The sequence below is a fragment of the Phoca vitulina genome, unplaced genomic scaffold (assembly GCF_004348235.1).
Source record: "Phoca vitulina isolate PV1807 unplaced genomic scaffold, GSC_HSeal_1.0 scaffold9, whole genome shotgun sequence".
Classification (NCBI taxonomy): Eukaryota; Metazoa; Chordata; class Mammalia; order Carnivora; family Phocidae; genus Phoca; species Phoca vitulina.
In genome coordinates, this window is record NW_022589712.1 from 59,760,566 (window position 1) to 59,821,513 (window position 60,948).

Sequence of the window (60,948 nt, forward strand, 5' to 3'; positions counted from 1 at the left end):
AACTCTTTAATCAGAAAGGCGGAGTGTTAAAAGGCGAAATAAAGATGTTCTTGAGATTCCCAGACGGTTTTTTCCCCCCTTTCCTTTTTTTCTTCTTCCCCTTGAAGAGCTTGGCTTTCTTTCTTTTTATCTCTGCCTCCCATCCCCACCCCCAAAGAACATACCATCTCTTGGGGCAATAACAAGAACAATTTGGTATTTGAATTAGGAAAAGTCAAAAGAAACAAAAGTATGGGGGTTTTTTGTATGTTAAAGAGAATGTCACACTCAAATCAGTCAATGAAAATATTTCCTGATGTGTGGAAGTGTGTGCAAAATATACACACGCTCCGTTAAAAAACAAGCCGAATGATAAATATTCGTTAAAATTCAGACTGTGTATGTAGATACATAGTCTCTCGTAAATGTTCACTCTGAAGTGGCTGCTGGCTTTCCCAGCTGAAGGTGACAAGGCCTTATAGATGCTAAAAATCAGCCTGGAGCTGAGGCTGAGACAGTTGCCTAAGCAGAGAGTGGTGACCACCTCCTGGCCCCTGAGAGCAGAGGAGCCAGAAATGACAGAAGAACACTGAACAAAAGAATGGTGAGGGAGAGAGCAGATATTTCTAAAATTATCTAGATGTCCTTGTTTGTTTCTTGATTTGTTTAAAGCCACCTGGAAACACTGGTTCCCCGGAGGGGTGGGAGACTCTGGGTGTCTCACCTTGAGGACAGGAGGGAGACTTCTCACTGTATCCTTTTTGTGTTGTTTTGGATTTGGTACCATAAGAATGTATTTCCAATTAAAATTTACTTTTGAGATTTAAATTCTTTTCAAAAAATATGCATGGGGCAAAGGAAAAAGAGGGAAAGAAGAACAGGAAGGTGATGTGTGGATCTATAGAAAGGATAATAGCCAGTAGTTTTTATAATAAATCTCTACTCAGAGTTAGGCACTCAAACCCAGTATCTCTAGAGACACCTGTTGACACCACCCAATCCAGGGCCCCGCCCCCCTGCCTGAGCCCTGGTGGGAAGATGGGTTCTCCAACTTCTGCAAAGGGGATTCTGAGCAGAGAAGATGATCATGTGACAAAGGCACAGTGATGAGCCAAACATTTTTTCTCTCTTTCAATTCCTCAAATTCCTGAAAACCTCCTTCCTCTGCATAAATATTTCACATTTTACCTCACGAAGAAAGAACTTTTAAATCTGTGTTTAGGAGGCACAGAATTTTCCTTTAACCCATGACCCAGTTTTCAACTCTTTGGAAAGTGGTGCATCATGGGAGGAAGCTGTCCTGGCAGGTACTATTATGGCCCCTAAGACAATCTGTGAGTGAAGGAAGTTCATTATATGGTTATTATGATAACAATAGGAAACAATAAAAATACCCAGCTAAGTCCCAACTAAAACCAAATTCAGGTTCATAACCAGCATCTCTGAATAACAATTAGTTAAGTTCACTAGTAGTATCCCGTGTATTCACCTAATGTCACCATTAATTATATATATGTCTGATTTAAAATGCAATACCGTCACTCGTGTTATTCCTGTTCATGTCATTCATGTCCATGACCAAATGCTGATACATTTTAGTTTCCTGAAAGTATGTTTGGATTTTATATGTCCTTATTTTATAGTAGGGGTTCACATTCAGATAGCTTTTCAAATACGTACATAATCACAACATAAAATTAGATAAGATTACAAAAGATGAACTTTTATGCACATACAAACTATTTTTCTTTGTTAAACAACTTTATTGAAATATAATTCGTATACCATACAATTTACTCATTTAAAATGTACAAGGGTGCCTGGGTGGCTCAGTTGGTTAAGCATCAACTCTTGATCTCAGCTACTTTAAATAGATAGATGATAGATAGATGATAGATAGATAGATAGATAGATAGATGATAGATAGATAGATAGATAAAATATACAATTCAATTACTTTAAGTATATTCACAGGGTTGTACAACCATCACCACAATCTAATCTTAGAACATTTTCATCCCTCTCCCCAAAAGAAAGCCCACACTCATTAGCTATCATTCCCCATTTGTTCCCAAACTTCCCGGTTTTAGGCAAACACCAGTGTATTTTCTGTCTGCAAAGATTTGCTTTTTTTTTTTTTTTGAGGTGGGGCAGAGGGAGAGGGTGAGAGAGAATCAAGCAGGTGACACAGCCAGTGTGGAGCTGGTACAGGGCTCGATCTCACAACCCTGAGATCATGACCTGAGCCTAAATCAAGAGTCTGATGCTTAACGAACTGAGCCACCCAGGCACCCCAAGATTTGCTTATTTTGCACATTTCATATAAATGGAATCATACAATATGTGGTCTTTTGTGACTGGATTCTTAGCATAATTTTCCAAGATTCATGCATGTATCGGTATGTTGTTCCTTTTCATCATTGAATAATATTCCACTGCATAAATATTTCACATTTTACTTATCCACTCATCAGTTGATAGGCCTTTGGATTGTTTCCTTCTTTGCTATTATGTATAATGCCGATATGAACATTTGCATATAAACTTTTCTATGTATATGCCTTAGTTATTTTGTATTTTGTATGTATATGTGTTAGTTCTTTTGGATATATACCCATGAGTGGAATTGCTTGGTCATATCATAACTCTACGTTTAATTTTTTAAATAACTATCAAACTGTTTCCAATTTTACAGTCCCACCAAGAGTGCATGGGTGTTCTAGTTTCTCATATCCCCTAATATGTTTTATTATCTGTCTTTTTAAATTATACCAGCCTGTTAGGGGTGAAGTGGTACCTCACTGTAGTTTTGATTTGCATTTCCCTAATGACTAACTGACTAGTGCTCAAGCATCCTTTTATGTGCTTCTTGCCATTTGTATATCTCCTATAGAGAAATTTTATTCAAATTCTTGCCCATTTTTTAATTGGGTGATTTGTCTTCTTATTATTGAGCACCATACAATTTTTTTTATCATTTTTTAAATGACCAACACAAAACAGATTGTTAGGTTTAACCATCATAATGCACTAACAAGTAGATTTTATTATTTATCTTTTACCAATGAGGAAAGTTCAGAGAGGTTAAGAAGCTTGCTTAGGGTCACATGGTAAATAATAGATACAAAATTCTTCTCACATTCTTCTGAGTTCAAAGCCCAGGCCATTTTCACTTGACCACACTGCATTCAGAAGGCTTAATTGACTTCACATATCTGCTGTCCTCTATGAGGATCATTGAGTTATCATGGAATGTCCCAGTGGTTGAGAGAGGTAGGCCCTGGAGTCAGACTGCCTGGATTCAAATCCTGCCTCTGAGACTTATTAGCCATATGACCTTGAGCAAGGGTAACCTTTCTATTCTTCAATATCTTCATCTGTAAAAATGAGTAATAAGAAGACCTACTTTGGGGTGCCTGGGTGGCCCTAGTTGGTTAAGCATGGGACTTGGTTTTGGCTCATGTCATGATCTCAGGGTTGTGAGACCGAGCCCTGTGTCCAGCTCCGTACTGGATGTGAAGCCTGCTCACGATTCTCTCTCCCCTCTCCTTCTGCCCCTCTCTCCCACCGCTTTCTCTCTCTCCCTCTAAAAAAAAAAAAAAAAAGACCTACTTCACAGAGTTGTTGAGAAAATTATGAGATGTTGATACAAAGTGCTTGACATAGCACTCAGGACATGGGATATACTCAGTAATAATGTTAATTATTAACATTTTTATAAAGGTTTTATTTATTCATTTGAGAGAGAGACACACACAGAGAGCACAAGCAGAGGAAGAGGCAGAGGGAGAGGGAGAAGCAGGCTCAATCCCAGGACCTGGAGATCATGACCTGAGCCGAAGGCAGATGCCTAACCATCTGAGACACCCAGGCGCCCCAGTTATTAATATTTTTATGATAATACTTATGCTTACCACTTTCCGAGCCCTATAAGGTACTGTACTCTTAGGCTGGAAATTGTACATAATAAATCAAATGCAGCAGGACTTCTTGACACCAGAAGGCACCTAGTGAGGCAGTCACATAAGATACAGGTGTGTGTAGGAGGGCAACAAATAATTGATGAGGCAAGCCTTGCTTTATAGACATAATCCAGCTGATAAATGAAGACAGAGTTCAAAAATACAAATATTATTGTTCTGTAACACTTCATAAAATAATGGAGGAAGGTACTGATCATCAATGATAACTGGAATCACAAAGAGCAAGTCAACTACATATTACGTGCCTCTGAGTGGAAGTCGGCAACATGGGTCATGCCGAAACAAGCAAGCAAGCAAACAAACAAACAAAATTAAACCTGAATCTGATTGTTTTGATAATAGGAAATAGAGAGACAGATGAACTTGACACAAATCCAGAGGCATACGATCAGAAAAAAAAATAATAATTAACAGACTGTGGAACCCTCTACTGAACAAATGACCTTTTTTTATATTTTACAAATAGGTTGTGGGGAGGAGGGAGAAGGACAGGAACCAAAAGATTTAAAGATGCTTAAAGGATGTGGTGGTTTTCAAATATGTCCACAGATGCTTTAACAATCCTCTCTTCCAAAGGTGGAGCCTGTGTGTGGGTCAGATTTAGGGATTTGTTTGTAACAAATAGAATATGGGAGAAGTGACAGTGTACTATTTTTGAGACTAGACCATAAAAGGCATTGTAGATTCCTCCTTGATAGTTCTAGAACTGACTAGATGTTTAATGATATTAGGAATTAATATTAATTTTTAGTGGAATAATTGTAACATGTTTATTTTTATCCTTATTTTTCAAAGATACACACTAAAATATTAGCAGATTAAATGTAATGTCTAAGGATTTGCTTCAAATAATTCTAAGGTGGGGTGCAGTGGGTCCAGGTATAGATCAGGGTTTTTTTAACCTCAGCACTATTGACATTTTGGACTGGATGATTCTTTGTTGTAGGAGGTGTCCTGTGCATAGCAAGATATTTTGCAGCATCCCTGGGCTCTATCCACTAGATGCCAGTAGTATCTCTCCTCTAATTATGACACCAGACATTGCCAAATGTTTCGGGGGGCAGTAAAATCATCCCCCGTTGAGAACCACTGGAAATAGATGAAACAAAATTGAGATTTTGTTTAATTTAAGTGACAGGTACATGGGGGTTCATTATACTCTCCTCTCTACTTTTGTATGTGTTAGAAATTTTCCAAAATAAAATATTATTTAAAAATCCAGTAGGCGAGAAGAGATGTGGAGCAGGTGGTGAGTGTGTATACATTGTCGATATTCCACTGAAATCTGTGGGGAAAAAATAGATCCTTCAGTTCTGTGATCTTTCAGGAAGCTGTAGCAGAGATGAGCCAGAGAGAATGTGCTAAGTTGTAGAGTCTTCAACCTAAAAGGCCATCTGGAATTCTCAAAGCTACAGGGGTGCCCCACCAGACCTAAGGAACCCACAGGCACAGTGTCCAAAGCTGTCACGATCAAAAATGTTAATCCTGTGGCATTGAATAAAATTCCTCCTCCTCTTCTTAACTGGAACAGAGTCTACCAAATGTGGTCTGTGCTTAAGTCAATTTATACATGGACTAAATTCATTTTATTTATACGAATACCTTCCTTTAAAAAAATCAGTGAAGTTATTCTACATTCACCCTTGACCTTTGCAGTCTTGCATTTCTGTTTTTGAAACCAATAGGAAGGATGGAAGGCGGTGGGGAGGGGGTGAGTCCTCTGTATTACTACAGAGGGGATACAGTGCCCCTAACTTGATGTCCCAAGACATGTGTGCATCATTGGGAATTCTTACGTGTTATGAATTCCCTCCCCCAATTCATATGTTGAAATCCTAACACCCATTACTTCAGAATGTGACCTTATTTGGAGATAGAGACTTCCCTACCGTAGCGATAATCAAGTTAAAATGAGGTCATTAGGACGGGCCCTAACCCAATATGACTGGTGTTCTTACACGAAGGGGAAATTTAGACATAGATATGAATGTAGGGAGAACATATGAACATGGGGATGGCCATCTACAAGCCAAAGAGAGTCCTAGAATGGATCCCTCCTTAGTCCAAGGTTGTTCAGAAGAAATCAACTCTGCCAACACATTGACTTTGACCTTCAGAACCGTGAGACAATACGTTCTGTTGCTTAAGCCACCTAGTTTACGGTACTTTGTTATGGCACCCTAGCAAACTAATCCAGGTACAAACATCAGAAACCGTCTTTTAAAGATTGAATCAGAAAAAGATATTAGGTGGTTCTGATTCTAAGCAAATGGCAGAAAGACTGCCAAAACTAGACCACAGGTGGCTCCACTGGAAATAGCCACTGCACAGGACACAGACCCCATAAATGGCATTGCCAATTCTGAGCATGGACCTCTGCCATTACCGCCTCAGGGAATTTGATATCTCTATTACCCTCATAAAAATGGATTCCACACAAGTATTTGCTTTTTTTACATTATTTAATTCCAAATCAAAGTCCTGGATAGTAGCATCTGACTTAGAGAATAAGCCACATTGCTATGCCCTAGATGCAAAAAGAAACATGAGAAAGGGAGCTTCTAACTTACAAACAGGGGAAGGATGAAGCCACAAGGTAGGTAGTCAGTAGTTGAAGGTACGAGGCAGTTATAGTTGAAGGGTCTTCATAGATTCTCGTGGCCAAAAAAAAAAAAAGCATGATATAATTTCTCCACATTGTCTTAGTCACTGTAGCGAAGTCTTCTGTTTGCTTCCCATATATCGGTTCTCCCCATCTTCTTTTTTTTTTTTTTTTAAGATTTTGTTTATTTATTTAACACAGAGAGAAAGAGCACAAGCAGGGGGAGCAGGAGAGGAAGAAGCAGGCTCCCCATTGAGCAGGGAGCCCGATGTGGGACTCGATCCCAGGACTCTGGAATCATGACCGGAGCTGAAGGCAGACACTTAACCGACTGAGCCACCCAGGCGCCCCATTCTCCTCTTCTTCTAACAGAACCCTGACTACATTACATTATAGCTGGTTACATTACTGTCTGGAACAAAGACTGTGTGTTCCAGACTCTTTGTAACTAGATGTGGTTGGGTAAGTTCTGGTTAATGTGATATAAACAGAATGTTTTCTGAGGCGAAGGAGACAACTTAGACCCCTTTTGCTTTTTCTCATGTCTGAATGCAGACGCAATGGCTGGTGCTACAGAAGCCATCTTGGTCCATGAAACACTTCCTGTATATGGAAACCACGTGCTTGGGATACACAAACAGAAAGATACAAGGAGGTAGGATACCAGATGACTTAATGGAACCACCACACCAACCCTGGATTACCTATGTCTGGACTTCTTTTAGGTGAAAATAAACCTGGTGTCTTTGGGTCATTTCTTTGAGTATGTAGGGAGAATGAGGAGGAAGGGAGAGAGTCTTATTAGTCAAAGTTAAAAGCAATTCCTAAGTGGTACTGCTAAAAAATGGAACATGTTGGTTTGTTTCCTTTTGGGCTTTGACCTTGTTTGTGTGTTATCAATAAACTGACTTTTAGATTTCCTTGTAACTTGTTAGTTTTTATGTTTGGGAGGTTTATAAATAAATAAAACTTTGAAATTGAAATAACACTGGTTTTATTTTATCCAAAATACTTGGAGAATTAAAATGAAATTATAAGTTATTACTAAAATAGGAACCAGTATCCTGAAAACTGCTATTTAATTTTTTTTTAAATAAAGACATCCTTTGAATCCAGTACAACACTGTTGTGCATTCATGGATTTGTGGTCTGTGGTCTAAATTGTAGACATTTTCAGTTGACCCAAAGTTTAAGTGTATTTTAGTAGTGTAGCTCTTAATAAAAGACATTATACTATTTGCATAGCATCTATCTTCTTCAGTATCTTATTTTTCATAACTGATTAACTTAGTCATTCCTAATATTAAACAGCTATGTGACATATTTTATTCTTCTCAGGAAAAAGTAACAAATGCAAAACTGTGTTAAGTGCAGGAAGAAAGAGCACCTGGGTGGCTCAGCCGGTGAAGCATCTGCCTTCGGCTCAGGTCATGATCCCAGGGATCCAGTGGAGTGGAGTCCCACACCCAGGCTCCCTGCTCAGCTGGAAGCATGCTTCTCCCTCTACCCCCTTCCCTCTGTTCGTGGTCTCTCTTGCACTCTCTCTCTCTTTCTCAAATAGATAAATAAATCAATCTTTTTTTAACAATGCAGGAAGAAAAAGCAGCTTCCCATCACTGAACATGAAGGAGGTACTCCACTGGATTCCAAGATCAAACCAAAGGCCATAACAATATGGTCTTTAATTTTAGCACTGGTGATGACAACAGAGGACTTTATTTAATTTCAGCTGCTTAATTTTAAGTCATGTGAAGAGTTGAGTTGATTTGAGAGAAAAGAATAATAAAAAAGAACTGGGGAGAGAGAAGGAGGTGATAGAGGGGCAGTAGAAAGGAAAAGGAAGAGAAGGGAGGAAAAGTGAGAGGCTGTTAGAATTCTTTACAATTGAACAACAGAGAAAGATGGAATGATGTGTGGATTAGTATGATTGCAAGCATGGGGAGAAATCGATTCTGTTGGGACAGCATCTGGATTCAAGACTTCATAAGGAAAAATATAATTCAGCAAGATATTTTCTCTCTTCTGATGACTTAACAGACATTTCAGTGCCTAGTAGCCACAAAAAGAGTGGTGTAACAGAAGAACAGCTATCAGAAGCTGCTTATTTCATTCTTACCCCAGAGCAGGAAGGACATGTGTTTTTAGGATATGTAGCCAAGTAATTAAGTTGACAGGCTGAAGACAAATTTCTGATTTTTAAATAACAACTTGACTTTTGTTTTTACAACCCAGTGATGTTGGGTAAAATAAGACCAATAGACAAATAATCAGGACAAAGCTTCATTGCTTTTTTTTTTTTTAAAGAGTTTATTTATTCATTTGACAGAGATAGATACAGCGAGAGAGGGAACACAAGCAGGGGGAGTAGGAGAGGGGGAAGCAGGCTTCCTGCTGAGCAGGAAGCGGGATGCGGGGCTCGATTCCAGGACCCTGGGATCATGACCTGAGCCGAAGGCAGACGCTTGACGACTGAGCCACCCAGGTGCCCCAGCTTCGTTGCTTTGTACAAGAAAAATACTTAGGGGGCACCTGGGCGGCTCAGTCAGTTAAGAATCTGACTCATGGTTTCAGCTCAGGTCATGATCTCAGGGTTCTGAGATGGATCCCAGCATTGGAGTCATGCTCAGCAGGAAGTCTGCTTGAGATTCTGCTTGAGAATCCCTCTGCCTCTCCCCCCCACTCACAGGTTCACACACACACACACACACACACACACACACACACACACACGAGCCATCTCTCCCTCTCTCTCTCTCTCTCTCTCAAATAAATAAACAAATACAATATTTTGTAAAAATAAAAATTAATTAATTAAAGAAAGAAAGAAAAATACTGGGGCACCTGGGTGCCACAGTCGGTTAAGTGTCTGACTCTTGGTTTCGGCTCAGGTCATGATCCCAGAGTCCTGGAATTGAGCCCCAAATCCGGCTCCGTGCTCAGTGAAGAGTCTGCTTGAGGTTCTCTCTCTCCCTCTCCCTCTGCCCCTCCTGCTTCTGCTGTCTCTCTCTCTCAAATAAATAAATAAATCTTAAAAGAAGAGAAAGATATTTAGAAAGTTGCTTCATTTTTTTAACTGTTTTTTTCTTTTTTTTTTAAGATTATTTATTTATTTATTTGAGAGAGAGAGCAGAGTGAGCGAGAACACAAGTGGGGGGGAGAGGCAGGAGGACACGGAGAGGCAGGTTCCCCACTGAGCAGAGAGCCTGATGCTGGGCTCCATCCCAGGACCCCGGGATCATGACCTGAGCCAAAGGCAGATGCTTAACTGACTGAGCCACCCAGGTGCCCCGAAGATGCTTCATTTTCATCCTGTACCTGGTTCTATTACCTTTATCCATACTTGAATTCATTTTTACACAATTAACTTATTAATTTTTGAAATATATAATAAATTGTGCAAAGTAAACGTTTTACCCTGCTGACTTGATATTCTCATTTTTGTGTCTCACTCAGTCACGTCTTAGAGAAGTTATATAGCATTCCAAAAGAATGGCTCTTTGAATTTCACAATTCTTCCAGTAATTTTTCTTTTCTTTTCAATAGTTTTCTCCTGTGGTAAACTGTTACATAATCATCCCCCTCAGATCAAGCCTCCTGGTATCCATGTTCACACATAGCATCCTCTCACATAGACGCTGGACTTAGCCATGTGACTTGCTCTGCTCAATGGGACATCAGCACATATGACACTAACAGAAACTTGATAAGTATGTGCACTTTGGGGCCTGCCCTTTTTGATACACTATTGATTACCATGTGAAGAAGCCTGATCTCATCTCCATAAACATAAAAGATCACACAGAGAGAGAGAAAGGCCCAGCCCCCAGCTGCCTACCAAAAGATTACAGCCACTTGAATGAGCCTAGGTGATACCAGCAAAGATCCATCCGGGTAAGCCCAGAACAAGTTGCAGAATATTGAGCAAATAAATAGTTCTATGCCTCTAAGTTTCAAAGTGGTTCACTATTTGGCAACAGATAATAGATAATACTTCCTACGAATGAATACGATTAAATACAATAAATACAAATGGGAGGAACTGCCTTGATTCAAATGAGCAGCTGCCTAGAAATGTGAGAGCAACCTATTTAGACAAAAGATAGCTGACAAAATGGGAGTTTTAATTCATCACAAGTGTGGAAAACACTATTAAAATGTCCACCCAACAGTCATTGTCCCCACTTCTTTCTTGTTAATAGAACCTAGATTTTATTGGTTAAGTGCTTTAGGGAATGCTAAAACCCTCTAAATCTCAAGAAGTGAATCTTGATTAGTTTACCTCAATCATAGCAGTTCTTTTCCTCTTGTTTGTGATTGCTTTAGGAATGGGCATGTGAGATGATACTGACAAAACAGACATGAGGGCAAGTTTTCTGGAGATAATGGGAAAGGCTTAGCTTGATCTTAAAAAGAGGTGTCCAAAAGGAAAGAGTTCCCACTATTTCTGTCTTTGCATGTTGTGTGAAGATGAGATTCTTAGAATAGCAATAATCAATCACGAGGGAACAAACCTGAGGATAGAAACCAACAAAGGAGGCCAGAGATTTGTCCTTTAAATAACCAACCTTAGAATAGTTCTTCCTTTAGATAAATAAACATCTGAAATGATAAACGGTATAAAAAAAAGATAAAAGCAAGGTAAATGGTAAAATACTGATGGAGTGGAGGAAGATGCTATTTTATGTGGGATGGCTAGGAAAGGTTTCTCGGGTAAGAGGACATTTGAGACTCAAAGGACGTGAAGGAGAAGGCCATATAAGATAGCTGGGGGAGGTGTAAAGGCCCTGAGGTAAAAGTGTGCCTAGTAAATTCCAGGTATAGCAAGAAGGCCAATATGACTAGAAAAGATTGTGTGAGAGGAAGAGTGGTAGATGGGATTAGAGAGAAAATAATTGGGCCTATTCACGTAGGGCCTTCTGAGTCATGTTAAGAACTGTGGATTTTACTTCAGGATATGGGAAATCATTACAGAGTTTTGAACATGTGTATAACACATTAGAATTTTAATTTAAAAGGATCACACTGGCTACAATATTGACAATAAGCTAAAAGGGACAAAAGTCGAAGCAAAGACTAATTAGGAGACTACAGCAATATCCAGGAGAGAGATGATGGTGGTTTGGATCAGGGTGGTGGTGTTGATGAGAAGAGGTAAACTTCTGGAGATGTTTCTAAGGCGGAGCCTCCAATATTTCCTGATGGATTGAGTTGGAGTATGAAAGAAAGAGGAATCAAAGATGATGCCTAGGTTTTTGGAATGAACATATTGTTAGTATGGATTTCTCATTTGCTAAGATGAAAAGCACTGAAGGAACAGCAAATTTGGGGAGGAACACAAGAGTTCATGTTATATTTGAACTGTTCATTAGACATTCAAGTGAAGAAGAAATAAAGTAGGAAGTTGGAATATGTAAATTTAGACTGGAGGAGTTGTCAGGCTGGAGATATAAACCGGGATGTCATCAGTATAAAGTACTCAAAGTCATGATAATGGATGAGATTTTTAAAGGAATGAGTGCAGATAGAGATGAAAAACCCAAGGACTGAGCCATGAGGCAATTCAACTTTTAGAAGTCAGGGGGGTGAGGAGGAACCAGCAGAGTGGACAGAAGGAACAACCAGTAAAGTAGAAGGAGAACTAAAGGAGTAGTGTCCTGGAAGTGAGGTTTCTAGGAAAAAAAAAAGGAATGACAATCTCTGTCAAATGCTGCTGAAAGGTCAAGTAACAGGAGGATTCAAGAGCTGATCATTAGAGGTGGTAACATGGTAGTCAATGCTGACGTTGGCAGAAGTTTCCATTGGACTAATGGGAATGAAAATCTGATAAGTGGGATTCAAAAGAGAATGGGAAAAAAGGAAGTAGGGACAGTGACCATAAGCTACCTTTTAAATGAGTTTTGCTATAAAGGAAACCAGATAATATAGGGTGGTAACTTTACAGGGATATGAGATCAAAGAGTTTTCAAAGGTTGGTTGATACTACAGCAGGCTTGTCTGATGATGGTAATGATTCACACAAGAGGAAAGTATTGATGGCTCAGAGAGGAAGAGACAATTGCTGAGTTAATTGAGAGTTAAATCAGTATGGTTGATAGAAACATAGCCCTGAAAACATCTGGCATTTTGGGAGACAGGCTAAACAATTCAATTCCTAGTCCTATCCGTTCTCATCTCTCATCAAATCACAAAACTGAGAAGTCCTTAACAGCCATCTAGTCCAACCCTCTCCATTTTAAAAAATATTTTAGTTTATTTTATTTAAATTCAAGTAATTAACATATAGTGTATTATTAATTTCAGAGGTAGAGTTCAGTGATTCATTAGTTGCGTGTAACACCCAGTGCTCATTACATCACATGTCCTCCTTAATGTCCATCACCCAGTTACTCCAGCAACCCTCAGTTTATTTCCTATAGTTAAGAGTCTCTTTTGGTTTGTCTCCCTCTCTGGTTTCATCTTACTGTATTTTTCCCTCCCTTCCCCTATGATCCTCTATTTTGTTTCTTAAATTCCACATATCAGTGAGATCTTATGATAACTGTCTTTCTCTGATTGACTTATTTCGCTTAGCATAATACCCTCTGGTTCCATCCACATCGTTGCAAATGATAAGACTTCATTTTTTTGATGGCTGAGTAGTATTCCATTGTCTATATATAATATATATGAATATGACTACAGGCAGGAAGGCTGACCTGCAAGTGTCACCCTCAGCATGGCCACCAGTTCTCATGTGAGCAGCAGTGGGGCCCCAGTCAATTTGAGTGAGCAGGATCTAAATGAGCTTTTAGGGGCATTCATCTAAAGAGTTTTGATTCTGAGGTCTGAAACCAAGATAGTTTATAGTCTAATTTGAATTGATCACCTCCTCTGGGCAACCATTTTTTCTCCCAAGCCTGACTGAACTCCCACCTTCTAACACAGCCTTACCAAACACCACCATAACCTAGTTACTAGACAACTCTGAAAACTCCTTCGTATTGCATCTCATGAAGCCAAGTATCTCAGAACCAAAGGAATATCAGGAGGCTCCAATGTGTAAGATATAGGTCAAATGAAATAAATATGACTCTTGTAAGTTGCTCAATTAAAATAAATTCCACAGGACATCTGAACTTGATACTTACTGATACTGGGACAGGTGAACATTTGAGAGATAAAGGTTCTTATTTCAGGTCTCCTCTTTACTCCTCTACTCTAGTCATATTTGAGCTTCCTTGGCCTTAACATTTTATGGTCCAATAAAGGAGAGATACTTCCTCTCTCATTAAACAAATAAATTATTCCAAAAAATGGGGGAAGTTCCACAAAGTCACTTTAAAGTCATCAAAAAACAGGCATAAACTCAGGGCAAGTTATTATTTCCAACAATAGCCCTCTGTAGACATAGCCTATGGGTAAGCTCTCAAAATTTTTGGTGTGCTTAAGGACAAAACAATTTAAAGGCAACTGAGGGGTCCCTGGGTGGTGCAGTCAGCTAAGCGCCCAACTCTTGGTTTTGGCTCAGGTCATGATCTCAGGGCCCTGATCTCAGGGTCCTGAGATAGAGCCCTGCATGGAGCCCTAAGTGGAGCATCCCCCCACCTCCGGCTCTACACTCAGCATGGAGTCTCCTTGAGATTCTCTCTCTCCTCCCTCTGCCCCTCCAGCTCGTGCTCCCTCTCTCTCTCTCTAAAATAAAAAATTAAATCTTAAAGGCAACTGAAATATTTAAAGAGGTGTAAAAAGTGACAAAATGTTTTTATAATAATGAGAATACTAAAGACACAGGCTCCACTTTATTGAAATTTATTCCATTTTAAGGAACCATAGCTATGCAGTCAAGGCTAAAGCTCCCAGATAGCCAATAAAGCAATTTTAAAAATTATTGATATTGTGTAAATGGTGGATAGCATTACTGACGAAGTTCTAATTTTGATTATTTTATATGATAAAGATGATGACAGTGGAGAATTAACTAGACTCCACACAATATTTACAAGGACAATAAAGTAAATTCAAAGTGTGGGTTGACCATGGAAACCACTCCTACTTGGGGCGTCTGGGTGGCTCAGTCATTAAGCATCTGCCTTCAGCTCAGGTCATGATCCCAGGGTCCTGGAATGGAGCCCCACATGGAGCCCCACATCGGGGCTCCCTGCTCTGCGGGAAGCCTGCTTCTCCTTCTCCCACTCCCCCTGCTTGTGTCTTGCTGTGTCTCTCTCTGTCAACTAAATAAATAAAATCTTAAAAAAAAAAAACACTCCTACTTGTTTTCATACTGTCTATATAATGGAGAACTAATTCTCAAGCCTTCCTGTTATTAGGATGGAAGGCTGGGGGATAACACATGGAAAAGGAAAGTAAATATTGTTTGATCTCAGGAAGAAAGTTATATGCCCTTCTAAGTTGGAAAGAATTGGTGAAGTAAGGATGGTTGTAATTTCTTCAAAGTCCTAACCTCTGGCATTTCATTCTTGGCACCCAAGGCGATAAACGTGGGAGAAAGTTAAAATTAAGAATCTGTCCCTTTTCATATTATCAGATAAATCTAAGACTAAGGATATGGAAATCTGGTAAGCTGAAATATTCATTTTAAAACAAAATACTTGTATAAAAATGGTATTAGTTGGAGGAGAAAAGAAGACCTTTTGCTCTCAGCAAACTTATTCCTTCCAAAACACACTCCAAATTAGGCAATACTTTCTACATTGTTTGGTAGAATTGTTCCATCTGAGAAGATCAAGGAAGGTTTAGCTTGCATATACAAATTGAAAGGAACCAGTGCTTTAACAACTGGGAAGTCCTGTCCTTAAGAAAGTTTCGGCCCAACTTTTTAAGCCTAAGTAGTTAGATATACACATCAAAGAAAAAAGAAACTTCGGGTGTTCATTTGAATAATTTGACAATATCTGTAATCTAAGTATAAGATGTGGGTATTTTGCTTTGCTTTTTCCTCTTGCAAAACTGGGGATTGAAATAGGAAGACAATTGCTGGAAGAGAATAAAAAAGAGGAACCAGTTTTCAATAGCTGTTTTCACTAATTTTTGTAACTAGTATTTTCCCTCTTGTACTTAGAACTAATTTACTTTTCAGCATCGCTTGGCCTTTTAAAAACTGTTTGGAAATTTGTGATAATAGCATTAGAACTCTACCTCCTTTTTGGAAAATAAATTCCAACAAACTATTCTACATTCTAGAAATAACAAATGTTACAATGAATTCTGGATCTCAAAAAGATTCCTCTTTCTGGAGCAATGCAATTAGCCGAGTTTTCCAACGATTTAATGGGGTCATCTACAAAAAATGATTGCTCAGGGCATAAGATTATACTTCCTTCCGTCAAAGTGACGATCTGGTGCAGAAAATTCCAAGCAAAGCTCCCTCTGACAAACACAGAAGTGAGAAAGGAATGAAGTGTGACTCCATCAGTTCCCCCATTTGCTTCTCCAGCCCCCTCGCAAAATTGTGTGACCTCGGACGTCGGCAGAAACGCCCAGATGCTGAGCAAGCATCGGCACTGAGAGGAACGCTGGGGATCTTTGCGTGTCTGGCCGAGACCCTCCCCTGCCGCCTAAGAGGGACGTCCCAATCCCTGGGCTAACTGGGGCGGCACCACACCGGGAAGCCCGCTGCGGCGACCAGAGGCTCCATGGGACAGCCGGCCTCAGCGCTGGGCCTCGCCTCTGCGCCTACGCCCCACGGGCGGGGCGGAGGAGCGCCCAGGCCTCCTCCGGGGCTTGGAACCGACCGGGGCCGGGATCTCTCTCCCCTCCTTCCGGGGTTGGACCCCTCAGGCGGTCAGGCTGTTTTCCTAAGGAGGCAGAGAGGAAAGGGTAGCCCCAGATCTCCGCGCAAGACCTTTGCCTCTTCCCTGTGTACATTTCACGCCGCTCCAATAACTTCTTAGTGGTCGGCTTGCGTAGCGGTGACCTTGGGACTACGCTACTCATGGATAGCCACGCACGGCCACAGAAGCCCTCGCTGAAGTGAATGCACCCACGCGCCTCGGGGCAGGTTCCAGAAGCTGCTGGGAGGACGCAGGCGCCGCTGGGCGGCTCCTCTGTGGACCCTGTCGGTCCTCTGCCTGGCACTACTACCCGGGGTGCCGGGGTGCCGAAATCAGAGCGAGGCAGGTGCCCCCACGACTGTACCAGGCTGGCGTCAAATTGCTAAGGCAGGAAGCGTTTTAGTGATAAAGACATCAATGAAAATAAAAGAGAAGCAGGAACTCATAGTCGTCTGTTATTAAAGTTTGAGTAACAGACCTCTCAGGGTGAGCACCCTGTATTAATTCATGCATCATTCATGCTTTCCATGAACACGTAATGGGCGCTTATTATGGAGCAGCTGTGCCCATGCTTGACAAGCATCATTCTAGGCCCTTCCAGGTCCTTCACATATGATCTTCCCCCACGTTTTCAGGAGCACTGCAAGGTAACTGTAGACAGTTTTCAAAAGGTCTGAGGAGCTTGTGCCCATTGCAAAGAAAGACAGGATCACCTGCAGGAAAAGTTTGTCCAGTTCATTTTCGCGGTCCCAGGCTCACATTTGGAATAGACCCAGGTTTTGATGTTTGGGAGAAATTAGACCAAGGTCAAGGATTTGGTGCATGTCAGTCAGTTCCCGGAGCAAGACCAGGAAGACTCCAAAGACTATTTTCATCATAATTATTTACTTCTTTTAAAAAGAAAAAGGTTTGAATGTGTAAAATAATTCCCCTTAGTCAAAGGGTTAAAACCACAGCTGAATAAACCTGCAGCCAATTTAAGTATTCAATCCTAAGGATAAATACAGAAAACCAATGACTGTGACTGTAAAAGGTAGTGATTGGTTTCCTGTGTCCATGGTGGGCAATATAATTCTGTATATTATGAAACACAAACAAGAAAGCATGCTTATCGAGACGGAAGACTTTTTTCATGAGGAAACTTTTGTAGGTGGAAATGTTGAAATTGTCAGTTGAAATATCTGGTGAAGTCTAACATTATCCTTAAGTAAGACACAAGTGACAGGAGGGTACAGAAGCAATAAACCTAAATTAATTTTTCCTTTGAGGTCCTAATTTTTCCTTTGCTAATCCCACCCCCACCTCCGAATTCGCCACGCAACAATGTTAGCGTTGGTAGTGTTTGGAGATGTCAGGCAGAGTATGTAATAGGGCTTCAGAGCTCTTAACTTAAGTAAAAGATAGTATGTTCCCTGGGCTTCCGAGGCCGGGCAGGTTGGCAAAAGCTGGCCCAGAGAGGAGACACACACGCCCGGCTTGCGGCGCCCGCTGCTGCTGCTTCCCCTGGCGGCACCCACGCCGCAACCGCCGCCTCTCGCAGCTATTCAGGGTGTAGGATACAAGAACTTTAAGTTCTCTTTGGAATTCCGTCCGTGAGACTGGCCCCTGCGCACGGCCGGTTTCTCTGGCTCCAGCTAAAACCTGAGGCTTGGAGAGGAAGCACCACAGCCTGCGTTCGCCACTCCCGACCGAAGTGAAAGCACCTCCGGGAGGACGCTCCAGCACCCACCTCCGGGTACCCGCGGAAAGCAGCCCAGGGCTGCGCAGTACCCCAGCCGCCCTCTAGGCTGCGCTTCAGGCACTTCTTCGCCCTTCAAACCCGAGTCCACGCCTCATCCACACAGCGAAGTGGGTGAGGTCGCGAGGAAGAACTTTGGGGGCCTCTGCTGTTTTTCTTTTTGTTGGGGGGATTTTTCCTTTGAGGCCCCGCTGCTATTCTGGTCCGCAGCCTGGAGGAGGCTGGGTAAGGGCATCGTTCCCTGGAGTCCTGCAGGACTGAGCCGCAGCTGGGCCGAGGCAGTCGACAGGTGTGTGTCGCCGAACCCTGGAGCACCGGGAGGCGTCTGGAAGCGAGAGCGGAACGCCGCAGGCGAGTCCGTCGGGAGGAATCATCTGGCGTTTAAGCCTCTCCCGGGTCCGCTACTGGCGCTGCAGATCGGTCGGCGCTGCGGGAGCCGGAGGAGCCTGAACCGGACCAACAGAGACCCGGCAGACGCGCACGCCACCCAGCGCCGCCCTGCTCGAGTTTCAGCCCGGAGGGAGTTCGCTCGGTTAGGCAGAGTACTTCGCGTCTGTTTTTGTTCCCTAGTGTCAGCCTCCAGAGGAAGCGCAATGTAGCCGTTACTTCCCTATTCTCAGCTCTTAGAGCTGTAAGCGGCACACAGAAACGCTCAGTAAAATAATGGTTCATTCATTTAACAAGTGTTTGTTGCGTGCTCATTATGTGCCAGGCACCAATACGGACTTGAACCACGCGGACCAGGCATCTGGCCTCAGCACGCTTATATTTACAGTTAGTTGAATGAATGAAGAAAGAATCAGGTATCAAGAACAGCTGTAGAAAAGAAGATGGCACCTCTGGGCCTTTCCACAGGTCACCTCAAAAAGGACAGGAAAGGAAAACAGGGTTAGGGAGATAGAACTAGAACCACTCCTCCCTCTTTCTTGTGTTTCCAGGGAGAAGGGAATAAGGTAAAGGATGACGGGAGGGATCTCCTGCAGTGATCAGCTCTGCATTCTGTGGGCAAATTACCTACTTTCTTATGGTATTAAATGCTCTGGCCTGAATGTTTGTGTCCTCCCAAAATTAGTATTTTGAAACCTAACGTCCAGTGTGATGGTATTAGGAGGTGGGGCCTTAAGGAGGTGCTTAGGTCACGAGAATGGCCCCGTCATGAATGGGATTCGTGCTCTTATAAGAGACCCCAAAGGGATCCCTTCCCCTTCTGCCATGTGAGGACACAAGGAAAAGACAAGCTGCCCTCTGTGAACCAGGAAGTAGGATCTCACCAGACAGCTGTCCATATGTGTCATGATCTTGGACATCCCAGCCTCCAAAACTGTGAGAAATAAATGTTTACTGTTATTAAGCCACCCCAGTGTATGGAAGTTTGTTATAACATTCTGAATGGACTAAAATGGTCAGGATATTATATATATACTAGGGAGAGAGGTCTGTCTTTAAGGTCTAAATGTAATCTGCCAGGCTACTCTCATGACATTAAGACAAAGACAATAAATAAGGGAATAAAGGAATAAATAAGGGACAATAAATAAGGGAATAAGGGAATAAATAAGAAAGGGAATGAGGAGAAAGGAGTTCAGTTCAAGGATTAAAAACAAAAAGAATGGTGGGGTTAACACTATGTCCCATGTTCCCTTCTTAGAAAGAAACTGTAAGTTTAAGTCATATGAATTCTTCACTGTTTTAACATAGATCAAGGACTGATAATTAAAGGAATTAGAATCACAAAATAAGTACGTCCTCACTCCGACCACCTCACCCTGAAGTGGAAGTCTTGATGATATTTGTTACTCCAGGGCGCCTGGGTGGCTCAGTTGGTTAAACATCTGCCTTCAGCTCAAGTCATGATCCTGGGATTCTGGGATCCAGTCCCATATTCCTCTCCTCCCTGCTCGCTATCTCTGTCTCTGTCTCTCTCTCAAATAAATAAATAAGATCTTTAAAAAAAAAAAAAAAGAAAGAAAGAAAAGAAAAAACACTAGTTTCTCCACTTTCTTTTAAGCTACTTTAGCCTCTGGCTTTGAAAAGATCTGCTGGGTCTGTGTTCTGTGCCTAGATCTTATTGTAAAGGTGACTAAGTAATGACACAGAGAGGTCAATGCCATTGAAAGAAAATTAATGTTCCTCACAGTTCCCCTGGAAACAAGAGGCACAGTTCACCACACAAGGCCACAGGAGGAGCACTAGGTTTTGGTCAGGAAGTAAAGGCAGGAGCAAGCAGTATGTTTAGGCGAGAATCTTTATTTGGGTTCCTGTGGGAAAGGTAAGACAGGGCAGGGTGAACAGTTTAAGATTGACTTAAACTGTTAATAATTTCGTTGGGTTTGGGGCTATATGGGTGGTCCCTAGTTGCCTGGCACTTGGCCCTGGAATGATGGATGCAGAGTAATATTGCCTCCTGGGGTATAAGGACCAGATAAAGGAGGTCTGGCTCTGGATTGGTTAGTTTGCATATCAAAGACATGCCGTGAGCTGGACCCTTTGCAATCTCTATGAATTGGCTAGCCCTGATAAGGGCAGTCTCTCCCCAGTCAGAAGGATTTTTTAAGATGTCAAAACATGATAATATAGAGAAAATAAGAAATATGATTAATACAGCCTGGGGTAAGAAAAAGGGACAGAAATTTCTGTGTTCTTTGGACAGAATGGCCCTGAGAGTCTAACCTCTGGGAAACATACTTTCTTCTCTTCAGCTCCAGCAAATGACTTTGGAAAAGCAGTTGATTAGTTTGGAGGGAGGGGTGATGGAATCAAGTGAAAAAGTCAGAAAAACAGGTTCAGAGAAGTAGGATCAAATGAAAGAATGAAGTCATTAGCCAGACTTGTGGTGGGATATTGAGGTAGGTTTACACCATCCCCTCAAGACTGTGTAGTAGGGTTGAGCTGGTTTTTCCAAAGGAGTGGTTCCCTATCTAATGGGCTTCTTTGAACTCAGAATTTGAGACTGTAAAGCCTTTCAGTTATTCAACAAATCACATTTTCCAAAGAACTTCTCTGTATATGGTCCCAACATTGGGAAGTAGGCCCAGCAAGTATCAGTTATTCTGGTTTTAAAACCGAGTCTCGGATAAATTAAGTAATTTGTCCAAGGCTCTGTGATTAGTTCATAGAAGAACCCTTGTTACCGTCCTGGCCTGATGCTTAGCTCAGTGCTCTGCTTGCCATTCCTAAACAATATATTTATATTTCAGCAAGCACATTTTTAAAAAATGTAAATCAATACATATTTATTGAGGGGTTGCTAGTAATTAAGTGCCTCATACAGTGCGAGGGCCTTTGGGAGTGTGATATTTACTTGTCCTTAATATGTTCAGTGCTGACACTTAGCTGGTTTGTTCCTTCTTGGCAGCATTAATATGACACAGAAGTCATACACACTCTGGGCACACACACTGGTTTTCTTCTTGGCTCTGCCATGTTATATATGTAGACCTGGCTCCTCACTTAACCTTTCAGTCCAAGTTTTGCCATCTATAAAAAGACCATAATATCTACTTAACAGGCTTGTTAATAGGACTAAATAAAATATGTACATGTAACTATTGTTAACTATGATAATGTTTCAGGTGGCTGAATTCAATTTCACATAGATAGAAGGTCAAGAATTGATCCCCCAGCAACTAAATAAGGATTTCTGTAATCAATAATGTGAATTTAAAAGAGAACTCATAATAAAAGTGTTTCTAATCATTATTATATTTATCATTTGTAAGGAGAGAGAGCATCAGAGCAATAACTCACCAAAGTGAAGTATTTTCGATTATAGTTTGACGAACTATGGCTTTCAAATTAAACTTTTTTTTTTTAAGATTTTATTTATTTGTCAGAGAGTGAGAGAGAGAGCATGAGCAAGGTAAGGGGCAGAGGGAGAGGCAGACTCTCCACTGAGCAGGGAGCCTGGTGCGGGACTCGATCCCAGGACCCTGGGATCATGACCTAAGCTGAAGGCAGATGCTTAACTGACTGAGCCACCCAGGCATCCCTCAAATTCAACTTTTAAGTTAGTTTATCCAAGGCAATTCCCTTACTGACCATGGGTACCTGATTCTCTTGCCTCCAGTGTTGCCACTAATCACCTCTAGTTAAATAGTCCCATAAGACCATTTGAAGCCTTTCATTATGTGCTGTATTCCTTGATATCTCTCCTCCTATCACATCAGAAAGAGAGAAAAGAAGAAAAGAAAAATATGATAATGTTTCTTAACCTTGGCACTACCGGGGCTGGATAATTCACTGATGTGGGGGGATGTCTGTGCATTGTAGAATGTTTAGCAACATCCCCGGCCTCCACCCAATAGATGCCTACAGTGCCCTCCTCACAGCTGTGACAAGCAAAAATGTATTCAGACAATCCCAAATGTTCCATGACAGTCAAAATAATCCCCAGTTAAGAACCGCTGACAGATACAATAATCAGCAGCAGCAGAAAAGGGACTGATTTTTTTTTCCCTCCAAATGCTACAGTTTAAGACCAGTGAAGACCTTGCCCAGAAGCTCTCAGTGGGTTTTCCTCTGTTGCATTGGCCAGGACTGTCACATGCCCATGCCTCAACCAACCACATGCAAGGCAAACGGGAACCAGCACTGCCCTTAGATTCAGTCAAGTGAGATACTGCTCTAGTCTATGCCTCAGGGCCCTGTAATTTAGAGTATATATAATTTTTACAATAAACCTTTTTAGAATAAGTTTACAGAAAAATTGCAAAGATAGTACAGAAAATTTCTGTATATCCTTTACCTAGTTCTCTCTCACTAATATTAGCATCTCATATAACTAGGGCATATTTGTCAAAATTAAGAGGTTAATATTGGTACATTACTATTAACTAAATTCCACACTTTATTCAAATTTTTCCCACTAATAATCTTTTTCTGTTCCAGGATCCCACCCAAGATACCACATTACATTTAGTCATCGAGTCTCCCTAGTTCTCTCTGGTCAGTGACAGTTTATCAGTCTTTCCTTGTTTTTGAAGACCTTGACAGCTTGAAGAATGCTAGTCAAGTATTCCGTAGAATGTCTCTCAATTTGGGTCTGTTGCTTTTTCTCATAACTATTTATGGGGGTAATGGGCCTTTGGAAGGAAGACCACAGAGGTAAAGTGCTCTTCTCATAACATTATGTCAGGAATATATACTATCAACATGACATGTCACTGCTCTTGTTAATTTTTATCATTTAAAGTTAAAGTAGTGCTTGCGGGGTATCTCCGTTATAAAGTTACTATTTTTCTCTTCCATAATCCATTCTTTGGAAGCAAGCCACTAAGTTCTGCTCATACTCAAGGGGAGAGGGATAAGTTCCATCTTATGGTGGGGGCAATATTAACATATATTGTTTGGAATTCTTCAGTAAAAAAGTTTTATCTCTTTTTATCCATTTATTTATTCAATTATATATCAGTATGGATTCAAATGTATGTATTTTGTTATGTGGGTTATAATACTACATTATTTTGTTTTTGTTGCTCACATTGTTTTAGCTTAGGCTATTGGGGTCTCTTTCAGGTTGACTCCTGTGTTCTTCTGATATAGTCCCAATCTTTTGTTTTTGGAGTACTTCTTTCCGCCCTCATTGGTAGTATGAGTCAGGACCACCTTGTATTTTCTCTGCTCAGTTTTAGAATTAGCCATTTATCCAAGGATCCTGGGTTCCTTTTATTGGAGAGTCATATTTACAAACCAAGATTTGGGTGTGAGTATGCTCATTACAATTGGGTATCAGTGCTTTCAACTCCTCTCAGCCGATGAAACTAAAATATATATATATGTTATATACATGCATATCAACACTACTGCATGTATACAAACTTATATATACCCTATTCCATACCTATCTGTATATATACATGAGCAGAGCTGATTCTGTAATCTCTCATTCTAATCCATTACCACAGAGTTCATTCTTTCTTCCCTCAATGATTCATAACTTCCTTCTCTGACAGTGAGAAGCCTGCCTCCCATTATGTACTATCCATTTACTTGTGTGTTCAACCTCAGCATGCATGTAAAACAAGTTCAGAATTATTAATCTATACTCCTGTGAGAAAGAAATTTACAAACCATAGTACAGTGTTTATGTACAGTTCTTTTTGTTTTTAGTCTTACAGGTTCCGGTGGAGTACATTTTTTAATCAGAATGTTTATAGAGAAAGAGACCCCACAAAATTTTTTGCCCAAAGCCCCACACCCTAGCAGTGGCCCTGCTCTCTTTCCCATTAATTCCATTATTATTTTAATGCCTTGATGCATATTCTCCCACATTTTTCTTCTTGATCAAATATAAATAAGCACACAAGAATATAAATACTGTATAGATATATTTGTTCTACAGAAGACATTTGGCCTGGGGTAAGAGTTTGAGAAATGGAATATTTTAGAAGCAACCTAAGCAATTCTTGGGGCGCCTGGGTGGCTCAGTTGGTTAAGTGACTGCCTTCAGCTCAGGTCATGATCCTGGAGTCCTGGGATCGAGTCCCGCCGAGCAGGGAGTCTGCTTCTCCCTCTGACCCTCCTCCCTCTCATACTCTCTCTGTCTCATTCTTTCTCTCTCAAATAAATAAATAAAATCTTTAAGAAAAAAAAAAGAAGCAACCTAAGCAATTCCAAGGAACAGTCATGGTTAAAGATCACCACTCTAAGCCAATCATGGTCATTCTAATCAAGGCTACCTCTAGACAATACTTTGTGTGTGTAACCTTTATCTATGTAGACAAACAAGCAAATAGAAGAAATAAGTAGAAAATGAAGTAAAGTAGAACTGAAGTGGAAAGTTTATGATGTAGACAAAAGCTGAAGAGCATACAAAGTTACACTGAGCAGAGATGATGAAGCAGACACAGAGTGGGGAGACTGTATGGGCCAGTTGGGAACAAGAAAACAGAAAACACACAGAGAGAAATAAGCCTCAATTCTGGACAGTTTTCTAGGTACAATTCTAGTGTAAATCATGTTTCTTTATAGTGAACTGTAAATTTCTGGAAGTAACTTTAGCAACCAGAAGAGTCTAATTAAAATATATAGATTGAAATAAGAGTGAATGAAAAGAAGGAAGGGAATTGGCCAGTGTTGCAGGGATAAAGGATGTAATGGAAGAAGAGAACATTCAGTTCAGAGCCAGATGGTAAGATCCATTCCGAGTTTGGGTTTGAAGAGAAAAGTATATTAAAGACATATTTCAATCATTTGGGACAAATGGAATTCCTCAGGGTTTGAGGATCTGACTTTCATTCTTGCAGACTTAGAAGCCTGAACTGCTAGCTTACCATATCTAGATCATCTCTTCGGTGTGGACACACAATAATCTATCCCAGAAAAATCCATATATTAAAAACCCAATATAAATTTATTCGTTTATATGGACAATAATAATTGCCAAATTGATCAGGTGTTTTTGTTTGCCGTTGAGAGCTTTATATTTATAAAGGCAAATCCATGTGAAAAGCCAAATTACTATTGGGAGATTGCTTGGTAAGTATACAATTTAGATCAATAGGAGTTCGTTGGAGTTAGTGCTACCAAGTTACAACACTCAGATGTATCCACTTCTATTCTAAGAACATACCTGCTAAAGAGCCTAGATACTTAAGTCTGTGAGCCAGAACCACTGAAGGTACTGCAAAATTCAGAATAATACACCCCCATCCAAATCTTAATACCCAGAACCTGTGAATATGTTAGGTTAAATGGCAAAAGGGAATTAAGATTGCAGATGGAATTAAGGTTGCTAATTGTTTGAATTTAAAATAGATTATTCTAGATTATTCAGGTGGGTCCAGTGTAATAAGCACAAGCTTTAAGTATGGAAAAGAGGCAGAAGAGTCAATGTAAGAGTGATGGTTTGTGAGAGTTGTCATTATTAGCTTTGAAAATGAAAGAGGCCATGAGCCAAGGAATGTGGGCAGCCTCTAGAAGTTGGAAAAGGCAAGAAAAATAGATTCTCCTCTAGAGCTTTTAGAAAGGAACACAGCCCTGCTGACGCCTTGATTTTAGCTCAGTGAGACCCACCCATTTAGGACTTCTGAGCTCTAGGATTATAAGATTAAAAAATTGTGTTGTTTTAAGCCACTATTTATAGTAATTTGTATGGCAGCAATAGGAAACTCATACACTCTGCCAATTTGACCTTTCTGACTTCCATTTATATATTCCATAAATTTTTCTTTCTTACTTTCTTGTTTAAGCAAAATAACATAATCACTTGGTGTTAATTTTTAGTTGCCATATCCTGACAGGCTTCCCCAGGTGGATCACCTTGACCAGACTGAAGGTGTTTACCAATTATTTGGATTTTTTTTGTCCTGAGGAATCTTCTTAAAAATGGGCCATTTTTTGGTCCTGGGACTCTTCAGACAAAAGAATACTAGGCTCTGGCTCTCAGGTTTCTTCATGATATACATTGTGTTCTCTCAAAGACCATTCTAGACGACCTGAAACCAGAAAGCGAATTCTGGACTCCCTAAACTGTTTGGGGATTCCAGACCTAGAGGTATACAGGGCAGAACAAATGCCTAATGGCGTAAATAAACTGGCACACTGTAAATCAACATACTTGATTATTATTCTCTGTGAAATGCAGATGGATTAAAGTGTCAAGGACTAGAATTAAGAGGCAGAGTACATCTTTGTATCAAGGTAGCACTATTTTCCTTATCCCCGAAAACAGAGTTCTTTATAGTCCAGATTGTAGAACCTAAACTCCTTTTAAGTGTTAAATGTAAAAAAAGCTAAGAGTAAAAAAAAGTAAAATATAAGAGTTATTGAGCTCTTAACCATGTACTAGGCACTATTCCAATTTCATTTAAGGTTCATTTAAACCTCTCCAGAACTCTATGGCTTAGGAACTACGATTATCCCTATTTTACAAATGAAGACACTGAGGTTCAGTGTGATTAAGTAGTTTGACCAAGTTTACTGGTATAGACTGAATGGAATTCATATGTGGAAGTTCTGATACCCAGGGGTATTTAGAGGTGGGGCCTTTGGGAGACAATTAGGTTTAGATGAGATCATAAAGGTGAGGCCCTGATGATAGTATTAGTATCCTTATTGTCTCTCTGTCACATGAGGACTTAATGAGATGGCACCCATCTGCAAGCCAGGAAGACCGTTCTCTTCAGGAATCAAATCTGCTGGCACCTTGATCTTGGACTTCCCAGCCTCCAGAACTGTGAGAAATAAATGTCTATTGTTTAGGCCACCCAGTGTGTGGTCTTCTGTTACAGCAGTCTGAGCTAAGACAGTTACACAACTAGTAAGTGGCAGAGCTGTTACCTGAACTTGATCAGTCTAATTTAGAGACTGAGGTCTTAACTAGTATGTTTACTGTAAGTTAGAGGTTTACTCATCTTCCACAAATACATGTATCCAGAAATTAAAATAAAGGGACACATAGTGAATGACTAAATAGAGGAAAGGATATTTCCACAATAAAGACTATTAGTACCAAAGCAAATTACAATAATAATTTAATTAAAAGTGCAAAGATGGGAACACCTGGGTGGCTCAGTTGGTTAAGCGTCTGCCTTTGGCTCAGGTCATGATCCCAGGGTCCTGGGTCGAGTCCTACATGGGGCTCCTTGCGCTTCTCCCTCTGCCTGCCTCTCTCTCTGACAAATAAATTTTTTTTTTAAGTGAGAAGATGGTCTCCAATAATAGTGTTTAAGAAGAGAAACTTCTACTATAAACCTGGAATAATGTGTTTATAGTAGTTTAGTCATTATAGTTTTATAATGAAAAGCTCACTGTACTGGGAATCAGAAGAACTAGATTCTTGCTGTTTTGCCACTAACCAGCTAAGTAAGCTTGATAAAGCCACTACATTTCTAGGCTCTAGTTTCTGAGAATAGCATTCAGACTTCTGGAGAAGGCATCGTAGGAAAAAGATAAATATTTTTATTTTAATCACAGGAGAATCAATATTAGCATCAAGAATTTATTGATCATATCCCTATTTGAAAAGTATAAGTAAAAAATTAGAAGGGACAAGACTGATTCCAGTAAGTGATTAAGTAGGTGATTGAGTAGTGAGGACTGAGAAACAATACTAAACTTATAAAGAAAAGTTTTAAAAAAAAAACTATCAGTACAATTAAGCAAACCTACATGACTCATCATCTTTTGCATCCAGATAAACTGGGATTTCTAGGCATTTTAAGAGCTTTTGTAAATTGCTCTATCCCATCAAAGATATCCTTAAATTAAGTTAGCTTTTGGTTCAAGTCAGTTCAATTCAACCTACATTTACAGGGTACCCTCAGAGATGATTTGCCCTGAAACTAATGAAGCTCAGGCTCCCTCCTTGGCATAGCCACTGGGAGCACCAGAGCTTCTAGGAATGTGGAGTTCTGGTTGGGAAGCAGAAACCAGGTTGCGGACAGAAAGCATTTCTATGTAACGTGTTTGGTAAATTGCCTAAAAGAGTTCACAGAAGAAAGGGACCTGATCTCCAAGGTCTTAGTCATTTGTTTGATTTCTATTTTGCATTCTAAATACTCACTTTTCCACCTAACTCTGTCCATAACATTACATTCTTTCTCTTTAAGCACCTTGCCCTCCGTTTATACTTCAGTTTCAAATACCAGTATCTTCTGTGCCTACCATGTGTTATGCCTTGAACTAACAGAGATACAAAGATGCAGGAGCTCACAGTTTTGGAGGAAGAATGCAGCATTAGACATGAAACAATGGTAGTCTAGTGGTAGAAACAAAGTGTAACGGGACACATAGAACAAAACATTCAACAATACTAATTTGTTGCTGTGTCCTTATCTTTTGAAAGATATCAAACTGCTAAAAACCTCTGAGTTGAAATTCTGAACCTCTGTGAAGTAGCCTATGGCCTGATGTTTCTTAAGCCACCAAAAAAAATTTTTTGACTGTGATCTGCATTGTAGCAGACATAAGTGTTCATCAAACATACTACATGTTCCCCTACATTTCTCGGCCTCCCTTACAGTTAATTTAGAGTCACATGCCTATTCTGGTCAATGGGTCATGAGAGGAAGTGATGGTACTGTTTCTGGTTCAAGTCTCTTAACACTGATCAAGAGCCAGTGAGAGTCCTTTGTGTTCTCTCTAGAAAGATTTTTAAGCCTAGAAGCAAAGAACCAAGATGCAATAGTTGAATGATGAAAATATGCTAGATCCTTGAAGATCCGGAGGACAACCACCAAGGAGGTCAATCTAATCCACATCAGACTTTATGGTAGTGACATGTGACATATAAAATATTTTTATGTTAAGTCACTGACATGCACTTCACATCTGGACCTAGTGCATGTGCGTGTGTATGAATCAAAATTTTAAAATAATACTTGCTGTTTCTGACATAGCTGATATTTTATTTCATTCAAGAAAATGCTTTTTGGGGCGCCTGGGTGGCTCAGTCGGTTAAGCGTCTGCCTTCGGCTCAGGTCATGATCTCAGGGTCCTGGGATCGAGTCCCTGCTCCGCGGGAAGCCTGCTTCTCCCTCTCCCACTCCCCCTGCTTGTGTTTCCTCTCTCGCTGTGTCTCTCTCTGTCAAATAAATAAATAAAATCTTAAAAAAAAAAAAAAGAAAATGTTTTTCAGACTCACAATGTCATGACACCCTAACTGTTCTCTACCCACAATGTGAAAAATAATGTCTTTTTTTAAAAAAAAGTTTTTCTCTAATTTTACCTTTGTTTTTTAATTCAAGTATAATTAACATACAGTGTTGTATTAGTTTCAGGTGTACAATAGAATGATTCAACAATTCCATACATTACTCAGTGCTGATCACTGATCTGTGTACTCTTAATCCTCTTCACCTTTTTAATCCATCCCCTCACTCACCTCCTCTCTGGCAACCACCAGTTCCCTATACTTAAAAGTATCTGGTTTTTTGGTCTCTTTTTTTTTTCTCCATTTGTTTTGTTTCTTAAAGTGCATATGAATGAAATCATATGCTATTTTCTTTCTGTGACTTATTTCACTTAGCTGAAAAATAATGTAGTAAGCTGCTCAGAACATTGGTTTTCTATGAACAGCTTTTAGGTGTATCCAATTATTTAGAATAATAAGTTTTACAATAAATGCAACGTCACAATGATAATAAAAATGGGAAATACAGATTATTTCATCTTGTAAAATTAAATTATTGCATTTCTGGCTGTACCTTTCTTTTGGCACTTATATGTGAATACACACACATACATACATATGTAATAAGGGAAAAATGTTTTTCACTGTTCTGCAAACCCGGTAGTCTCTGGCACGGAAAAGTATTGCTGCTCTAAAAATTTGCATTCCAGTCCAAAAGGACTCCATTAAGAACGTATTCGGCTTGGTGCAGGTAAATTTGGTAGGTCCTTGAGGACAAAATAAGCTTTATACCTCTTTTCAATAGCAGGAGAAAGAACTGAAGTCACGAAACCTTACACTTTAACGAAGTGCCATAGTGGCGGCCTGTAAAATGAAATAACAAAATCCCAAACCTGCCTAGGTTTCCTCCCCACTCTCTGAACGGACGGAGCTCACAGAAAACAGCTCCCGAGCTCTAGGCCGGAACCAGTAAGAAACTCTCGCGAGAACCTCTCGACCGCCGGGAGCCTTCTGTGAACACTAGTTCCCGCCCCCTCAGTGCGCCCACAAGCGGTCTGCTCCCCCCCCGTCTGCTACCGCGGGGCGGGCCGGAACTTTTATCCATAGGAACGGGTTTACACTGTAGAGTGTTGCCGGCCGGCGTCAAGGAGACTAGAGTGCCATCCTCTTCCTCTCACCGTAGCCGCCGCGGAGCGGAGCCGAGCAGATCAGATCCAGGAGCGCGGTTACCGGGCGGGCTGGGTCTATGGTCGCTCCGCGGGCCGCTCCGCCGGCTGGTGCTTTTTTATCAGGGCAAGCTGTGTTCCATGGCAGGGAACTTTTGGCAGAGCTCCCATTAGTAAGTGATCTTCCGTCTTCTCGCCCGGGGCTTGTTCTTGGGAGTCGGTGAGGACGGGGCCTGCGACTCCCTTTGGCCTGGATCCCGGCCCCTGTCCCGAGCGCCGCGGGGTCTCCCGGGAGCGGCAGCGGCCGGAAGCGGGATGCACTTTTCTCTGGCGACTCCCCTCTCCCCGCCCCCTGGCAGCGTTTCGGGGGTGAGGGGGAAAGATCTGTGAGCGGGCAAGGGCGGGGGCTAAGGAGGTTCGGTCTCCGAGGAAGGAAGGAGTTTAACTTCGGATTCCTGGATAAGCTGGGCCTGGAAGCGGGGTGGGGTGGGTTGGGATGGGATGGGATGGGATGGGCGCAGGTATGGGAAGTGTGGCACAGTTCCGGACTGTGAGGCCGGCTCTTCAGGACAGTTGGGGTTCGCTTTTGCCTGGGCTCTCTTCAGTTGTCGGCATTGTAGTCTTTTGTCATTGACCTTCTATCTTGAGTGGATTTAATATTATTCCGAGGAGAGAGTCCAGAGTCAGTCTTGTTTCTGCTGTCTGACCGCTTACTGCCTTACCTTATGACTAGATGGAGTTGTATGTTGGTTAGGAATAGGGCAGGTGCTCTCAAAATGTATCCATTTCATTAATCTGTGCCTTATATTTTGTTTTAAGCATGTATTTTCCAGTGACTTTGCCGATTTCTTTAACCTATTTCATGAGTAGGTTTTTGTTTTTGTTTTTGTTTTTGTTTTGACCGTGGAAGAACTAGAGTAATATTAAAAATATTTTTCCCTAAATACATTTGTTTAGGCCTAAAGGTGGGTGATGAGACTAATTGAACTTTGACTAGGCTTTCCGCTCTACGGTTGAAAGATGAACAGAACCTGATACTATTCTATTTTAGTGTAAATATATCTTAATGCCAGGAGACCATTAGTAATTGTAGTTTAAATTTTGATTCTGTAAAGAAGTTGGATTCCTATTCATTCTGTTTTTAGTCCTTTGTAAGAGAAGAAAAACCTAGTTTCAGAAAAGCAGGCTTTCCTCTTGCTGTAAGTGATACTGTGGAGATGAAATTCTATAGAGGCCTTACCTCTGATTATATTTTTATATGCCCTGTTTTGCTCAGTGTAATATTTGCTTGGGCAAAATTAAAATACAGAAAATTTAGTGGACAAGGGGTAGTATTTTAATAAAGTTTGAAAGAAGGTGAAAGAATTGACAGGTAGCTAGCTGTTGATTATCAGAAGTTAGAGCCATTTTTCAACTTAAAAAGATACTACCTGCCTTTTGGTAAATGTTCTCATTATGCTTTCACTTATTGTTGGCATAATAAGAACATTTATCAAAGGGGGAGCAGGATCTATAATATTTGTTTTTTCACTTTTGAAATATAAAATTGTTACAATGTTAAATGTGCTTTTTTGAAAGTGTCCTTCCCTCACAATTCAAATAGTCCTGGAGGAAGGGGCCACTGAGCTCTCTTCAGAATCATGAAGTGCCTTATCTGCAAAAGGTTGCAAGTGAGAAAGACAAGGCGATCAATTCTGGAAAAACAAACCAACAAAAAGATAACAAAAACCATCGTTTTAGGTGATTTTGGGAAAAGAGGAAAATTGACACGAACTATGTTTATCATGGCTTGAAGATGCACATTTTAACATTTCTGAAATGAGCATGACAGTTTTTCTTAGCACATGAAATAATGGTGAATTTTACAAACAATGTAATCTTAAATTTTATGAGATTTGCTATGTATAAGTGTTCTTGGTTTATCTTCCATACTATGTGCTGTGAGGAAAAACTTAAATATTTGTTTGTGAAATTTATCTTTTTAAGAACTTTAAGTGACTGTGAGGATGAAATTAATGATAATTCCAGAACATAGTGAATCACAGCATTTTCTAGAAAGTTGAAGTAGAGCACAACACATTCGTTGACCTTACTGCAGTAAAAGTAGAAGGGCACTAAATACTAGGTGGCTGACTGAATTAATGAAGAGGTAACAGAAATAAAAATGTACAAAATCAATTCTGGATATTTTACTGTATCAAAGAGGAAACTGAAAATACAGTTACATAATATCAAGGAAATAACCTGATGAGATCAATATGTATCCATACCTACGGGATGTAGCCAAAGCCACAGTTATAAACTAACATCCAGAATAACAGAAAAAATAAAAATAAGTCAGAATAGTCTGAGAATATTAAAAAGGAAATAAATCTGGGGGAGGGGGTAAAAAAAAGACTTAATAAAGGTAACACTGATATTAACATAGTAAAAGGAAAAATAGTCAGAAATTATAAGAGCTGGTTCTTTGGAAGGAAAAATCAAAATAGTAGACTAAACTGCTGCTAGTTAAATCAAAGAAAAGAGGGATGATACGAAGATACAAAATTAGGAATGAGAAAAGTCAATAAATCCAGATGTACTTTTGGGTTATCTCCATGGTAATAAATTTGAAAGCCGAAACAAATTAAGAAAGTTACCAAAGAGGGGCGCCTGGGTGGCTCAGTTGGTTAGGCGACTGCCTTCAGCTCAGGTCATGATCCCAGGGTCCTGGGATCGAGCCCCACATCAGGCTCCCTGCTCGGCGGGAAGCCTGCTTCTCCCTCTCCCACTCCCTCTGCTTGTGTTCCCTCTCTTGCTGTCTCTCTCTCTCTGTCAATTAAATAAATAAACAAAATCTTTAAAAAAAAAAAAGAAAGTTACCAAAGAGCTACCCCTTAAAAAATGCTCTGGCTCACATTATTTCATGGGTAAATGTTTTCCCATTTTCAAGAGGATCTGCTACTGAAATTATTCCAGTTCACACAGAAAGAAAGCTCTCCAGTTCTCTCTTTGAAGCTACAAGAACATTGATAAAATCTAGCAAAGGTAGCACTAAAAACAGTCTGTTTTGAATATTGATACAAATATCATAAATTATTAACAAGTAGAGTCTAACATTACATTAGAAATATAAAAAAATGATAGTGATTTTATTGTAGAAATATAGTCAGTGTTAGAAAATCTGTTAATAAACAGTGAAGGCATCAAAAGATGTCTATTAAAATTCAACATCTATTTTTGACTAAAACAAATAGGATGCTTTCTTAACATGGTAAAAACCTCAAAGCATGAATAAGAGATATTTAATGGTGAAACATTAGGAAAATTAGGGTGCCTGTTTAACATTGTTATGAATTGCTACTCAATACAGTTAATAGAATGAGATACTAAAAATGACAAAGTTGTCAGCCTGTAGAGATAAAATTAACTCGAAAATTCAGTTAATTGAAAAATTATTATAAATAATAAAGGTTTAATAAAGTGACCAGTTACAAAATGTGAAAATGGAAAGCTTTCTTTTAAATGAATGATGGAAAAATATAGTTACAAATACCAATGGAAAATATGAAATACACAAGAATAAACTAAAGAAATGTGCAGGACCTATAGAAAGAAAATTTTTTAAATTCTGTAGTAGAACATAAAGATTTTAATAAATGGAGTTTGAATTCTAGCATTGTAAAGATAGCATTTCTCTCTATATTGATTTCTAAATTTAATGCAATTGGGACTTGACATAATACTTCTACTAAAGTTCAAGTCTTAGAATAATAATTGTAATAGAATATCGAGAAGTTTTTCTAAAGAATAGTAATTACAAGGGGAATATTTTCCATACCAGATTTTAATAATTTAATCTTATGTTTTAAAATAACATGGCATAGGAATAAGAAAAATTGAAAGAAAAAAGCCTTAAGTGTATTAGCAAATATAGGTGAATTTTTTTTTTTTTAAATCATTTTGTGTCAGGGAAGGCCTTCCCATTTGTGACCAGCATAAAATCAAAGTAAAATATGGGTTGGTTTTAATAAGTGATTCATATTTCTGTGTTACAAACAATTAAATATTAAGAGATCATGCTAAACTCAGGAAATGTTTGCAGTTTATTTGACAAATGATTTATTATCCATAGTACACAAATTATATGAGAAGAATCTCTTAATTGTGAAAAAGACCATCCCATTAGAAAAATTGTCATTAAAATTACAGTGTACAAAAGAAGAACTGTATTTTTGGCCAGTAAGGCATGGAAAAATGTTTAACCTCAGAAGTAAACTAAAAAACAAAACTCGGAAAACAGTAAGATACTACTTTGCCTTTAAGTTGTAAAGTATTTAAAAGATTGGCAGTAACCCATAGGGGGTTTAAATATTTTAAAACTCTCATGTACTGTTAATAGGAATGGAAATTGGTGTGACGAATGGAGTACAAACTGACAGTGTAAAACAAAGTTATCAGCAAAACCAACCAATCACTTCTATTTCTAGGAAATTATTTTAAATATATTATTAACCAAATATGCAAGGGTGAATTACAAAGCTATTCATTAAAGCATTATTTTTAACAGTGAAAAGTTATAAGCTACATGCCTGTTAATAGGAATTAACTAAGTAACAATCCATCCATAATGCTGTGAAGCAGTTTAAAGGTATGCTGAATAACAAATTTGTTGACATAGAAAGACTTCCAGAACATAACGAGTGACAAAAGCAAGTTGCAGAATAGTGTTTTGGGTCATTTCAATTTCGTATCTCTGGTTAAAAATAGTAGACTTGACTAGGCAGGTGGAGGAGGCTATTAGTGTAATAAATTCTGAAGCAGATTTTAACATGAGTGGAATTTGTGAAGTAGAGAACTACTGCAGTTACTCATGAACAACTGAGAAAAGATAATTCAAATCTAAGGCATCATCATTTGATGCCAAATAACTATACCATTATTTTATGTATCACTAGGGAAAAATAAACATGCTGCAGATTAAAAGCTTAAGGCATCACTGATTGTAAGATCTTTCTTGATATCAGAGTCTTAAAACCAATGAAATAACAATATAAGGTAGTGAGAGAGAGAACAAAAAAGAGACAGAAGGGGCGCCTGGGTGGCTCAGTTGGTTAAGCGACTGCCTTCGGCTCAGGTCATGATCCTGGAGTCCCGGGATCGAGTCCCGCATCGGGCTCCCTGCTCAGCGGGGAGCCTGCTTCTCCCTCTGACCCTCCCCCCTCGCATACTCTATCTCATTGTCTCTCTCAAATAAATAAATAAAATCTTTAAAAAAAAAGAGAAAATTAGAGTGGAATTTTTTTTCAGGGCATATTTACATTCATTAGTGAGATGATTCTCAGAGTTTCAAGAAATGTGAAAAATACTATCTTCCAAGGTTACTTCTTGCACTTTGTATTTCTCAGAATGTTCATAACTTGTTCAGTCTTAGTATATTTTTTGTGACTTTTTTAGTTAATTTTCTGTAACGTGTCTTAACATCTTCATTCTTCTAGTTTACAATGGATTTTGGATAAACAAGATCTGTTGAAGGAACGCCAGAAGGACTTAAAGTTTCTCTCAGAAGAAGAGTATTGGAAATTACAGATATTTTTTACAAATGGTAAACTTTAAAAAAAATTGGCTGAAATGGTACAGTTGGTTACCTCTGAATTAAAACTTTTGTATAGTAATTTGTTATAAGCTGTTTTAGTCCCTACTTAATATTTTTATTCATGTATTCTTTTTATAACTTATATTCATTTATCTTTCTAAGTGATCTAAATACAGTCTTTTGTGAATCTTACATTGCAGAGACACTCAAAACAGTTTCAAAGTGTTCATTAATCTCCCTAAGCCTTTATAATGTGTTATTAAACCCAGTTTAAGATTGGCTAAAGCAAGTATTTTGAAGATGAATGGATTCTTTGGGCTGGCATCCTATTGATCATTCTTATCTTACAAGTTTGCGTAGATGATTTAGAGTCAAAAGATCTTTGCTCTCCCACATGGTAGCTTTGTTACATGATCTTTCTAAGCTTCAGTTCACTCTTCTGCAAACCTACCTCTCTGTTGTTTGGAGAATTCATTATGGACTTTTTAATAAACTTTATACAGTGGAAGTTGTAGTGCGTTTGATTACTGTCTAATATTTTCCTTTTATATTTATTCTAAAGATAATAAAAAAACATTGAAAATACTTAGAAGGTAGAGGAAAATGCCTATCATTCAACCTTCTTAATATAAGAATAGTGTTTGCTATGGGACACTTTCTATTTTTTATTGTTGTTAATGCATACCTATATTTTTTTTAACAGATTTGCAAATCCTAGTCTTAGCCCATGTGATCCAAGTAGAGCTTTATAGCATATGTAGGTTTTTCTCTTTGTTAAAAATTAATACAGTCATGATTTAACCATGTGAAAGTTATTTTTCAATGTCAATATTATAAAGATACCAGAAGAACATTTAAAACTTTATTATTTTTCTTTTAGTTATTCAAGCATTAGGTGAACATCTTAAATTAAGACAACAAGTTATTGCCACTGCTACAGTCTATTTCAAGAGATTCTATGCCAGGTAGGACTTTAATTTTGGGATTATGTTACACCTATTTGAAACTCTTATGTAATGTTGATGAACCTTAGTATAAATGAATCATGTGTTTGCCATAGCGTTATCTTGGTTTTTTTCCCAGTGTTTTCTATATGAATGACATTTAACTTTGTTTTATCATATTTTAGGTATTCTCTCAAAAGTATAGATCCTGTATTAATGGCTCCTACATGTGTGTTTTTGGCATCCAAAGTAGAGGTATGAAATAGTTTTCTGTTCTTCATTGAAGTATAGTCAATGTACATTGGTTAATCTGCCCTAGTTTTCATATTACCTATATAAAAATAATGACAGATGGTGATTTATGCAAAATTTTGAAATTCATACAAAATCAAAGATATACATGTCTTTATACATTCATTTAACAAACACTTATATAGCATTTACTATATACCAAGTGTTATTCTAAGTTCTTTTACAACTATAACTGACTCATAATATGACTTACAATCCTCATAACAAACAATGGGGTGTATGGTAGTAATATCCTCATTTCATAAAGGAGGAAACTGAGGTACATAGAGATTAAGAAACTTGCCTAAGATCATAGAGCTGGTAAGTGGCAGAGCCTGGGAGTCTGGCTACTAATTCCATGCTTTTAACTGCTTTGTTCTAGGTCCTCTAAGACATTTACTGTTTGGCACTAAGTAGTATTCCATAAGTGCCACAGCTTCGCTACTATAACCTGAGTTATAGTACCTCCTCCTGTGTCCCTCCTTCTCCATATGCATCCTATGTCCTACTGTCTTCCCTCCCTGCTTCCTGATAATGGCTGCCTGCCAGACTGTAGGGAAAGCAAGGATTGAGTGTGGCTCTAGTCAAATAGATTCTGATGAGGGTAGAGAAACTAGGTGAGGGAGAGAGAAGAGAGATGGGAACTTGGAGCTGAGACTAAATCTCTGCTCACATTTTCCTTTTCAGTATTTTTGAGAGAGCGCAGCTAAAATCCAGACAGTAATAGGAGATATTGACTGATGTTCATTATAATAAATGCAATCTTTAAAGTTCTGAACCCTTTGTATTATGTTTCTTAGATGTCTTTAGAATCGTAATTGTATTCTTGAAAATTGAATGTAATTTAAACCTAATAGGTTTATATTCCTTTTGGTACTCAATTTTGATTTAGTTTTGTTTTAGTCATTATTTAGGATTATTTAAGACATCTTTCCTAATTATTACCTAAAGTAATGAGAGTTGACCCTATTAGAAATAATATTAAGACAGACTTTCTAGAGGTTTATGGTTTTCTAATTATTTATAAGTGGTAGCTTAAAGGGACAGAACCAGCCCTGTTATTACTAAGTTCTTTAGTGGGAAAAGGAAGTGTTTATAAAAAGCCCATATTATGGGGTGGTTTTTCCAAATATTACCATGTAATTTGATGTATCTGAAGCACAACCAGTATGGAAAATCTAGATAAAATCTTTATAAATTTCTACTCTTAAAGATTAATTTGGGGATTTTAATTTGTTTTGTTTGTTAAATATCTTTTGTTATGTGATGTACTGAGTGAAAGTTTTCACTCTAAGAATTTTGGATAAAGAATTCCTGGATTGGGATGCCTGGCTGGCTCCAGTTGGTAGAGCGTATGACTCTTGATCTTGGGGTCATGAGTTCAAGCCCCACATTGGGTGGAGAGGATACTTAAAAAAAAAAAGAATTATTCCTGAAAAAAAAAATGTATCCCTTTATATTTGGTTATAGCGTTATTGTTTTTAATCGTTAACTGTGACCAGATCTTTCTGTGTTTTGTCCAGTTGTGTGGGAATTATACAGAAATGACTTTTAAGATGTCTGAGGCATTTACTTTTTAGTTTCAGTTACTATGGTTTGAGGTTTAAATATAAATATAAATATTTATACACACATACATACCTTCCCCATCCCCCAAAACAAGGATATAGGTTGAAGGTATTTATACAGATTAGGACTAGGTTTAGTTTCATTTCTTTTGTTGAATAAGGAACCGATTCTTGATTTTTCTGTTTTAAAATGAAGTGAAGGTTTTAGTAATCTTATGAGGTTAATCAAATTAAATGAGACAATATATGTAAGGTGGATCACCTCATAAATTTTAGTTATTGTTACAATGTTGGCATATTAAATTCAAAGAGGAAATGGGAACTGACATTAAGAGTCTTGGGGCACCTGGGTGGCTCAGTCAGTTAAGGGTCGACTGTTGATTTCGGCTCAGGTCATGATGTCCGAGTCAAGGGATGGAGCCCCACATTGGGTTTCCTGCTCATCACACATTCTGCTTGAGATTCTGTCCCTCTCCCTCTGCCGCGCCCCCACCCCCATCCCCTCTCGCACTCTCTCTCTCTCAAAAAAGGGAAAAAAAAAGCTTGCTTTATGGTAAGGCTGAAATTATTTAAAAAAAAAAAAATCTTAATGGGGCACCTGGGTGGCTCAGTCAGTTGTGTCTGACTCTTGATCTCAGCTCAGGTCTTGCTCTCAGAGTTGTGAATTCAAGCACCGTCTTGGGTTCCACACTGGGCATGGGTAGAGCCTGCTTTAAAAAAAAAGAAAAAGAAAAGGAAGTTTTATAATATATCATTCTATCATTCTTGTCTTCCTCTTCCAAATAGAATAATAGTTTCTGTGGTCTTTTAAATTCTTTTGGTGATACTAAAGTTTATCTTTAGAGATTCAATTGTTTTATTACTAAATAGTGTGCAATACCTGTTCATTAGTCCAGGTTCAGTTGAATAGGAAGCATACTTAATATTTTTATTGCAGTTAAGTATAGAATCTAAAAAATCTTTTTGGAAACTAATTGGGGTGTAGAAAACTGTAGGGCTTGGTTTCTAATTTGGTATCTCTCAATGATGTTAAATGACAAAATTATTTAAACATTTGTCTTATTGCAGCCATTTTAAGGAAAAGTAATATGTTTAGAGATTTAAATACTTCACGCTTCACGTAGGTAGAAGATGAAAACCAGACTATAAACATGGGGGGACATAGGAAATGCTTTGCTTTGAATAGACCCAGATACCCTTAGGTTCATTGGGTTACTATGTACCTGATCTCATCTACTTTTATTTCTCTAGGAATTTGGAGTAGTCTCAAATACAAGATTGATTTCTGCTGCTACTTCTGTATGTAAGTGCAAAAAGTGTATCCTGCTTTAAGGATGTAATTCTTTAAAAAAGCTCTATAGGACCTTAATGTTTTTCAGTTTATGAGACCTGTGAAATATTGGTTGGGTTTATTAAAGCTCCTGTGGTCACATTTATGGCTAGTGTATTTGGCTAAAAATAAAGTTAAAATACTAAAAACCACTTAGAGTATTATGTCCAAGACATTACGTTTAATACCAAAAATGAATAGTAACTATTGTCCAAAAACTTCAACTCAGTGGCTCTTAAATAATAAGGGTAAAGAAAAAACTTATTTCCCAGTTTTATTGTATTTTTTTTGCTTCGTAATGACTAGCCATTGTGTCATTCTTGTGGGTAAAGTAAACTGTTTCTTTAGTAATTGTAGTGTATGTATTTGATAGGAATAATGTATTTTGCCTCCATATTGAAAAACATAGTGCAGGAAAAAAAATGCTGACTATAGTAGTCAGCCTCAGTTCTGTCTGAGCAACAGCTGTATAACCTTGAGCAAATTCCTTTATCTCTTGGCTTTAGTTCTTTTTCCAAAAAGATGGGGTTTAGCTGCCTTGGAGTCAGGACATTAAAGGAAATAACACTGTAGACTAGTGATTGTAAAATATTGTATACAAGGTATTAACATTATGCTATGCTCCATCTTCATAGGTTAAGCACAAAGCCAGCACCTAACAAAAGATGAAAGATAATGCAGAATTTTTTTTTTTTTTTACTTACCTGATCTTGCACAGAAGAGGCAGAAGGTTTTTGTGTTTTTAGGTTTGTGAACCAGACTAATTTTCATATTTTTGGGTCATTCCCTTTTCTGAGAAGAGTGTAATAATCTAATTCAGTCTTTTCCATGCCATATTTTACTCTTCTAAGAACAGCAGAGTAGTAACCAGTTTTTCCATAGAATTTAATATAGCAGATATATCACATTGATAAGTATTGGATTGCCCTCTGGAAAATTGAATTATTAAAAATTCAAAAACAACTGGAAGGAAATCCACCAGAAGGAAATCCACCAGAATGTTAGCAGTGCTCATCTGTGAGTAGTGGATTCTAGGTGCCTTATTTTCTTCTTATGTTATTTTTTGTTTTCCAAATTTTTTAGAAAGTGTATATTTTTAAAAATGTAAAATACTGGGGCACCTAGGTGGCTGAGTCGGTTAAACATCCATCTCTTGATTTCAGCCCAGGGTCCTGAGATCAAGGGTCTCAGGGTCCTGAGATTAAGCCCCGCATCGGGCTCTGTGCTGAGTGTGTAACCTGCTTGAGATTCTCTCTTTCTCTCCTCCTGCCCCTCCCCCTGCTCACATGTGTGTGTGCTCTCTCTCTCTCTCTCTCAAAAAAAAAGAAAAAATGTAAAATACCTATTACTAAGGTTTATTTTTCATGCAGAGCCATAAAGGTATATTCATAACAGTATTTGGTTACCAATGAAGAGGAAATTGTTATAGTAGAATATTTTTGTTTATTTCATAAATGTTAATAGTGTATTATATAGGCTTATACAGCTTAGATTTCAAATTTCAGCTCCCTTGCCTTCTATGTGGCAAATCGAGCAAAATACAATCTCTGTGTCTCAGTTTCTCATCTTGCAGATGAGGATTAATAATATTTATGTCAAAGGGTTGTTGTGAGGATCAAATGAGTTAATATCAGTAAAGCTCTTAGAACAGTGTCTTGCTCAGTGTCTTAGTTTGCTAGGCCTGCCATACAAAGTGATAGAGACTAAGTGGTTTAAACAACAAAATTATTTTCTTACAGTCTGGAAGCTGAAGTCCAAGATTAAGGTGTCAACAAATTAGTTTCTCCTGAGGCCTCTCTTCCTGGTTTTCAGAGGGCCACCTTTTTGCTATGTCCTCACATGGTCCTTTCTCTGTGGGTGTGTACCCTTAGTGTTTCTTCCTCTTTTAAGGACACCAGTCCTATAGAATCTGTGCCCCACCCTTATGGCCACATTTAACCATAAGTACCTCTTAATTACCTGTCTCCAAATCAGTCACATTGGGGGTTAGGTCTTCGACATTGGAATTTGGCAGGGGCAGGGGCAGAGAGCATGGTTCAGTCCATAATACTCAGTAAACTTCAGTGCCTGCTCATCATCATCAATAACAGCATTGTCCTCACTGGAAACACCATATTGGTTGCAGTGGTGGATACAAAGATAAATACAAGGAATTTAAGGACAAGAACATAAGACGTGCATATACAAATATTAATACAAAAGAAAAAAATAAGTGGCATAAGAGAATTAGAGAATGCAGTGAATGTTTTGAGTGGTAAAAGGTTATTTGTTAGATGAATCCGAAAGGCTTAAATTGAATTTGGTAAAGAAAGATAGACTTTGAACCTGGGAAATGTGGGGGAAAGATAGTCTAGGAACATCAAACAGTTTGGTCAAAAATAGAGAAACTAATGAGTTACATTCAGTGAATGGTCAGTAAGGAAATAGCTGGAAAAAGTCCTAGAGGGCCTTCAGTGAAGAATCTGCAGTTTGTTCTGTTGATGATGGTGGTACATTTGAAGGCTTTATTTCTCAACATGATGATAATGCTAGAATTGTGTGTTAGGAAGGTGAGTCTGGCAGAATAACGTAAGGTGAATTGGAGGAGAATACAAGTTGAGGTAGACAGATTTTCAAGTTTTTCACATGCTACAACATGGATGAACCTGGCTGGCTCAGTCAGAGAGCATATGACTCTTGATCTCAAGGTTGTAAGTTTGATCCCCACACTGGATGTAGAGCTTACTTAAAAATGAAATCTTAAAAAAAAAAAACCATGGATGAACCTTGAGTACATTAAAGTAAGTGAAATAGGCCAGTCAAAAAAGATGAATACTGTATGATTCCATTAAATATTATGAATAATTAATAGAGATAGAAAGTAGACTAGAGGCTGTTAGGGGCTGGAGGGAGGGGAAAAATGGGAAATTGTTGAATGAGTATGGAGTTCCAGTTTTGCAAGGTGAAGGTTCAGGAGATGGATTGTGGTGATGGTTGCACAATTGTGAATGTACTTAATATTACTGAACTGCATACTTAAAAATGGCTAAAGATGATAAATTCTATATAATGTGTATTTTACCACAATTTAAAAACCACCCAAAAAATCCCTCTGAAATAAATATAAAGCTGCAAATGGTAGTCAGTGCCGTCACCACAGGGTGCTGTGAGAAATAAAAGCTAACAAGTTTAAAGTAGAAAAATATTATTTGGAAGTTATTGAAGTGACCCAGATGAGTACTAATGAAGGCTTAAAATGATGTTTTGGCTCCCAGCAAGGAGAACAAGCAGGCTAGATTTGCATAATAGAGTCAGCAGGACTTTTGAAAAGCAAGGATTTAAGACAAGTCAAAAATGATTTTTGAGGTGTTTTTGCCTGGGCATTGGGAAGGTGAAGGTGGTACCAGAAAAGGAGAATAAGTAGGTTCTGAAAAGAGTTAAATTTAATCTTGGACATTCTAAGTGTAAATGTATCAGTAGAACATCTTACAAATGTGAGGCCAATGATGGAAATTTGGGACTTGGTAAATTTCAAGAGATAGAGTTGCCTAGTGTCATGTGCTACTTAGAAGATGAGTACCAAAGGAAAAAAAAAAACAGACCCTTTGGGTTTGTGATCTTTGAGAGAGAATGTCTCTGTCATTGGACATTATGAGATAGGGGTTGAAGCCAGGTTTCAAAGCACTAAGAAGTGAGTAGGTGTGGAGAAAAGGAGACTCTAACTGTATTACAAATATATGAAATAACCTCAGTGAAGGGGGTGAGGGGAAGTGCTGACCTAAGTAACTTTAGGAAGAAGTACAGTCTATAAGACTAAAGGCAAAAGGAACTGCATATAAGCACTATACTCTAGTTGATAGATTTGATCCTTAATGTGGGTATAAGTTAATTCCAATACTACTATACTTGTATCTGGAATTGAACAGTTCCAGTAAATATATACATCCATGGTAAATGGATGGCAGATATTGAGAGCCAGGTTTCTCACTGCTGGAATGGGAATATACAAATAAGCAAGGAGGGGAGACCAGAAAGATCCATGTAGCAATCAATTAGAGTTACACATCAGTATGAGCTCATGTTTACCTTAACATAAATATACATAAATATTTATAGGTACATGAATTTGTGTGCGTGTGTGTGTGTAGGCTTTGTCAGTTAAGAGGGTCTACAAACAATGACATCGCAGTAACAATGAGTTTTCCTAGTGCCCAGATCTTTGTTTCTCATACCATTCTTCAATAATAAGGAACTAGGTCTCCTTGGAGAAATGACTGGGACAGGAAATATGCAAGATAGACCTGGAGCATAGTGCCAATAAGTAAGGAAATGCTGAAAAAAAAAAAAAAAAAAAAGCCAGAAAACAAAACACCTACCTTAATGGGGATATGTCAAAGCGACACATAACCCAACTGAAAGAGCTCTCAATGGCCAAAGCTAGAAGAATTTGTGTAACGGCAACAACAACAAAAAAGTGGTATTGGATTATAACCCAAAGTATAAAAAAAATCCCTGAGTCCATACCAATATATATATAAATTATCGAATAAATGGGGGCGAAGAGACAAATCTCTAATACAGAAGAGTTTCATATAATTTATGTAACTAACTACACCCTCAAATAGGGAAAGCATAAATTTCCACTTCTTAAGTATTCATTGTGCGTAGTGATTTCCTTCTAATGTGTATATTATGAAAAGGGAAGGGGGAAATAATTTTACAGTAGAGAAACCCAACAAACACTACCTCAGCCAGGTGATTGAGGTCATTATCAACAGTGATAAATCACTAGTAGTGTGTACCTTTCATGTGATATGATGAAATGGTGCTTCTCTCATCCTTCCTTCCAAAATCCCACAACCCCAGTCTAAACATTAAATAAACATCAGACAAATTCCAGTAGAGGGTCAAGCAACAGAATAATACTTGAAAAAAAAAAATCAGTACTCTTAAAAACTGTCAGTCATCAAAACATGGAAAGTCTGGAAAACTGTCACAGCCAAGTGGAACCTAAAGGAGACATGACAAGTAAATGTGAAGTGGTATGGATGAGAGCCTGGAACAGAGAAAGGACATTAGGAAAAAACTAAGGAGATCTGAATAAACTATGGACTTTAGTTAATAATAATGTATTTATATTGGTTCATTAATTATAACAATGTACCATACTCATATCAGGTGTTAATAACAAGGGAAACTGGGTGGGGGGTTGTTTTAGTCTGTTCCAGCTGCTCTAACAAAATACCATAGACTGGGTGGCTTAAACAATAGGCATTTATTTCTCACAGTTCTGGAAGCTGGGAAGTCCAAGATCAAACAAAGTGTCTGCCTTGATCAGTTCCATGATTGGCCATCTGTTTCCTGGCAAGCACACAGCCTCCTTCTCATTGTGCTCTCATGTGACAGAGAGGTTGCTCTTCCTTTTATAAGAACACTGGTCTGTCCTGGGGACCCCACTCTCATGACCCCCCCCCAAACCTAACTAACTCCCTAAATTTGGAGGTGGCTCCAAATACCATCACACAGGGATTGCGGCTTTAACATATGAATTTGGGGGGAGACAAACATTCAGCCCATTACAGGGAGTATATGGGAACTCTATTATCTTTTCCGTTCTATAAATTTAAAAATGTTCTAAAAAATAGCCTACTTTTAAAAGCAGAGGAATATAATTTGGTAGAGGTCTTATGTGTTTTTGTTTTTAAGAGAAATTTGAGCATTTTAGTAAGTGATGGGACAGATTTATTGGAGGAGGAATGGTTAAGGGTGCAAAAAGAAGTATGAACTGTCAGTTGAGCAGATGAAAAATACGTAAGTGATAGAGGTAGCAGTAGAGAGGAGGGAAGTACTTTCCTCCCAAGTTAGAAAAGGATTAGAAGATAGAAAATCAAAATGCAGAGCAATTTTATCATGGAGTAGGAGAGAGGTTAACAGTATCAGGTAAATCTCAGAGAAAGTTAGGTGTCAAGGTCTCAGAGTTAGGGGTGCATATTTGTTTTATGTACGGAGATAATGTTACCTTGTTGATTAGTTACCATCATGTAAGTACCTATTTTACTTGTACACTTTACATCTTGTTCACATCACAAGGATTTGTAAAACTCAGAAACCTTAATATTAGTATGTTTTCAAATAAAGGAGAAAGAAAAGGAAAGCTTAAGTATAAATTTCCTAATGTCGGGGCGCCTGGGTGGCTCAGTCGTTAAGCGTCTGCCTTTGGCTCAGGTAATGATCCCAGGGTCCTGGGATCGAGTCCCCTGTCGGGCTCCCTGCTCGGCGGGAAGCCTGCTTCTCCCTCTCCCATTCCCCCTGCTTGTGTTCCTGCTCTCGCTCTCTGTCAAATAAATAAATAAAATCTTAAAAAAAAAACTTTTAAAAAAATAAATAAAATAAATTTCCTAATGTCAACTTTAAATGGTTTAGGTTTCAAATCTTGGCAGATACTATCTATCTAAATTAGTTGTTAGGTTCCTCAGTTTACAAAATAAAACTTCTTGAAAATAAAGTACATAGAGTAAGTGAAAAAAAAAAAATTAAATCTCCGTGAGGTCTTAGGCTTTATGCAAATGGAAGGGATCACAGAGCAGATCCTCTAGAACATCACTTGATTTAATGAAATGCTGCATCATAATGACTTGAATACAATTTTCTCAAGTAGTAGTACTTAAAGGTGTACACTCATCATTTTGAAGAGAGGATTGATAGTTAACAGTTTTTTCATTTGTACTTAGTGACAAGGAAGAATAGTAATTGTATGTATGCGTTTGTGTGTGGTATGAAAAAGTCCTAGAGAACTTTGCACATGTATGTATGCTTTTATTAAAATACGTCTTTTGATAAAGAGGTACCTATTTATTATAGAAAGTACAGATAAGTAAAAATCCTTAAATCTCAGATGACCACTATTAACATTCTTTGGTTGTATTATCTTTTCAATTTTCATATGTATATTTAGAAATATATACAGATATATTTGAGTACATACACAACTTGTGTTCCTTCTAAGCTAAATTGCTGAGAAATAAAACCAATATCATTCTAGAGCTGGAAAGATTTTAGAGATGAAAAAAATCCAGGTGATTTTTTTTTTTCCCCAACCCCTTGATTTTTTTAAGCAGCAGAACCCTTTTTTAATACATTAAGTATATAATTAAAGCTCTCTAATTGTAATATAGATGGGGCCTAGGACTTCCTGCCACTTAGTTCTTTCCCTTGCCTGAAAACAAAAAAATCTGGGTACCTAAGCATCTCTAAGAGCTCTTACTAAAAGTGATTTAGCCCTTCCTCTAATATTCTACACTGTGTTAAAGAAATTTTGGTTTAGGGGCGCCTGGGTGGCTCAGTCGTTAAGCGTCTGCCTTCGGCTCAGGTCATGATCCCAGGGTCCTGGGATCGAGCCCCACATTGGACTCCCTGCTCCGCGGGAAGCCTGCTTCTCTCTCTCCCACTCCCCCTGCTTGTGTTCCCTCTCTCACTGTCTCCCTCTCTGTCAAATAAATAAATAAAATCTTTAAAAAAAAAAAAAAAAAAAAAAGAAATTTTGGTTTAATTTACTTTTTCACTTTCTTAGTTTAAGTCATTTTTTTGTTTTCTGCAGTAAAAACTAGATTTTCATATGCCTTTCCAAAGGAATTTCCTTATAGGATGAACCATGTAAGTATATTGTATAAAATAAAACTACTTGTCAAAGCTGTATGTAAACTAGCTCCATTTTATGTTAGAATAAACTGAATAGTTTCCTATAAATGGTACTTTGAAATACTGAATACAAGAATATAAACTTTAATTCTAAATTAAAGCTAAATTGCTTCTACCTTTAAAAAAAAAAAAAGTACTTAATAGCAATGGTTATCAACCCTGGGTGCCCATTGAATCACTTTGGGAACTTTTTAATAATGCTGATATCGGGGCCTCTCCAGACCAACTAAAGCAGAATTTTTAGGCTTGAGGCCTGGGGAATGGTATTTTCTAAAAGCTCCCAGGTGATACTAGTGTATAGCTAGGGCTGGAACTACTGTAATGGAACAGTATGAAAACCATATTTGAAACTTTACATTAATTTAGAAGGTGAGTTTCTATTAACATTTTTAATAGGCATGTCCTTTTTCTACCTTGTGAGGGATTTCATCATCCTGTATAAATTGTATATTTTTGTTTCATTTTCAGTATTCTTTCCTTTTATTGATTTGTAATATAATGAGTAACACATAAGTGGAGATAATTGCATTTTTGCATTTGTTGAGTAGAAAGTATATTAGAAAATCTGAAGTTTACACAGGTTATTTTAAATTAAAAAAGTAAGAATTCTTATATGAGGCTGATTTTTCTATAAGAATTAAAATCCTTTATAGTCATAATTACATGTGTTGTATAATAGTAAAAAAGTAATTTTTATTGCACATGTTCATTGATAAACTACTATATATATTTTCTTGATTCAAAAAAATTTTAGTAAAAATTTGTGATACATTACTATAATGTATAAATTGTTATGTTAGACTGAGTAGACTCATCTAATTTGTTTCACATTGACATTTATAATCTTTTTTTAAACAGATATTAGAATGTGAATTCTATCTTTTAGAACTAATGGTAAGTATATTACTTCCTTGTGATTAATAGAGTAAAACTTATTTTCAAATTTAGTGAAGTCAGAAATTCTTTAAAGAAATGATCTGTAGGGAGGTGCATTTTAAAACCATCCAGATGATACATGATGGTGAAATCAGAGTACCTAGTAGCATCATCATCACCTATATCCTCTGAGAAGCCTGTAAAATAATTTGTATATCCCACTTAGGATGGGAAAATTTTTCTGTTCTATAGTAACTATAATAAAAGGATTACAAGCAAACCAGTCAGGACATGAAGCCACTGTAAATTATTTGCACAATTTGTGTATGTGTGTGGTGTTATTTAAAGATAGATTATGTCTTTGGCAGAATTCTGCTCCTCCAGTTGGGAATTACGGATTTATAGGCTAATAAGAGGTTTCAGTGTGTTGCAGATGTGACACTTTGAGTCTCTAAGGGAATGGATGCTGACTGACTGCCTACCGATTTACCAAGGTATATTCCAGAGAGAGCACTGCCTTCACTATTATAGTAGAGTTTAGGGCTGCCATACTGCTTGCTTAAGAGAATAAAAGGGAAGCAAGCATGAGTTAGAGAAATACATTTTGAAATACACAATTACAAATCAGTTGGGTAATGATAAGTTTTTGTGTTGTAATAAATCTGTTTTTATACATACACATTTTTTAAACTGTTTCTAGGATTGTTGCTTGATAGTGTATCATCCTTATAGACCTTTGCTCCAGTATGTGCAGGACATGGGCCAAGAAGACATGTTGCTTCCCCTTGCATGGTAATTAGAACAGAAGTTATTCATAGTGTAACATGTTATTAGCTAGGAAGGTTGACAACTGAATATGAAGTTTAATATTTTTAAAGTAATTAAACTAGTGCCCCAAGATAATTGTATGTTGAGTGAAATATTTGCTTGTTGAATTTTAATTAACTATATTTATAAATGCTAAATTGATAAGGATCTTTATTTGATTAATATTTCCATTAGAATTTGATTCTTACCAAAAAAACAGACTGTTTACATAAAAATTAAAACAGATTATCTTTCAAATAGAATACTTTTTATTGGTATTCAACATACATATTAATTTATTGTATAATTTCTGGTTTCTTCTGATTTTCTAATTTTTGAAAAATTGGAAAAATCCTTATTGTAATTTACCGTAAGGTTTTAAGCTTTAAAATCTGTTTAGGTATATTTTTATCTATTAAAATATGCTTATTCATTGTCATTTTCATGTATCCATCTTTTTCCCTTGATGTTTTCACCTTTATATTTATGCTTCAGTAATACAAAAGAAATATTTACAAAGATGGGAAATCTGACCCTCTCTGGGGGGAAATGTACAATCATACAAGGTAGTTCTGATTTCAGTAATAATATGATTTGTATTTCTATAGGAGGATAGTGAATGATACCTACAGAACGGATCTTTGCCTACTGTATCCTCCTTTCATGATAGCTTTAGGTATGTAAGCATGGTATGCCTTTACTAGTTGAATTGTTATAAGTTTATTTAGGTCATCCCAAAAGAAATTTCATCCTATTATGCTTTACATTCTTATGGTTCATGAAGTAATAGACTAATCCTTGCATGTGAACTTGTAATAATATGAAATGCAACTTTCAGAAGTCAGAGTTATTGTCCCTCTCACCCCCTTCTTTTGTTAAGTTTTCGTGTTTTGTTTTTTCTAAGTCACTTAAAATAATTTTGACCAGTGTTTGAATAGAACGTTTTTGTTTAGGAGGAAAAGTTCAGAATTAAGCCTGCTAATATTACTTGTAAATTATATAGAATAACTGGGCCTTTTATTCCCTGAGCCCAGTTAAGTGCTCAGAGGTTCGGTAAAGGAGCCTCTGTAGTCAGTGCCTTGCTGGAGGGAGAAGTTAGCTACCATTTTATTTATCTGTGGAAGGTAGCGTAATGGGTTAGAACACAGTCTTTGGAATCAGATAGTTCTAGGTTTAAACTTTGCTTTCTTTATAATTGTGGGGAAAGTATTTAACCTTTCTGAGTTTGTTTCCTTAATTGTAAAATGTTGGGGATACTAACTCCATACAGAATTGTTCCAGATATTAAATGAGATATCTTATAGAACACCAGTAATGCCTGCCATATATTAAGCACTTATTAGTTTCTTTTCCCTTTCTTTTTCCTATTGAGTTCCATGATTCTGTCCTCTTGATTTTCCCCCTATTCTTTTACCACCCAATTTCTGGATAAAATACACAACTTCTTTTAACCTGTACATATCATTCTCTGCTCCCATTCTCACCTTTTTTTTTTTAAGACTTGTCTTAGATATCACCTCTTTAGTGACACCCTTCCCATCCCCAAATTTCCTACATCACCTCAGTCCAGGTTTAGGATGTCTTCTCTGTTTCTAATTTACTCTGTGTATACCCTGTTATGGCATTTTCCACTGTACTTTAATTACCTGTTACTATAATTTCATTTATTTCGCCTCTCGTCCCTTCAGGGCCTACACACCCTACTTTACAGCTTCATTTGACTTGGGTCAACCAGTATGTCAGTTCACATTTGAGTCACTGTTTGCCTAGAATGTCATCCTTCGCAAAATCACTTGGGTAACTAAACCAGGGAAAATAACTCTTAAGAAGCTGGTGTGGGCTCAAGGTAGCCAAGCTGCTGGTAGAAATTATATTAGGCAAAATTATGATGGAGATTGTTGTCTTTGAGTTCTTTTACTGTCTTTGTTAGTTTATATTGTGTGTAATGTGTATATAGTGGAGAAACATGGATTTGAATTGTGCAGGTCTACCTATACACATGTTTTTTATAATACTGTAAATGTATCTTCCTTATGCTTGTCTTAATATTTTTTCTCTAGCTTACTTTATTGTAAGAATACAGTATATAGTACATACACAAAATTTGTGTTAATCAACTATTTATCAGTCAGGCTTCCAGTCAAAAGTAGGTTATTAATAGTTAAGTTTTGGGGGAGTCAAGTTACCCACAGATTTTTTTAACTGCAGAGGGGGTTGGTGCCCCTAAGACTAATGTTGTTCAGAGATCAACTGTAATTATATTGTATATAGTGCGTTATTTTTTTTTCTAAGCTCCATTTGATTATAACACTGAATTCGGTACTGGGGTGCCCAGTGTTCACCTGACTTCATCATGGGCTAAAAAACTTAAAACAGAGGCAACACACTGCTTTTAATTGGAATATCAAAATATAATTAATTGTTGAAATTTATTAGCATATTATTGGCGTGTGTGTGTCAAACTGACTTCTGGGTGAATTTTGACCACTCCTTTGTGCCACTGTTGAGGATCATTTCCCTGCTCTAGTTTCCTCATTGGATTTTTTCCTAACATGCCCTGACTCTCAGAGCAACTATACCATCCTTAGTATACAGTGAGGAGCAGGAGATGTCTAGAACCTTAAGATAATCTAGTAATTTTTGTGTCTGTATTATATTAAGTTGATGGGATGGTTATTGGTAACTGTTAGATGAATCTATGTAATTTTTAAAAAGAATATTGGAAAATGTACATGAAAATTTTAAGTAAAAATCTTATCTTTAGTTCTAAGTCCCTACATTTCACACTTGCGGTTGAACATGGGCCTTTTTCTCTTGTTTTCTTTCCAGCTTGTCTACATGTAGCCTGTGTTGTACAGCAGAAAGATGCCAGACAGTGGTTTGCTGAGCTTTCTGTGGATATGGAGAAGGTATTCTTTTTTTTTTTTTTTTTTAAAGATTTTATTTATTTATTTGAGAGAGAGCACATGAGAGGGGAGGGTCAGAAGAAGAAGCAGACTCCCTGCTGAGCAGGGAGCCTGATGCGGGACTCGATCCCGGGACTCTAGGATCATGACCTGAGCCAAAGGCAGTTGATTAAGCGTCTGACTCTTGATTTCGGCTCTGGTCATGATCTCAGGGTTGTGAGATTGAGCCCCATGTTGGGCTCTGCACTGAATGTGGAGCCTGCTTAAGATTCTCTCTCTCCCTCTTGCCCTTACCCCGCTTGCACTCTGTTTCTCTCTAAAACAAAAATTTAAAAATTTAAAAAATATATTAAAAAAATAAAATTCCCTTAGGTGAATATAAACTTGAACATTTTAAAGTTAATATGATGTTTACTTAACATGAGTCTAAAATCCTATGATGTCCACAAGGCTAAGAAGATTTTCGGTAAAAAAAAAAATATTAAGAAACATGTTTGGTGAGAAGAGTTAATGTTGACTATTTAGGTTATATTTCTCTTTTGGGTTTAGGCTTAAACAGAATGGTAAACTTTTGGTTTGCTGAGTTGCAAAGCTGCGTCTAATTTCCAGGATTATTTTAAAACCTACCTAGAGACCATTAAATACTACTATAAACTTTTGTTAACACAGCCTGTCTCCTGACAAAAGGCTTTTGCCCTTTTTTTTTTTTTTTTTTTTTTACCTTTTCTGCTGAAGTGTTTATAGTATTAGAATCAATCCAATGTGAGGTCTACTCAGATGAGAAAGAGGGCTGATTTGGAAACTGGATATGACAGATTTATAACTGCCAGGTTTTGAACACCTTAACTCATGTGTAGAGTAGTTAACAGAGAAACAAAACAATGTCTTTCATGCACCACCTCCCATTAAATTGTTTGAAACAGTTGGTATTAGAGGAGTGTACTCTGTAGTGGCCTACTCCTTCATGATTTAGACCTCTCTTCCCAGTACCTCACTGTTCTGTTTTGGTTTAGGATATTAGCAGATAGAAGGAAACCAACTGCAGAGATGGATAGGATGGACAAAGTATACATGTTAAAAGATGAGAGGGTAGAAGGAGAAGCCTACAGAGCAGTGTGGTAAAAATACTGCTTTCAAGTTTATCAAGATTATCTAATATAACCTGAATACTTAAGGACAGAGACTCTATCTTTACACTGTTTTCTGAGGATGTGTGTGATGTGTGTTCTTTATATACTAAATGTTGCTTGGTATTGCCACTGAGAACTTTTCAAATATTTACTTCTAGATTTTGGAGATAATCAGGGTTATTTTAAAACTATATGAGCAGTGGAAGAATTTTGATGAGAGAAAAGAGATGGCAACTATTCTTAGTAAGATGCCAAAACCAAAACCTCCTCCAAACAGGTACTTTGTAGACTTTAATTATTGATTTCATTTAATTATATATTTCATATACATTATCATATTTTTCCATAGATTGTGTTGTATTGTTTTCATGAAATTTCTTCCAAAACTTCATGATTTACGTAATTTTAAAATCTGACTTGGTAGATTGACAGTGTCTCATTTTAAAAAATACATTAATCTGATTATCTGTTAACTTTTCCTAATGCAATGGCAGGTCTCTTACAGGTATCCCTCAACATATGGCTATATACTATACATAAATTTAAACAGAACAGAATTAGGCTAGTTTATCTGAAATTCAGGGATAAAGAATTCTGTAGTATCCCATGTCAGTTTGATTCTCTGTGACCTCCCCCCCAACACACACACTACTGGCTTTTATCCTCTTTTATAAATTTCAGTAGCAGTTTTCAAAAACTTAGGTGATTGATCTGATATTGTAAAGATAAATAATTTTGGCTTTTGAGCGACCTAAAGATCCATGGCACATAGTAACATAGTTTTGCTAACTGTGAATCACTTGTGCTAAGAGGGTTTTCTTTGGTTGTTTTTTACAGGACCTTTTCATTTAGTTCAGTGGTTCTCAGCTCGCACTGTATATCAGATCATTTAGAGTAGGAAAAAAGGTCAGAAGGAAAATTAAAAAAATGCTACCCATCTTAATGATCAAGAAAAATAATTAAATTATATAATATTGAGATAGATTTGTAGATCTGGTAAGTTAATATTACCGTTTGGAAAAAATTAATACTTGACTTATACAAGGAGCTGTTTAAGGCAGTCATTCAAACAGCTACCTTTGGATGCATTTTTTGCAGAAATTCCCTGAGTGATTCTCCACTAGTGGCAGGGCCTGAAGCTGCAAGATGATGATGGACAAGATAAGACAATAATCCTATTGCCACAGTTACTGGTATTTTCAGTTTTAGTTATTTTTATTTTAAGTATTCAGCATTTTCCAGGAAATTGCCATTTTTCTTTCTGATTTATAAAAGTTTGCTGTATTTACATGTGATTTTATTATGCATTTGGACAATAATTTTTTGGGAAGAACACTTCTTGATTTTCATATTTAGCAGGAATAAAATTTTATATGTAAGATTTAATTTTACAGGAAATTTGTGCAGAAGCTCTAATCTCTATGTTGAGTGATACCTGTAATGACAATGAAATCCCATACCCTTATTTAAATTTTTTGAGTGTATATGGACACTAACTACCAGAATGCTTGTTATGTGTGAGAGCACCAAGTTACATAAGAATAAAAATATAAAACCAAATGTTAGTCTTCGGTATTTTAATTTTCCACATCTTGTCTTAACAATCAGGAATGCCTTTGTTTTGTAGAGTTGTACCACAGAGTAACTAACTTTAAAAATTAGTTGGCTTATTGGAGTATTGAAAATGAGTCTTTTAATTGGTATAAAATCTCTTTCTTCCCCGCTTGAACAGTGAAGGAGAGCAGGGTCCAAATGGAAGTCAGAACTCTAGCTACAGCCAATCTTAAAACATTCCGAAGAATTCCATAGTGGACCAGTTGGAAATAAACCATTGGACAGATTTCAGTTATGTCTTCAATGGAACACAAATGAAAATGAATAGCTTGTTTCTGTCAAGCATATTGGGAAGTGATTTTATTTTTGCAAAATAAGTTTTCCTTACCTAATTTGATTCTAGTACATAATTGATTTAAATCTCTTGATTATAAAAGCATGGAAAGGTTCTAAGGGGACCTACAGACAGACTTACATAGACATTTCAAAATTAATAGCTTTTGATTAGTATAATTTTTCTTAATTTGGATAATAGAAATTGTAGCTTTTTATTAAGCCAGGAAACATGAAGCATAATTTGTTTAAAATTCTCTTTGGTCATTGAAGGACCAAAAAGGGACATAAAAAGTCAAATATATGAGGGTTTTTTTCCCTCCTTAAGTTAAACTTTAAAACTGTATTTAAGGAATCAAATCTTACAAAATCCTGGGAGATTTTGGTAATGATGTTGATAATTTCAGGGAAATTAATCAAGTACCTATTGATTTAAAAGTGTATTTTATTCAATAGTTTTAGTATCTTGCCATGGAAGATACTAGCCCAGCCTAGCAGAAAAGTGCAATATGTATAGCATACTTTGACATTTTAAAAGTTATATTAATTCCATAACCGTTTTGAAATGCTGGGCAAACTTTAAAAAAAATCCTACATGATGTATTTGTATTTGATTCACAGTTAATCAGGCATTTTGAAAGCTAATTGGATAAAACACCATAATATGGTTAAAATTTGGTGACATTTTAATGTTAATTTTTACTCTACTGTGAAAAGTTTTTTATATGACATACACACCCTAGTTTATTTTTGTGTCTTAGTGTGGATTTACAGATTTACTACAGGTATCCTGAGCCAGGGACACAGTCAGGTTTCGGGCCAGTTTGATACTGGCTCTTCTTAATTCTCACGAGTGTAGGACTTCGGACTAAATGTTACGTCAGTGGGGCTGTGCTGTCTGTGGAACTGAAAGTAATCATTTTCTTCAGATTTGAAGGAGAGTGATAAAATTTGGAGTCATAGGATATTGATGTACAATTTAAGGATTCAATTTTTTAATAAATTGTGAACAATGGCTTATTAAATTAAATGTTGACGTCCTAGTATAAAACTGCAAGAATAAAAAGTAAAGTTCTCCAGCTATATTGACTGGTGTCTTGAATTTATCTCTTTGAATCTGTCTTCTGTTTTCTGAGAGTCCTTCTTCCTTTAGATTAGTATTAAAGTCTTCTATAGTTTGTCAAGTGGGTAATTTCAAATGGCTTATAAACACACTGGAGTTCTGTTTCCTAATGGAGAGGATTAGACAAGTTGGAAAGGAAGATTATGTGTAAAGTCAGTATCAGTGATAAATACAGGTCTCGTAGGCTTATAGGGCAGGATAAGAAATGAGGAACAAAGCTCTCCTCGGGTCTGAAAGAATTAAGGTTGGGTTTGAGTTGGAAGAGCAGACTGATTATATATCACAGTCATTGACTTGACCCTAATTTTTCGTTTATTTCAAAATTTTTATTTTGAAAATGATGTTTTCAACCTTTTGTTATAGAAAATTTAAAACAACAGATACAAGAGTAAATAAACCAGTGTAACGAATCCCCGTGTGTCATTACCCAGTTTCAACAATGATCATTTTATGGCCAATTTCATTTTATCTAAACTCACATCCACTTCCCATATAATATGCATATTATTTTGAAGCAAATCCAAGATACCATATTTCATCTATAATTATTTCAGTATGTATTCCTAAAGATGATGGCTCTTAAAAAACTAAAAGTTTTAGGGCGCCTGGGTGGCTCAGTTGGTTGGGCGACTGCCTTCGGCTCGGGTCATGATCCTGGAGTCCCAGGATCGAGTCCCGCATCGGGCTCCCTGCTCGGCGGGGAGTCTGCTTCTCCCTCTGACCCTCCCCCCTCTCATGTGCTCTCTCTCTCAAATAAATAAATAAAATCTTAAAAAAAAAAAAAAAAAAACTAAAAGTTTTATACCTAAAAAATTAGTCAAAATAATGTACTATCAAATATTCATTGCCCAAATTTTCAGCTATAAATATCATGACAAGTTGTTAAATCTAGTGAGATCTAAGTAAGGATAAATTATTGCAATTAATTGACAAATCTTTATATCTTTTTAAATTCATAGATTCCTCCTCCATCTTATTTTTTAAATTTCCCCTTTTGACTTGATTACTAAGAGTATCCCACCATATGGATCTTGCTAATTGTATCCTTGAAGTGCCATTTAACATGTTCCTTTTTCTGTATTTTCTATAAATTGGTCATTGAATCTAAAGGCTTGATCAAGTTCAGATTCAAAAAAAATTTTTTTTGGAGCAGGTAGATTATTATATAAGGTGTCTTCCATCAGAGGGCATATCATAGCTGGTTGTCTCTTTCTGTGACTTATCAGCCATTGATGACGTGTATTGTTTTTAAAAAATCAAACACTGCTGTAGGTTGCACTGTCCAATGTGATAGCCACTAGCTACATGTGACTATTGAACACTGAAAATGTGGCTAGTCAGAACTGAGGTGCTGTAAATGTAAAAATACATGTTAGATTTCAATACTTAGTACAAAATGTAAAATATCTAATGTTTATAATGATTACACATTTTATTTATTTATTTTTTTTTTAAGATTTTATTTATTTGACAGAGAGCAAGAGAGGGAACACAAGCAGGGGGAGTGGGAGAGGGAGAAGCAGGAACCCGATGTGGGGCTCGATCCCAGGACCTGGGATCATGACCTGAGCCGAAGGCAGACTCTTAACGACTGAGCCACCCAGGCGCCCCATGATTACACATTTTAAATGATGATAGGACCACATAAAACACTATTAAAGTTAATTTCACCTTTTTAAAATGTAAGACAATTAACGATCACCTAAATGGCTTGCATTATAATTGTTGGACTGTGCTGCTGTAAGACAAGGAAAATGTTAAGACCCCTGACCTATTCGTCCTACTGCTCATTCCTCCTCCCCAGAGCAACTTTTAGTTATTTCTTGGCTGTTGTGTTACTTGCACATTTCCCAGTAACAACCGTTTAATTACAGCATTTATTGAGCACTTAGGTGATAAGAATTTTCTCAGCTTTCTACATTATGAAGTCATTGAATTCTCAGAGCAATTACTGTAGAGAGAAGGAAACTCAGGAACAGAAAGTTAACTTACCCAGTCACGGGTCAAGTAAGTGACAAGAGCTTGGATTAGGTTCTAATTAAAACCTGGGCAGCTGGGCTCTAGGGCCCATGCTCTTAATGACTTTACCTTACTGCCTCCTCTGTTTACCCTCCAGTTTTATATTTTGATTCTTTTTTCAATAGTAAAATTATCTAGGGCGCCTGGGTGGCTCAGTCGTTAAGCGTCTGCCTTCGGCTCAGGTCATGATCCTGGGGTCCCGGGATCGAGTCCCACATCGGGCTCCCTGCTCGGCGGGAGGCCTGCTTCTCCCTCTCCCACTCCCCCTGCTTGTGTTCCTGCTCTCGCTGTCTCTCTCTGTCAAATAAATAAAATCTTTAAAAAAAAAAAAAAAAAAAATAGTAAAATTATCTAGTAACTTCTTACTCTGGAAGATGAAGATTTCACTTTCTCACACACCTCCCTCTATTCTCCTGCTTCCCCACCAACCCGATTCTATACTAAGACTTCTATTCCATCGCCTCCCAATTTAATTGTATAATTTTTGTTAAATTCATACTTAATATATATTAAGTATACATAGATAACGTTGTGTTCTGTAGTGTACTGTGGTTACATTTCCTTTCTTTGAGAATATTTTTGTCTTTCTGAAAGGGGTAATTGCCTTGGTTGTAATTTGCTCAATTTACTTTGTGTCTTTTATTAATTTAGCACCAGAATCATTTATTATTCATTTACACTCTAAGTCACTCACAAGGAGACATTCTTCCCCGAGTCCTTCATCTTTTTGTTTAGGTAACCAAGATATGGGGAATCCACTTACTTTTCTTCGCCTTTGTTTTAATGGGATACATCCTCTAATTGCTTCCGAAAAGGTGCTTTTTGCGTAACACCTTGTTCTTGTTTGAGAATGCATTGTGTTATTCTACAGATAGTAATTTAGGTTTTTTTGGTCGTTTTAAAATTTTGCTTCCTGCATTAACACTTTTTTCCTTGAAGTCCCTTTTGTCTGTTTGGTCATAATTTTTCAAGTTAGAATCTTTAATTGACTCAAGATCCTTCATTTTTGAGAGGCACAGGGAGATAATTGGGAGGTCTGTGTGCATGGGTAGGACTTTACAGTGGTGGGCCTCATTACACAACAAAACGTTTTGATCATTATCCCTCCCACCCCCAACATCATATTCTATTCTAAAGCTTTTTCTTTGCCAGTGGGTCAGTTTTTCTAGAAAGGAAGCTTCTGGCTTTATCTGTGGTGGTATGAGCTGGACTGTTCAGAGTTCTTAGAGACAAGATCAGGGGCCTAGGTATTTCATTGTTCCTTATTCAGAGTTTCATTTTATCTTCCCACCTGCAATAAGTATCTCACTTGCCATTCTTGACCCCAGATATTTAGCTGGAAGTTTCACGAAACTCCCTTTCTTTATTAATGCTAATTGAATGCAAACAGCAACCCAAAATATCAGCTGCCTATAAACAAGTACCATATTGTATGGATCACAAAGTAACATAACAGCATAGTATTAAATATTTGGCATACATTATCTGATGTAATCTTCAAAATGGTACTATTATCCCCATGTGAATACACTTTAACCAGATTCTACTATAGTAATACTTTTATTAAAATTTCTCTCCTTTTTTGGGGGCGCCTGGGTGGCCCAGTCAGTTAAGCATCTGCCTTCGGCCCAGGTCATGATTTCAGGGCCCTGAGGTCGAGGCCCTCCCCCTGCATCGGGCTCCCTGATCAGCGGAGAGTCTGCTGTGCTCACTCACTCTCTCTAATAATCTTTTTTTAAAAAAGTTTCTCTCCTTTCTATCCTTGCTCCTGGAGACACCTGTGGCACTGAAAAGGTGACTTTTCTGTTAATCGCTGCCCTTTTAGACACTGAAAAATAACTATCACTGAAAGGTGGGAGAAGCATTCAGTTTTCCGTTTGTCAATAATACCAATTTCTCGCAGGTTAGCTACTGATCCTGCCTCTATCCAGGATTTCCACGGCAGATACATACTAGATAGCAAAAGGATGCATTATCGCAGAATGCAAGAGACCTCACTGGGATC

General features: G+C 37.8%; 1 protein-coding gene across 5 annotated transcripts; it reads left to right on the forward strand.

Annotated features, from left to right (window-relative positions):
* Window positions 1-30,688: 30,688 nt before the first annotated feature.
* On the forward strand, window positions 30,689-56,881 carry CCNC (cyclin C). 5 transcript variants are annotated; one of them, XM_032408175.1, is made up of 12 exons: window positions 30,689-30,983; window positions 36,288-36,394; window positions 37,266-37,350; window positions 37,515-37,584; window positions 40,440-40,491; window positions 48,095-48,150; window positions 49,054-49,089; window positions 49,772-49,863; window positions 50,487-50,554; window positions 52,708-52,787; window positions 54,073-54,191; window positions 55,647-56,881. In XM_032408175.1, the coding sequence occupies exons 1-12, from the start codon at window positions 30,952-30,954 to the stop codon at window positions 55,699-55,701; spliced, it is 852 nt and encodes a 283-aa protein (XP_032264066.1). In that variant the 5' UTR covers window positions 30,689-30,951; the 3' UTR covers window positions 55,702-56,881. The 5 variants fall into 5 exon arrangements, 4 of the variants coding, with proteins under 4 accessions (XP_032264066.1, XP_032264067.1, XP_032264068.1 ...); XM_032408176.1 differs by lacking the exon at window positions 55,647-56,881 and adding an exon at window positions 55,013-55,640; XM_032408178.1 differs by lacking the exon at window positions 30,689-30,983 and adding an exon at window positions 32,427-32,550.
* The last annotated feature ends 4,067 nt before the right edge of the window (window positions 56,882-60,948 follow it).

Bases quoted from the DNA above. Each gene is read 5' to 3' on its own strand.
- CCNC (XM_032408175.1), top strand. From the start codon at position 30,952: ATGGCAGGGAACTTTTGGCAGAGCTCCCATTA. The intron at 30,984-36,287 runs GTAAGTGATCTT...TCATTCTTCTAG, and splicing joins TTTTGGCAGAGCTCCCATTA to TTTACAATGGATTTTGGATA. The intron at 50,555-52,707 runs GTATGTAAGCAT...TTTTCTTTCCAG, and splicing joins TCCTTTCATGATAGCTTTAG to CTTGTCTACATGTAGCCTGT.